The 72,089-nt window shown below is 46.2% G+C and overlaps 1 protein-coding gene, 1 long non-coding RNA gene and 1 pseudogene across 5 annotated transcripts; all 3 read left to right on the top strand.

Annotated features, from left to right (window-relative positions):
• Positions 1–16,861: 16,861 nt before the first annotated feature.
• On the top strand, positions 16,862–17,624 carry LOC120701075 (polyubiquitin-like). The gene has a single exon (XM_039985245.1). The coding sequence runs from the start codon at positions 16,894–16,896 to the stop codon at positions 17,548–17,550; it is 657 nt and encodes a 218-aa protein (XP_039841179.1). The 5' UTR covers positions 16,862–16,893; the 3' UTR covers positions 17,551–17,624.
• A 32,172-nt stretch (positions 17,625–49,796) lies between these two features.
• LOC120654163 lies at positions 49,797–56,721 on the top strand (annotated as a pseudogene).
• An 8,987-nt stretch (positions 56,722–65,708) lies between these two features.
• LOC120701099 lies at positions 65,709–69,106 on the top strand. Of its 4 annotated transcripts, none has more exons than XR_005685976.1 (2): positions 65,709–66,043; positions 68,696–69,106. It is a non-coding gene; the product is annotated as an uncharacterized LOC120701099 (long non-coding RNA). The 4 variants fall into 4 exon arrangements; XR_005685979.1 differs by having other exon boundaries at positions 68,685–69,106; XR_005685980.1 differs by lacking the exon at positions 68,696–69,106 and adding an exon at positions 66,167–68,139.
• Positions 69,107–72,089: the final 2,983 nt, after the last annotated feature.

Raw genomic sequence — 72,089 nt, 5'->3', positions numbered from 1 at the left:
GGTTCATGCCCGGTGCATCCCACCGCTCGCCACAGCGCCACTGACTGCCGCGAGATCCAGAAGCTCGCGAAACGGGTCAGTGGGCAACGTGAGCAGTCCTCCAAGGATGGCTCACCTCCTCCTCACCAGCGGCCTAGTAAGGAGAATGCCTCCGACAGCTGGGCCGCGGCCGGGGAGAAGGAGCTGGGGTACCAATCCCCCGCTCGGGAGCTGAAGGGCGTGTACCACGACGACAACTCCGACTCCGACAACGACGACCGCCGCAAGAAGCTGTACGTGATGTACGGCGGAAGCTGGGAGCTCGTTTCCCGGCGGGACGTGAAGGCCCTTTGCCGAGAGGTCCTTTCGGTGAAGCCGGGGGTCCCAAAGGCGGCGCCGCACCAGAGGTGGATGAACACCACCATCTCTTTTGGGCCATCCGACTGCCCAGAGAATATGGCTGGGGCCGGTGTACTACCTCTAGTCACCGCCCCTGTCATATCTAACGTGAGGCTCTATCACGTGCTGATCGACGGTGGGGCTGGCCTCAACGTCATCAGCTATGCAGCGTTCAAGTAGTTGCAGATCCCGGAGTCCAAGCTGACTCCCTCTCGCCCATTCTCCAGAGTGGGCCCACATCCGGTGTTCCCTCTGGGGAGCATCACACTACCGGTTACGTTTGGGACCGTGGAGAACTTCCGCACAGAGAGCGTTCAGTTTGATGTCGCGGAGGTGAACCTCCCGTTCAACGCCATCATTGGCCGGCCGGCACTCTACCGCTTCATGGCCATTGCTCATTACGGGTATTTGGTCTTGAAGATGCCTTCCCCTACCGGTGTCCTCACCATGCAGGGCGACCGCACCACTGCCGTCGCTACAGTTGAGAGACTGCATGCTCTGGCGGCAGAGGCTGCACGTTCCGAGGAGGACCCATCCCCCTCGCAACCCAGGGCGCCTGCAAAGGCACCTAGGGTTCAGCCGTCTGATCCGAATGATGTTCCCGTGAAGACGGTGCAGATTGGAGCGGACTCCACCAGGACCACCCGCATCGCAGGGAACCTGGAGGAGAAATAGAAAGACGCGCTCATCACTTTCCTCCGGGCAAATGTCGACGTGTTCGCCTGGGAACCGTCACAGATGCCCGGGATCCCCAGCGAAGTGATCGAGCACAATCTAAGGATCTACCCTGACGCCACGCCGGTGCGCCAGAAGCCTCGGAAGCAGTCCGTGGAGCGGCAGAACTTCATCCATGATGAGGTCCGCAAGCTCCTACATGCTGGCTTCATCGAGGAGGTCCACCACCCTGAGTGGTTGGCCAACCCGGTCGTTGTCCCAAAGGCCAACGGGAAGCTTCGGATGTGCATCGACTACACCAGCCTCAACAAGGCATGTCCTAGAGACCCCTATCCTCTTCCACGTATCGATCAGATCGTGAACTCCACCTCCGGGTGTGACCTTTTGTCTTTCCTAGATGCATACTCTGGTTTCCACCAGATTCAGATGTCTAGAGAGGATAGGAAGCATACCGCTTTTGTAACAGTAGATGGGCTTTATTGCTATATTGTCATGCCATATGGTCTAAGGAATGCCTTACCCACGTTTGTATGAGCTATGAACAAAACCTTCTGCAATCTAATTAGAGATATTGTTGAGGTGTATGTCGATGACATTGTGGTCAAGACTAAGGTAGGGTCAACGCTAGTTGAGGACCTGTCCCTCGTCTTCGACCGGCTGCGCGCCACGCGCTCGAAGCTGAATTCCGAGAAGTGTATCTTCGACGTCTCGGCGGGGAAGCTGCTGGGTTTCCTGGTCTCACATCGAGGCATCGAGGCAAACCCAGCTAAGATCAAGGCGATCAAAGCAATGAGGCCTCCTGGCCGCATCAAGGATGTCCAGAAGCATACTGGGTCCCTCGCCGCTCTTAGCCGCTTCATATCGAGGCTGGCTGAGAGGGCCCTCCCCTTCTTCAAACTATTGAGGAGGTCCGGTCCATTTTCTTGGACCGAAGAGGCTGAACAAGCCTTCCAGGAACTGAAGTGGCATCTCACCTCACTGCCAGTATTGGTGGCTCCAGAGCCTGGTGAGACGTTGTTTCTGTATCTTGCAGCGTTTGCGGAGGTGGTTAGCATGGTGCTGGTCGCCGAAAGGACGGAGCAAGCTCACCAGGGAGACACCAGGGTCTCCCCGGCCAAGGATGGTGAGCCGGACCCCGGACACGGGGGCCCGTCAGCCTCACCTCTGCCTGAAGCTCCGGAACCCGGACAAGGGGGTCCGGAGGAGCCTCGTCCCAGTGGGAACCCAGATCCGCTGGGGGCCCAAGGACCTGGCAAAGCAGACAAGGGCGAGCCGGACCCGGTCACCAGGGTCCGGACCATCCAAAAGCCAGTCTACTACGTCAGCGAAGTCCTTCCCGAGGCAAAGGCCAGGTATCTGGAGACACATAAGCTTATCTATGCGATACTTATTGCGTCCAGGAAGCTGCGCCACTACTTTCAGGCACACCGAATTGTCGTAGTGACCTCTTACCCGTTAAGAGCGATCCTGCACAACTCCAACGCCACAGGCAACATCGCCAAGTGGGCAGCAGAGCTGGCTGAGTTCCAGCTAGACTTCCAGCCTCGCCATGCAATCAAGAACCAGATCCTAGCTGATTTTATAGCGGAGTGGACTCCTTCCCCAAGCAATTCTGGGGGCCCGGACTTCAACGCCGGATCCCCAGAGCCGGAAATCAGGACACCAGTCTTCACCGAGCCCCATTGGACACTCTTCTTCAATGGGTCCGCCTGCGAGAAGTGGGCCGGAGCTGGTGTGGTCCTTATCGACCCAAACGGAGATCAGCTGAAGTGCATGGTGCACCTTGAATTCAAGGCCACCAACAACATGGCGGAATACGAAGCCCTGATCTTTGGCCTGACACAAGCCCTCTCTCTGGGGGTCCGGCAGCTTCTAGTGAAAGGGGACTCTCAGCTAATCATCAAGCAGGTCCGGGGGGATTGCAGCTACAACAATCCCCAGATCGCGGCATACCTCATCCACGTGAGGAAGCTCGAGAAGGACTTCGACGCCTTGGAACTGCAACATGTTCCCTGCGAACTCAACTCAGCAGCAGATGATCTCTCCGCGAGAGCATCTACCTAGGTATCCGTGCCCGAGGGCGTCTTCAAAAGACGGCTGCTGAGACCTACCGCCTAGCCTGCCGAACTGGGTGAAGGGGATCAAGCTAGCACCTCGAAGCTAGCGGTCCCGGCGGCATTCCACCCATGGTGCCCGACTTGGGCTGTGTGCTCTGTTGAGGATCCTGGAGACCTCATAGAGCCACCCCCCACCTGCTCAGGGAGCTCCTGATGCATGGATCTCCGAGATCCAGGGCTACCTGAAAGATAACATCCTCCCCGATGACGATGTGTCCGCTGAGCGCATAGTCCGATTGGCTAAATGCTATGCGGTGGTAGAAGGGGATCTCTACCGCCGTGGCGCCAATGGTGTCCTCATGCGGTGCATTTCCCAGGAAGAGGGCCGCGAGTTGCTCGCGGAGATCCATGGAGGCGAGTGTGGAAGTCATTCCTCATCTCGCACGCTTGTTGGCAAGGCCTTTCGGCATGGTTTCTACTGGCCAACAACACTCCAGGATGCGGCTGAGCTGGTAAAGTCCTGCAAAGCATGCCAGTTCCGTGCAAAGCAAATACACACATCGGCTCAAGCTCTGCAAATGATTATGCCCTCATGGTCATTTGCCGTGTGGGGTGTGGATATCCTGGGGCCTTTCCCCCGGGCCGTCGGTGGGTACCGGTTCCTCTACGTCGCCATCGACAAGTTCACGAAGTGGCCGGAGGTTACCCCTGTGGTGAATATCACTAAAAAGTCAGCAGTCGCATTCCTCAAGTCCATTGTGTGCAGATTTGGCGTCCCAAACCGCATCATCGCGGACAACGGGACCCAATTCAAAAGCAGACTCTTCCAAGAGTACTGCGAGGACATCGGCATCCAGCTATGCTTTGCGTCCGTAGCACATCCCCGCAGCAATGGGCAGGTTGAGAGAGCGAATGCAGAGATCCTCAGGGGACTCAAGACCCGCACCTACAACTGCTTGAAGATGCATGGTGCCAAATGGGTCGATGAGCTTCCGTGCGTGCTATGGGGCAATTGGACCACACCCAGCCGTGCCACCGGGGAGACTCCATTATTCCTGGTCTACGGGGCGGAAATGTGCCTTCCCCCAGAAATTCACCTGGGCTCACCAAGGGTCCAGGCTTTTGACGAATCCATGCAGGAGCAGCTGCGGCGTGACGACGTGGACTTCGTTGATGAGCGAAGGTGGCAAGCAGCAATCCGAAATGCACGCTACAACCAGGCGCTCCGGCGCTATCATCAACGGTTCGTGCACAGTAGGGAGCTCCAGGCTGGCGACCTCGTCCTCAAACGGATCCTGAACCGAGCGCGGCTCCACAAACTCTCCCCTAGCTGGGAGGGGCCCTTCAAGGTCACAGATGCATGCCGGCCCGGATGCATTCGCCTCGCCACAGAAGATGGAGTGCCACTGCCCAACCCATGGAACATAGAGCATCTGCGTAAGTTTTACACCTAGGCAGAGCAGGGAAATAAACTTTTCCTTTGTAATAAGATAGAGTTAGCGTGCGGCCCAGAGCGGTTGGGGTCCACCCTCGTAAACCCGACCTCTGGCATCCATCGCACCGTCGGCTAACGCGCGGCTCAGAGCGGTAGAGGTCCGACCTCGTAAACCCGGCCTTTGGCATCCATCGCGCAAGCCATGTACATCAAGTTCCAAAGGAAAGATTTTTCCCAGTTCTGTCTTTGAGTCAAAATTTAATTTCGCATTCTGATTCTTGAGACCTTTTCTAACCCCCGCGCGGACTTCCACTCTGTCGCTACAACTAAGATCTGTATTGAGTTGCTGGACTGCTGTACTGATCCGGACCCTCTTGCTGCTAGAGAGGGGTCCGGGCCCCTAGGGACCTGCTCTGGAGAGGGGGTGGTTGTTTCCTGGGGTGGTCTGGAGTACTGTGTAGCCGCTCAGCCGGTTCCGTACCCAAAGCCTACACACTCCACCGCCCTGTAACAAGTGCTCTAGTACCTGGACCCGGGTAATTAGGGGCTCGGACCTTATTCTAGCTCAAGAATTGGCTTCCTAAGTCCTATACGGCAGGTCCAGCTCCATATCTCAAAGGATCGGCTGCGGCAGAGTGACCTCACCCACTGCTACGAAGGGTCGGGAGCGTTGGAGCCAGGTCCGGAAAGATTGTGTTGTTTCCTGGAGTGGACCGGAGCCCTGTGTAGTGCCTTAGCCTAGTTCCACACCCTAAGCCTACACACTCCACCACTCTATAACAAGCACTGAACTGCCTGGACCTGTGCATCTAGAGCTCCGGACCTTGTACTAGCCTGGGGGCCGGTCCAGAATAGGTCCCGCGGGCCTGCTACTAAGCTGTAACTTTGAAGTGGTACACAGGTTAAGCCTTGACTGGTGGTAGCCAGCCTCAAACCATTAAGCCTACCTACCAGGGGGTCCCGGCATCCGCTTTAAGGTTTCATGCAGATCGAGGTCCAGTCTCGATGGAAGACAGACTCAAAGCAACTGAGTCTATCTCCCAGGGGGCCCGGGGCGTTTGCTTTGAGCCACAAACCAAATCGATCCTGCATGCATCAAACAGCTAAGTTGCAGTATCATTGCTTTCATACAAGCGAGTTTGATTCTTCTGTCTGTAGTTCTTTCTGCTACACAGGGAAGAGAATAACACGATCGCTCGGCTTGCAAACTATGCTACACCTATGCCCAAGAACGCTTGCCCAACCTCATACGGGGGTCCGGAGTGTCTTCTATGGCTCGAGTGGCAGATAGGTCCAAACACCTGAACCTATCCACCAGGGGGCCAGGGCGCCGGGGTGCTATATACCGCAAACCAGCAATTGACAAAAAGCTAAGTTGGAGTTTTCTTCTATTCCAAAATTTCAACTAGTACAATGTTAGTTACATAACGCAAAAGATACAAAGGTACAATGCCCAGCTCAAGGCTCTGCAGGCTCCCGCTTGAAGTAGGCGGCGATGAAGTCGACGACCTCCCGCACACTGTCCCGAGCGGCGACCTCCGTCTCCGCTACAGGACCGTCGACCACGAGCGTCAGTGAGATGGCTGGGTCGTGGCTCCGGAGGCAGGTCAGGATGTGCTCCGCCACCATCCGGATCAGCTCGCGGCCCTCGGCTTCAAGCTGGCCAGCAAGGACCGGCTCCAAACACCGGAGCCTATCCGAGGCGGAGTTCAGCACTTGGAGGGCGTCAGCTATCGAAGCTGGCGGCTCCGCCACTTGGATTGGGCTCAGTCAAAGCGGCACCAGTGCTAAGCTCGCTTCGGACGCCCAGTCAGCGATTCGCTGGGCCCCCGCGCGTTGGTCCTCCTGGAGCTTCCGGACCGCCTCCTGCACCCGGGTGTACAGAGCCGCCTTGGCCACCTCCATCTCGCGGGACCTCTCCGCGAGCTTGGCCTTCTTCTTCTCCGACCACTCCTTCTGCTTCTTGAGGGAGTCCCGCTGGCGCCCAAGTTGTTTCTCCGTGTTGGCGGCGTGGGACTCCCGCTTATCGAGGGACTTCCGGTCCTCCTCCAGTTCCGCCTCGGCAACAGCCAGCTTGCTGGCTTTCTCCTGCAGTTGCTCGCGCCATCCCTGCAGAGTCGCAGAGAGATTGTCGAGCTCCTGCCTCCGGACCTCAAGACCCTGGCTGCGACTCTCCAGCTCGGACAGCTGGGCCGCGAGGCGAGTCTCGAGGTCGGACCACTGAGCCGCGAAGCTAACAACCTCCAGGGCGAAGGTCTCCTCCCGCTGCGCCACGTTTTTCTCCCGGCTCGATACTGCGAACTCCCGGTCAAACACCTTTCGAAGGTTGACCCGGTAGGCCTCTTGGTCGGCCTTGAGTTTGGACCGGACTCCCGCAGCATGGGAGGCTTCAGCTTTCGTGTGCGCTTCCAGGCGGGTGTGCCAGTCGGAGAGGCGCTGGCGCTCGCTCTCCAGAGCAGCCCAGTCCCGTCGGAAGGCCGCCTCGGCGGAGGTGGTTGCCTCCTCTATCGACCGCCGGACCTGGACCAGCACCTGGGGGAGGGGAGTCGCTTCCTCCTCCGGGGGTTGAAGCTGCAGGAGCTGGAGGTGGGAGCTTCCGGTGCAGGCATCGGAGCCTCAGTAGCCGTTGTGCTTGCTGCTGCTGCGCTTGTCTCCAGCGCCTCCGCCGCCGCCGCGTCGGGTGCGGCTGTGCCCAGCAACGGCACCTCCGCCGCTGCATCAGGTGTGGCTGTGCCCGGCACTGGCATCTCAGCTGTCACCGCGTCGGGCGCAGCAGCGCTTGACGTCGGCGCACCAGCCTCCATCGTGTTGGGCACAACCGGGCTTGCGGAAGCTGCTGCACCTACGCACTCCGCACCCGTCATCGCACCCACCGTCGTCGCCGAGGCCACTGACACCTGGACCCCCGCTGACGGACCAGCGGTGGCGGGAGAACTGCTTGGGCGTGGAGCCCTGGCAACAAAGAGGAGAAGCCTTCAGTAAAGAATAGAGCACCCAGAACAAGCGGAGTGAGCAGAATGGCACTAACCCAGGAGCGCCATGTATCCAGCGACCACGGAGGCCCGACGACTGCTTCTGTTGCTGCCGCTGTTCCCGTGATGGCGACGGAGGCGCAACCCGAGACTGGTCCTGCTGCTGCTGCTCCTGTTGTTGTTGTTGCTGCTGCTCCCGTGGCTGCCGCCGCTGCTGCTGCCGGCGGGAGCTGTCTCTCGGCGGTGACGGTGGCGGCGCGGTCGCCCCGGAGGACCCGCGAGGGCCGGTGGGCCGGGAGCTGCCCTGGCCCGCGCCCTCAGCGGTCCTATGGCGCTTTGCTTTTGGCTCCCCAACTAGGGTCCCGTCGCCCCGCTGCAACCTGCGCCGGCTCGCGTCCCCCGACGACACACCGGAGCTGCTCCGTACCTGGCTGGGACCGACTGTGGCGGCGCTACTGGCCACGGCCTGCTTGCCCTTCGTAGTGGGCCCGGCCCCCACGGTGCTCGACGTAGCTAGATCCCCGGACGCGCCAGGGATCCGGAGCCCACGGTTCGGGTCGCCTCCGGTCTGGCGTGGGGCCAGCCCCCTGTAGTCAAGAGTTGGCAGGGTAGCCAGCACCGCCATCCTCGCAGAGTCCTCGCAGAGGGGGACAACACCCTGGGGAAGGATCAGGTTCTCCGGGATGAAGGCGTCCCCCGTCACCGCCCGCACCAGGACCTCCAATTCTTCCTGGGTCAGGTCACTCCCCTCTCCGCGGTGGGTCCTACTGCAGTCATTGAGGCTGGTGAAGCTCCAAACAGGGCGCGGCCGCTACTTCAGGGGGGCGATCCCGCGCTTCAGGAAATCGCCGAGCACGTGCCACGAGGTGAAGCCGTTCTCCGCCAGCGACCTGATCTTGCCCAGCACGGAGTCAAATTCCGCCTTCAGGGACGGCTTGGCCCTCCAGGATTCTCGGTCGGTGGCGGGTCCCTCGGTTGGCAAGGTGAGGCGCTCGTTGGCTTCGGTGGTGGCGATCACCCAATCCTTGCGCCACTCCTCCCACTTCCCGCCAGTAAGGCCGGGAATGTAAGGCGTCGGTGGGTCGCTCCTTGTCTAGAAATAATACGCCCCCACCTCGTCCTTCGCCCACCCGGACTTCATCAGTATGAAGAAGTAGCGGAAGAGGATGACGCAAGGCCGCACTCCCACGAACATCTCGCACAAATGCACGAAGATGGACGTCAGGAGGAGGGAGTGGGGCGTCAGGTGCTGAAGTTGGAGGCCGAAGTCTTCCAGCAGCAACAGCAGGAACGAAGAGATCGGCAGCCCCACACCGGTGGAAATGTGCGAGGTGAATAACACAAACTCCTCGGCAAGGAGGTTGCCAAGGGGAACCGAGCCTGCTCGAATCCCCCAAGCAGTCTCCTGGGCACTCCATCCAAGCAGGCGGCGCACCGTGCTCAGCTCCTCCTCGGACTGGAAACGGCGGGGATGAGCAACGGATGCCATTTCTCTGTGGAGGTGGGGAGAAGTCTGTGCAGGGGAGCAAGGGGCAAGGAACCTCGAAGGCAAAGGGGCACAAATGCGGGAAAGTAATAGCGGTATGCGGTTCACCCCGTTATAAAGCCTGACTCAGCCAGCGCGCCCCGGAACCGTCGCTGGAAACCAAGCGATGCCTGCACCTGGTGTTGACCGCCCAGCCCATGACAAGGGGGCCCAGGCCCACCTGTCGGGGGGGGGGGGGGTAACAGACAAAGGTGTGAAAAGGCAGGATCCGAACCGTCACCCGCGCACGGAGCGAGGCGGAAGCTGAGCTGACGTGCGCATATTAAGCGCTGGCGTGGCCAACCTTTTTGGGAACTGCGCCGGTAGTAAATATCCCGTTTACTCCGGACGCAACAATGCCGAACGTCGCGCGCGTGACTAGGTGAACCACTATATGTGGGGACCATGAGTCAGTAAGCCATTGCGATGCGATGAGGCAGCAAACAACCCGATAGATGGTCAAAGCCGGTCAAGACCCCTGCAGTAAGAAGCTTCAAGCTATGCAGAGCCAAATCGTAGTAGTGGCCCCACCTGCGGGTTCGTGCCTCCCCCGAGGTGGGCCCGGGGGCCACTGTCGGTACCCTGTAGCAGGGATACCCACTCCTACTGCAGCAAGGCAGGGCCTGCGTAGTTATCCGTAACTACTCCCAAGGGACGGAGCGGCCAGGCCCCACGAGTCAGGCTCTTGCCTCACCAGGCTAACGGCCCTGGACCCGTTCCCTGCTTGGGATAGGTCCGGAGACGCCACGTGTCCCTGAGGAAGGGAAGCTCCGAAGCTGACAGCCGAGGCCCCAGACCCCGGATAGGGGTCCAGGACCTCCCGCGTCCATCCGAACCTTCCACGCGGTAGAACCAACATACCGCCGGGGGGGTCCGGATCCACCACGTGTCCCGGGGGCACGTGGTGCGGGATCGTGCACGCACTTTCCGCTGGAAGACTCGCCCACCCACCACATTGAATGCGGTGGGATGAGGCGTGCTCTGCCACCACGGCACGCGGGGCAGCCTTTGCCAGACCTCACTGTGCACCGCGTATTACCAAGGTACACAGTGCAGCCACCTGCGCCGCCCCGCGCAGAGCCCGTCTGCTGCATTAATTGGATACGACGGCACGACACTTTTCCATCATGCCGCCTACGCCGCAAGCTACACGGCCCGTTCAGATACGTGGCAGGCGACGCCGCTAGCTACATCTAGCGCCGTTCCGACAAGACAGCGCCTGGACATGCTGAACGGGGGACTCCAGGAGCAGGCAAGGGAATCCAGGAGAGAGATCTCCTTTGCCTGCGGTGCCATAATGTACGAACAGTACGTTATTTTATACTACATCGTTGGGCCCACCTGTCGGGGACCCATCAGCCATGTACGCGCCTCCCTTGAGATATAAAAGGGAGGCGCTCGCTGTACAGGACAAGCTCTCTAGAACACACACTCAGGCTCGCCCAAGCTCTCGCGGACTCTCGCGAGGTAAGGCAATACAACACACAGTGGACGTAGGGTATTACGCTCCGGCGGCCCGAACCACTCTAAACCCTTGGTGTTCATCGTGTTCTTGAGCGAGATCGAACTGGTCGCTAGCTAACCCCCGAGTACTCACCCTCTGGGCTTAGGAGGGTGCATTCCGCCACCCGGCTGTGGTTTGCCACACCACGACAACATGAGTTGTTGAATTTGATATGGACTGAATGGAAAATTGAGACCAGACGGGAATGATGTGAATATGTAGGTATGGCAGCAGGACAGGGTTCCTGGGTGTCTTAGTCCCGTCTGAGTCGGTTAAGGACCGTACCGTTGTTGGCCCTGCTGATCATGGTTGAATTATACTAGCCACATGCCAGGAGTAGGAGGTAGTCGAAACCGGTAAGCCGAGTACTGCCTTGCTTCGAAAGTACAGAAACCCGCACACAACTCCTGGGGTAGTCGAGTAGTCGCGGAGAAACGGGGATGCATATGTTTACTTTTGGTGGTCTCACGTTGAGCTCGGCTGACCATATGTCGTTGGGCTGGTTCCTGTAGTTCGAGGTGGGGAGGGGAATGGTTGGTGCGTGTGGTCCGACGGGGCATACGCGTGCCGTGTTGGTTAGGTTCACCTTGCAAGGTTAAATCGGATTGATTCGCCGTCAGTCGCTCTCGGATATGATCACCTTGGTCACTGCGTCACATCGTAGTGTTATGTTGGACTGATAATGATATTTATAATTATGAGTACATTGAATTATTATTTGTTGCTCTACAATGATTGTCATAGATAGTTTATGCAAATGTTAGATTTTGGTTAATTTATATAGAATCTGGGGCTAAAATATTGAAATCAAGGACTTACTTTAGTTGCTTTTCTGCAAACAAATCACCAGCCAAATGTCTTGCATGTCTAGATATGTGGGCTAAGTTATACCCACAAGTCGGGTAAGTCTTGCTGAGTATTAGTTGCTCAGGGTTTGTTGCCACCAATTTTTGTTACAGGACACCCGGACGTTGACTTCTGCCCCTGCTGCGTCAAATTTATCCGCAGAGATGCAGAGGGGTGGTGAGAAGTGGTGGAGAGAGACCCTTAGATTAGGGATTTGGTGGGTTGCACACTTGAGGGCAGAGTGTGCAGCCCTCAGTTTTGTTTCGACCGGTCTGACCGGTGGTTGGGTTTGGTCAGGTAGCACCGGTCTGACCGGTGAGGCGTACCGGTCTGACCGGTGGTGGTAAAAACTGAACCAGAGAAGTAATGTAGTTGTATGTTCTCTTCCGTTGAACTTGGCTACGCTATATAAAGTTTGTAAATTATGTAATTTATGTAAATTATGGGAGTTTGTGTATTGAACTCAATTTGTAAAACTCTTGATATCGGTTTGTCATCCTTGTATATTTTCAAGTATTTTGTCATGCTTGTACCATCTGCGCCCACCTTCGCGTGGGATTACCGGTGTTGTTTCGATTGGGCCGTGGATTGAGAAAGGACCATCAAATTAAACCATTAAGTTAATGCGCCCGATGTGTTCAAATGACGGCCATTATACTTAATTTAGAGTTTTAATTTGGCGGTTCCGTCACATGCGCGCTAGCTTCCGTAATGTTAGAGTCTTTGAAAGTGATCGGGTGCTCTAGCCTAAAAGGGGGAGGGGGTGAATTAGGCACTAATAAAAACTTAGACCTATGGCTCCAACTAGTTTGCACAAAACTTAAACTAAAACATGCTATCTAAATGTGCAACTAGGTTGTTCTAGTGTGAAAACCTATCCCAAAAGAGTTTAGCAACCTATAGCCTTTCCTATCAAGAAAATATTCTATGAAAGTAAAGGCACACAAATTGCTAGTATGAAATGCGGAAGCTTAAAGAACGGGATAGGAGATAGCAAACTCTTGACGCGGGTGTTTATCCCGTGGTTCGGTTAGCCACAAAGACACACCTACATCCACGCTGTTGTAGCACTCACTAAGAGTATTGCTACTCGGCCACCAAGTCTCTTCCGTGAACACAATCACGGTCACCTTGGCCCCGAGTTCCACTAAGGAGCTTCTCCACAAAGGATGGGGGTCTCCACGTCCCCCGCACAAAGATGTCGTCGCCGTTCCACACCAAGTCGGAGGGTCGATGACGTTGCCGGCGAGCTTCACGCTCCAAGGTGTCGGCGCACCAAGCTCTTGTTTTGGTTCACTAGAGAACCACAGCACAAAGGCTCAAGGCCTTGCAATCTCACTCACTAAGAGCTAATCCTTTACACAACACTCTCAAAGTGTGCTAAGGGCTAAGGATATGATCTTGATGCTTTTGTATGGCTTGGAGATGTTCTTGGGTGTGTGTGGGATGTCCTTGGACTCCAGCAATCTTCAAATGGCCGGGGTGAGGCATATATATAGGCCACCAAGTCTTGTAGCCATTGCTCCAACGGTTAGCAGAAAACTGTGTATCACCGGATGAACCGATGCCTCTGGCGGGGTAGCGTCGGTTCATCCGGTCACTCATAACCCGAAGTAGCCGTTGAACTCTTGACAGCTGACACAGTGGCCACCGGTTGAACCGATGCTTTGTACCGATGCATCACCGGTTCATCCGGTGCTTAAGAATCTTCTCCTGGGCGCTGACGTCATTACACCGATGGTATGCACCGATGCTTCACCGGTTCAACCAGTGCTGAAGACTTGGCTCTTGCGTGACTTGCATCGTCTCTGGAACACAGTACGCCCAATGCACCGATGTCCCTTTTTGAACCATCGGTTCATCCGGTGCCTATAAACTGACTTGGCTTCGATTCTCTTCTGCACCAAAATACCATGGCGTCGGTTCTTCCGACAACCATCGGATGCACCGATACTCATGCGTCGGTTCTTCGGGCCTTGCTACGCCTATCTTCTCTTTCTCTTTGTCATCACTTGAACCTAAAAGCCTGGAAATGGTCATCTTAATAATCATATTAGTCCAAGGGTTGTGCTGTCATTTAATCACCAAAATCACTCGAAATGTCATAAATAGTGCCATGTTCGTTTCAGTGTTCTTGGCAGATTTGTTGGCATTCCCCTGTCGTCGGTTCTATATATTTCTGCAGAAACTGTTTCAGAGAGAAATTAGCATATTCGCTCTATCTCATCACAACGTACAGAGAACTGACAGAACATAACCATGTAATTTCTAATGATTTCTCAAGACTTGACTTTGCATGCCCGTGTTTGGTTTTTTACAGGCACATTTCTCGAGAAGAGAATCTCGCATGCATGGAGTACTAAATGAAGTCTATTTGTAAAATCTTTTTAGGAATGGGTGTAATTTTTCGAGACGAATCTAATGACGGTAATTAATCGATGATTTGCTACAGTGATGCTACAGTAACCATCCTCTAATCACGCGGGCAAAAGCCTCATTAGATTCGTCTCGCGATTTACACGGGAGGTGGTTTTGTAATTAGACTTCGTTTACTACTCTAAATTTTTGGTCAAAGGTGCTACAGTAAATCCATGGTTTCTAACCAAACACAGCACTAGGATTATTTCGACTCCTTGCACTGTACATTCCGTTCCTTCTTGTATTGTTTTTAGACACCTGGCTCTTGCTTCTACATTCTGTTGGAATTATTAGCATTTTTTATATTTTATTGTACCAACTCCGAGTTGACGACTTTGCCCAATCGGGAGGCACCTGTTGCTTTCACGGGGCAAACTCGTTCACATGCACATCGATCACCCCGCCGTTGCATCATGGTAAAACATCGTCATCGGTCGTCAGTCCTTGTTACCTACGGATCGCTGGCCGTTGACTTGACGGCGGCGGCTGGTGGAGTCAACGGCCTCCGTGTGTAGTGACGTGGCATAGGCATCATGCATTGTCTTTCTGCACTTCATCAGTCATCACTCTCTGACGACGACTCATGGGCTGCGGGGCCGGCGTCCTTAGAGCATCTTCAAGAGATCCCTATCTCTCTTCCCTATCCTTGTGTTTTTAGAAAAAAACAAAAATAACACTCTCCAATAGTTTCCTATCCTAATTCTCCATCTACTAACAATTGGCATATTGCCTATCTTTGTGCGTAAATATACGCACGATTCCGTGACTCCCGATCGGTCTCCTTGCTGCCGATTTTTCTTCGCGCTTCTTCTCCCTGCCCTCCGTCGCACCATCGTCGTAGAGGAGAACATCCCTGATGGCAAGTACGAGCCACCGGCAGCCGATGCCACTGCTCCAAGCGCAGGTAACTTGGAATCCATCCTTGATGCTGGCGCTTGCTGCCGAATCAATCAATTGTAAGCGACGAATCGAACCGGAACCATTTGAAACGAACGATCCGCGTGCCGGCGATCAGCCCGAAGGTGTCGGACATCCCAACCCAGAGCCGAATGAATGAATCAGTCTGCTGATGAATCGTTGTTGGATTTGAATGTACAGGGGTACTACAAGTGCAGCATGGTGCGCAGGTGCCCTCTCTTGATCAGAATTTCAGGATCACCATTAGACTCCGCTCCGGTTTAGCAGCTTCAATTTTATATACCAGTTGTGTTTGTTTAGCAGCGGACGATAGGAGGGTGGTGATGGCAGAAGGGCGGCGCGGCAGGCTGCAAGCGATGGCGGGCAGAAGGAACCGAAATTATTCTTGTGGGTTAACTTTTCATTTTTTTATGAGTAAAAATAGGGAACTCTTGGAGATGGAGTTTTTTTTATCTCTCCATATCTATTTGGGGAGTTGGCAAATAACAAGTTTTGGGGAGAAAAAATTAGGAACTCTTGGAGATGCTCTTTGGGGGTGATGTATACGTAGCCTAGGCCACTTTCGGTTTCCATGGTCTGGGCTGCTGCTACACTTCGACAAAGAGAGGTGCGTGGCAACAAATGGAGATTTTTTTTTATCTTCACATCTTTTATTTTCGGAGTTTGCAGAAATAAATGTCTACCTAAAAAATGCAAATCTGTATATAGCCATTACAAATGTCTATAACCAAATGAATTGGCAGTAGGTCAAGGGTTAGACCCTTGCCATCATTTTATTAAGCTATAGCCAGATGAAACAGCTATATATGCTAGAACCTAATTTCTGGCATAAAAATGTTTTTAATAATTAAATTCAATTATGTATAACTAAATGGTTTAGGGTTAGAATACATTTGATTGCATCGGAAAAAGTTGGTTGCTTTAAACGTATAAAAATTGCGCTGTAGGAGTCACACGGCAACAATATATGATGCAAATTATATAATAATAATAATAACAGTGTGACAATGTTTATGTAGTTTCATATCTGTGTGACGTGCACTACTCTTTCTATGTATTTAAGAAGTTGATTACCGGAAAATACTAGTCTTTTTTTTAGTTGTAGTTTAACCACTTTACTTATGAGTAAAATTTGCATGAATTTCTAAGCACATCAAATTTATGACCAAGCGGGGATTTTCCAAACATGTACACTTTTGTTAATAAATATACAAAATAGTTTTTAGGTTATAATCAACTAACTTTTTTGACATGATCAAATGTGCCAATACAAGTTATACCATTTTTATTACCCATAATGCAATAAATAAATCACCTTTTTTATTTGATGGGAATTAGCTCCTAGCACCTTATAGTCATTTCAAATAGCTATAGCCAAATGAAACGGTGGTAAGGGTTCGTTTGAAACAGATATATGCGTATAGATTAGCGAATTACATGGGTAGGCATTTATTTATGCAAAATTGGAAAAATAAAAAAAATCAACAAACGGACCCTCTACGTACTACAGTGTCATAGGATTTGTTGGATCTTTGGATTGGTTAGATTGAGAATACTGTAATTGTTTATCATTTATCTTGCGGGAAATTCTACTCATCTAGAGAAAGATGGGGTAGAGTATTAGATTGGACCTCTTGTTACGTGCCCTTGCCACAGTTACTAATTACATGCATGCTTTATATTTTCTGCTAAATCATATTCTGCCTATACATTTGGAATCACATGATATTATGCTATATGCATAGCTCCAACCGTAGATTTTCCCTGTTCCTCTACTTGAGCTATTGCCATTTTTTTGCTATTGTATTATAGCCTAAAAAAAAGCATCTGCTGTTAATTTCAGGTGCTGGTGGAAATTAAGGGGTACTTATTCTGTTTTTCAATTAGATCAGTGCATAAAAGCAACTATAAAGTGTGTGCTAGCTTTTGCAGTGTTAAGAGTCCTCTTGGTTGATTTGGCATTAACTCGTCGTTAGTTCTATTCAATTTAGAAAGTATTCGACAAGATGAGAACTAGATATCCATTCTATCTCTTCATTGTATACACGCAATTCTTTTAATGATTTCACTACCGCTTCTACTACCCCTTGGAACCGTTGACCTTTTGGATCGTTGCCTAGCTATATATAACATTCTTGTCTAAATAATTGTGATGCTCACTCAGAATGAAAATCTTTGTGAGGAGCCCCATTGGCAGGACAATGTGTCTCAGAGTCCGACCATCAGATACCTTGCATAGTGTTAAGGCAAAAATTCTAGAAGAACAGTGCCTTGTCTTTGATGGAAAGCAACTAGACGACAACCTTACATTGGCAGATTATGACATCCACCATCAATCCACTCTTGACCTCCAAGAAAAGATGCAGATCTATGTAACGGATACACTAGCAGGAAAGAACATCACTCTTAAGGTTCATAGCTTAGATAATATTGACAATGTGAAGGCCAAGCTTGAATATAGTGAAGGATTTCCCAAGGGTCAGCAATGCCTCATTTTTGGTAACAAACAACTAGAGGACAATTCCACCTTAGTAGACCACAACATTTGCAAGGAGTCCACCCTTCTTGTTCTCCACCCAATTCCTGGCCTGATGCGGATCTCTGTGAAGACGCAACTTGGGACGACCATCGTTCTTGCGGTTAACAGCTCAGATACTATTGACAATGTCAAGGTGAAGATCCATGAAAAGGACGGTATTCCTCCCGACCAGCAACGCCTCATCTATCATGGCAAGCAGCTGGAGGACGGCCGCACCCTAGCAGACTATGACATACAGAATGGGTCTACTGTTCATATGGTGCTCCGGCTTCGAGGTTCTTGAGATGGATGCCATACATGTTCACTCAACAATAAGTCTCTTTTGCTGCCGTCTTATTCTTTTCCATGGCAGCAGAAAGTAGCTGCGTGTGTACTCAATAAAACCATCATTGCACTATGGTCTTGTTCATTCAAGTTGTGGTGTGTTTGTCAGTAAAACTTTCTTCGTCGTACCTTAATGTGTGAAATCATCAAGAGTAGCCCCGTACTCCGGGTCTGTCTTGACATCAGTTGATTGAGAAATATAGATGATCTTGCTAGATAAGTCTCTGGTTTTTTTATTTACCATGGTTGGAGATGTATGACTGATTTTTGTGCATTGTATGTGAACAATGGGTAACGCAATATAGTATGAAGCTAGCATGCAAAATCCAACGTACCAACACATGCAAGTTAGCTGCCGCGGTGCAGTTTGTGCACGGCCAAGCTGTGCATATTTATCTTTATACAACCAGACATACGAGTGCCTGAATTTGTGTCCTCCGGCCGGAGGGTGGTTAGTAAAGATGCAGTACGACACAGCTCTTGAATGGATTTATACGCGGGCATGTGGTTAACGAGTACACCGCTGTTGCACAACAGAAACCAGATAATCCATGAAGGAAAGAAGATGTTTTGTTCTGCAGATTTCTCCTCAATGCCGACCTGTTGGACCTTAAAGTAAAGGGTGTTTGTGCAAAGGCAATCTAAGCTATGCGCAGTAACTGCTCACTGTGATGACCCAGGGATAAACGAATCACGAGTCGAAGCAGAGCTGAATCACTCCAACTCTCCAAGTTCAGGGCAAATGAAAATTAACGTGGATGTTCCATGGGAGGACAGGAAAGAGCAGCTGTTGTCGTGCGGGGTTCGTTTGGGAAAGATCATCTTTCTTGGCAGATCCGTTGCAACTCATCAGAAGCTGAAGCGCTGTCTTGGTCGAGAAGGCCTCTGCACCTGGCAATCCAAGTGGCTGTCTCTTTTTCAAAAAAAATAAAAAAAATCCAAGTGGCTGTCAGTTCATATCCTACTGGAAACTGAGTGCATGCATCAATGTGGTGACTGGCGAAGGCTTTGAACTCCAAGGAAGAAAATCTGTGGACGTTTGGCGTTGCTGCTAAAGGAAGTCAAGGCTCACGCTCAAAGGGACTGGGAAGTTTTTTTTTTTAGGAAAAAGAGACTGGGGAGGTTGAGATTGTTCACTGCTCAAGACACAAAAACAGGGCAGCTCACTATTCGACTAAATATGCTTATGACGAGGTTTCAACTGTTGTTTGTATCAGATAAGCCCCTTCTTTTATATCATCGATGCTGAGCGTAACCTGCTTCGAGTTAATAAATTCGAACCTTATCCTTGAAAAAAAAAAGAAATACAACTAAAGATCATGGCAATCATTCACAGTAGTATATAATCGGATAAAAGAAAACTCTTGGAACTGTCTGACAGCATCATTGCACATCGCTTTGTTTCAAAATTTTCATAGATGTGGGAAAAATTGATTGATTCCAATCATTGGAAAGGAAAACAAAAACCTTCAAACTAAATATATTTTGGGACGATTAAGATTATGGCGTGTACAAAACAATGAAACATGACACCCGATATATGTCTATGGCTATATTTATGTGAACTATTTTCAAAACTGATAAAGGATACGGCAGTAATAAAAAATAAAATGTCATGGATATTCTCACAGCATTTCAGTAAGCCATACAACTCAAAAAAAATGACAAGCAGCAGTATTTTTGTATCAATTCATGGCACACATTGATAGCAGTAGCACCAAGATAAACGTGAATTCGGTGAGGGCACGATGTTAGTGTCAAAACTTGCATTGCACTATATTGCTCGATATCTATTAGAACTCCATACATCATTCCGTAATATCTTTGAGACTAGCACTTCACGCAGACTGAGTATTCAGTCTTTAACCAAGGCATCTTCTGACAGTAGTGTAGTGCAACCAAATCTGAATGGACTTTGGAACTGACAATAAACCTGCGAAAACAACGATACTCATTGCTTTAGTGCACCGTAAATGACAATGGTTAACTAGATGGTAACATATGTAATTTTTAAATAACTTATCATTCTACATATACTCAGGAAAAAATTGAATTGAAATGCACTTGATCATGCTACATTTCAACATCAATCATATCGGTTTGCTGCGAACTGAGCGTAGCTCTGCTGGTAAGGTTCCGTGTGGTGGAACCTGCCCACCAGGGTTCGAGTTCTCGACTCGGCGCTAGTGCTCGCATTTTCCTGGATTTATCCAGGATTTAACCGGCTCAGTCTTTCGGAGGTGATCATAGGGGTAGGGTTGCGTGCGTGTGTTCGTAGGGGCGAGTGTGCATGCGTGTATGTGAGCGTCTGCGTCTGTACTGTGTGATTCGCAATCATACCGGTTTGCTTCATTAATACACACCGTTCAGGTTCACACTTCACTCATGTGGGCTGGGCCTGCTTCCGTTCGTTTTACCAGTGTGGGCTAGGCCTGCTTCGGCTTTCATGGCCCATAAACAAGCAAGTCAACAACAACTCCAGCTCTTCAGATGTTTCCTCTACGAAGGCCCTGGGTCCAGATGGTTATCCTGTGCATTTCTTTCAAAGACACTGGGATCTTTGTGGTGGTGAAGTGACATCTGTAGTGATGAGGGTTTTGCAGGGTGAGGATGATCCGGCGGGCATTAATAGCACCTTCATCGTGCTAATACCGAAGGTAGCCAGCCCGGAAGAACTGGGTCAGTTCCGACAGATCAGCCTTTGCAATGTTATTTATGAGATCACATCGAAGGTCTTGGCAAACAGACTAAAGAAGCACCTTCCAGAGATAATTTCAGAGGAACAATCTGCGTTTGTCCCGGGACGTCTTATTACTGACAATGTTATTGCAACTTATGAGTGCCTCCATTTTATGAAAAAGAAGCAGCCAGCGGATGAGCGTTGCTGTGCACTAAAGCTCGATATGAAGAAGGCATATGACAGAGTGGAGTGGAATTATCTACGTGAGATCATGCTCAAGCTGGGTTTTCATCCTTCCTGGGTGGACATGGTCATGCGGCTGGTGACATTAGTGTCTTTTTCGGTTCTCTTTAATGGTGAGAGCCTGGAGAAGTTTTTCCCATCGAGAGGTATACGCCAAGGTGACCCTATTTCTCCTTATGTCTTTGTTCTAGCAGCAGAGGGCCTTTCGTGCCTGTTGAAATCCAAAGTTCAGTCATCAGCTCTTAAAGGAATTAAGGTGGCAACGTTGGCTCCGACGGTTAGTCACTTGCTCTTCGCCGATGATAGCATGTTTCTGTTTAAAGCTGATTTAGAGAATGCAAGGGAAATCAAGGACGTCCTCCAGACCTATTGCCGGGCATCAGGGCAGCAGATAAATCTAGATAAGTCTTCAATTCATTTTGCAAAGGGCTACCGTGATAATACTAGGGAAGCGATCAAGTCAATACTTGATGTACATAATGTTTCACTCAGTGAGAAGTACCTGGGGATGCCTACAGACACGGGTAACGTGTTGAACGGTGCCTTCAAGTACTTAAAGGACCGTGTCTGGAAGAGGATCCAAAGGTGGATATAACAAAGCCTGTTAGCAGGAGGAAAAGAGATCCTCATAAAATCGGTTGCTCAAGCTATCCCGACGTACTCAATGGCCTACTTCAGATTGCCACATGGTTTATGTTAGCACATCACAAGCTTAATTCGAAACTTTTGGTGGGGAAGCAAGGATGGCAAATGGAAAACCTGTTGGGTGGCGTGGGATGATATGACGAATCCGAAGTCCTCCGGGGGTTTAGGCTTCGGAGACATTGAACTCTTCAACCTGGCGCTTTTGGCAAAGCTGTGACACCCTAGGTGTCTGCACAAGAAAACTACATTTATTTCCTATGCTTCATGTGTGAATTGTTTGAGCAAGGGACTATTTGAAAATTTTAAGGACCTTTGTGTAATTATGAATTGTTCCAGGGTCATCTCTATAGTTATATTTGAATAGGATGTGTGATTATAGCTTTTGTGGAGGGTGTTTTTATAAAATATAGTGTAATCATTACTTGGCAGGAAATCTTTTATTTCAACCTAGATTTGATGTGAAATTTCCATGGAAAAGACAAAAGTCCTTTGAATTCAAATCCTCTTTATGTTTTCAAAAATAACTCTTTAACCTTTGATCAAATAAATTTTTGCACAACATCAAAGTTGTAGATCTTGAAAAGTTGAACAACTTTCATGTTGGGCACTTTTTCATTTGAGCTCTAGATTGAAAGTTATTGCTGGTTTACAGTTGGGTCCCTGGAATTTTCGGAAATTGCAAACTAGTCCTTTCTTCTCCTTCCTCCTGCCTGCCTCTCTGCTTCTCCTCTCGCCGGCGCACTGCCGCGCCGCCCACCGCTCTGGGCCGCCCCCAAGCCACCTCCTGCTTCGCGCTGGCGTCCACGCGTCGCTCCCGACCTCCTCCACCACTTCTTGCCCACGCGCTGGAGCTCTCCAACCCGTGCCACGCAGCAGTAGCGCACCGCGCGGCCGCCACCTCGCCGCCGTCGTGGAGAGCCCAACTCAGAGGCCCAGCTCTCGATCTTTCGCGTGCACAAGCACCGCAAAAACCTCAGCAAGCTTTTCCCCTCACTCTTTCGCCTTTTCCTCGCTCTGACGCCTCAGAACGCCGCCGCCGCTCCACCCCGAACGCCGGCGAGCTCAAGCCGCCGTCGACCCGCCATTCCAGAGTAGCTCCGCCCACGCCAACCCCACCAACAGCTCCGTCTCACCCTCGTGCACCTTCCCGACCACTTCTCGTCGACCAATTCCCACTGGAATAGCCCCGCCGATGAGCCTCCTCCGCCACCGACCGCCCTCCTCCGTCGATCCGCCTCCTCCGGCCCTCTCCTGTTGCGCCAAGGGTACCTAGGGGTCCGCCTCGACCTCCTCTTCGTTTTCCCCAAGATCCCTATCGCCGCCGGCGAGCCTAGCCGCCGGGAATCCGACCGATTCCTTCCTCTGTTTCTTTACTACGGCCAAGGACTTGGTTGTTAGAATTCGAGAAACGCCAGGGGGCTATCTGCTTAGTCAGTGACTCAAGTGAATAGTGTTACTAGGGACTTTTTTGTTATTTCTAGCTGTAAACTTTGAAATTCAATAGAAATTCGTAGAAAATTCGTAAAATAGCAAATCTAGTTGTTCTGGAATTCTTGTGTAAAGCTCTATGCAGTAGAATCAAAATATAATGGATGTTTGTTGAAAGTTTTTGCTGTAAAAATTGATTTGTGTCACTAGGTATATAAAGACTAGTTGTTTTATCTTTTTCTTAACTATTGCTTGAAGCCATGTCTTGCAGTGAAATTTTTATGGTGAATTAATCATGTGAATATAGTATTGCTATAAAAATTCCGTGGTCAGTTCTCATGTGTAGATATTTCTTTTATTTAATGCTTCTTTTGTAGACTTTAATTATGATAAATAGTTTATGCTGATGATAAATCATGAGAATATTTATGACTGTTCCTCTTTAATATTTTAGCATGTCCATGAAGATTGAGCCCTAGGTCATGACTATAACAGAAGTTAAAAATGAATCTTTTTAGATTGATGTCTGTTTTGTTTATTTTCTCAGAATTAATTGTTTGTAGATAAAATCATGAAAAAATCAAATTAGCTAAATCATACCTGTGTAGACCTTCTGTTAAATTTTTAGATTCTGTTTTGCTCTTGTTTAACCTGTATAATTCAATCTTTTTCTAGGTGTTGTCTGAATGAATGAATTGTTCTGAATAAATGGCTATATGTTTTTGCATGAAATTTACAGGATAGCTTACTCTATTCATATTTTGTTTAATGTAATTTTTTCTAAATTTATTACTATTTGTTCTCTGAGTTTTTGATTTATTAACAAACCATGATTTAATTGCTATAGGAAACTACTCCCACTTGTTTAGGAAGTTAGTATAGCTTTCTTATGCTGTTGATCATGATGCCTTGTGTAGTTAGATATGTTAATTAACTACTCTATAAATGATTGCCCATGTGATAAGTATGTTTGTTAATTGTTAGACTACAACTTTATCGTGAAGTGAAGTTTGTTTATAATTTCTTCTCTTGCATCACATATAGATACGACTGCTTTATCGGATGGGACGTACGAGCTGATCCCTGATTCCGAAGGAGGTGATCTCGAAGCTCAAGTGAACACTGTTGTACTAACTGAAGCCCCGGACCAAAGTTCGGAAGAGCCCAAGGCTGAAATAGTTAGTGACTACCGAGAAGGCAAGCCCCGGACATAACCTATATTTCAAATTATTACCATTTACTGTTACTACTTACTTGTGCATTTACAGTTCTTAGGATTTGAATTGAAACTCTAGATGCATGATCCTAGGAACCTATGTATTGAACACTAGACCTGAGTTCGATTAATTGCTAAGCTTATAGGACTGGTAAAAGTCGAGTGATTGCTTGTCACTCGCGAGCTTTATTTGAACTGCTTGTTTACTTTCTGTTATCAATATAAGGACGACGGTTGGGGTTGTGTTCGATATCATGACCTTGTGTGAGACCCCATCTGTGTTGATGAACTTGCTAAGGTCGCGATGTGTGGTAGCGGTGGTTAAGTTTTTGAAAGTACTAGCCACATGCCGTAAATATGGTACGCGGTAAGCCTAGTAGCCGATTGGACCGGGGAGTGGATATACCTCTCACTCTCTCTTAGGATAGGTTTTATTTTTATGTTGCGCAACACTACGGCTAGGAGGGACAAGGTTGGACCTTGGAGCCCTGTAGCCGGGGAGAGTGACTCTATCCACAAGCCGGAAAGAAAGGTAAATGCTTGTTTGGGAACGACCCGACGGTGTTCCAAACGTGTGTGTTAGGTCTGTCTGGCCAGGTTAACAAATTCGATTCGAATCGTCTGCTTCTCACAGTTTGGGACTACTTGATCCCTTTGCCACACAGAGTAATAAGAGCAACAATATTATGATCAATCTTGATGTTTGCTTAGAGTTCTACCATGGTTGAATAGTAGTTGCTTACATAGAATGGTCAATCAACTGGAATCTTGGAAGCTAAAAATTGAAAGTAAGGACCTACTCTTTATTGCTTTTCAGCAAAAAGGAAAACCAGAGCCTCACAAAACCCTGCATAGTCTAGTTAGGTGGGCTACGTATACCCGTTGACGGTTAAGTCTTGCTGAGTATTAGAATACTCAGCCTTGCTATTGAAACCTTTTCAGGTATGAGCTTTGAGGACCAGATCGCTAGCTTGACTTATCCCTGCTCTTTGCCTCCTAGCTGGTCCATAGAGTGGGATTCGTCTTCGGCCGGTAATGACCCTGACGAGTGATACCTTGCTTGGGCTAGCTTGGTATACCTTTGCGACGTGTTGTAGGCGTCATTTTCTCTTTCCGCTGCTTTTCAAACTCTGAACTTATAGTTATAGTTTGTATAACTGTTTTACTAATTTTGGTTTTGTAATAATGGTTTGAACTGGTTTGTAATCACTACTTTGCCTGTGTTGTAAAATTGTGGTTGTAATATCTCTGGACTCGCCTTCGTGCGGGGTATGCTTGTTCGATCCGAGAACCGGTGGTTGTATCAGGACGTTACCCGACAGACCAAGAATTATTCCGTTTGAAGTGCGTTTGAGCCGGTGTTGCCTTTATGGTGATGGCCTGCGCACTTGAGCCGGGATAATTCAGGTGGTTCTGCCACAACTGGTATTAGAGCTGCAAGCGTACACCAGAGGTGTTGGAACCTTAAAAATCGCTTTCCATATAAAATTGGAACAACAAAGAATTTCGAAAAACTACGTTGGATTCGTTAAGGGTTGTGCATAGAATGTAAAGTCCTAGGGAATTTACGAGAATTACTAGGTGGCTATTTATGTATGGTTTATGTTATCTGACTTCCAGCACTTTACATATTGTCAAACCATACTCACAAGCAACCCTTAATTTCTGTAACGACGCACCTACGTTAAGGTAAGAAGGTAAGGATCCTCAGTCAGCTGAGGGAGTCTGACCTTCCCGTCGGTGATGCGAGCCGAACGCTGCCCTCAAGCAGTGGCTTACTTGAGGTGCTCCCAATATACCAACTATTAGTTGACTATATTGGAAGTAAAGTGTACTCAGTCAGCTGAGGGAGTCTGACCTTCCCATCGGCGATGCGAACCGAACGCTGCGCTCAAGCAGTGGCCTACTTGAGCTGCTGCCAATATACCGACCTCGGTCGACTATATTGGGAGTAAAGGAAATTGAGAATACGCCACTGAGTAGCGTATGTTAACGTTGGCCATACGGCGGAAATTGTATGGTTGCCGCTTCTATAGTGAGCGGTAATGTATGGGGACGCTTTCATGTGTGCTGGCATGAAAGGTTCAATGGATATATATATGTTCTGTCAATCTTCTGCAGGTACACTAACCGCGATTCGATAAGTTAAGAACGGTTAGAATTTATCGACTAGCTATATAGGGAGAGCCATATCTATGTTATGCCACCGTGCTAACCACGTAAGCCCAACCATAGTTGGAAATTGTTTATCTTGTGTGGAACGAACAGGACGTGCATGCATATTGGTTGATGTTTGCTTTGATTCCTAGAATTGGGAAATGTTACATGAGTTTTCTTAAGGAATCTCTAGAGTTTGTTTTCAAGAATATGTTTAGTGTGGTTAAACAAAGGGTTGAATGAAAACTTGGTTTGAGAGAGGGAGTTTGAGTTATGTCTTTATCCATAGTTCCATCTTGATGTCTTGATGATCTTTTCGTTCCATAGAATCTCAAATGATGAACCAGTACCAATTGTGGTTTGTTTACCACTTGAGCCTTGTAAACTTTTGAGTTAGAATCACATTTTTCCGCAGTCTTCTTAAAATTATATTTGAGAAGTCTTGAGATAATCATATTACTCACATTTGAATCCTTTTTGATTCAGATGGCGGGCTGTCACCATATCTTTTGGGATGAGGAGGGATGTGCTCATACTGATTGCTTATACTGGGAGGGCTTTCCGAGGATTCTGTGGGATACACTCCGTATTTTTCACTACCCAGACCCGCCCCGGTACAAGGGACGCCAGTTTTCTGAGGATGGAGTTCAGAAGAACAGAGTTACCATGACCATTCCTCAGCACCCCACCTTGGAGTGGCCACCTCTTGAGATTGAGGTGATTGGGTACCGTCTTGTGGACGCTTTTGAGACAGCAGCTCTCAAAGCTATTACTACTTTTTGTGAGCACCATCCCGAGGAGGTAGCTGCGTATCCTATTGGATTGTTTCCAGTAGTCAATGCTGGCAATGCAGAGTGGCTATTCAGGATCACACACTTCGGGCACTTAGTTGGAGATGTAGCGGATGAGACTATTCAGGCTGTGACCAGATATATGAATGCTCAGTCCCACTATCAGATTCTTCAGCAGCGACACATGGAGCAGGTGATAGACTTGGCCCAGACTTTCCAGCGAGGTCTTCGTTTGAGGGATACTCAGATTCAGGGGCTTTAGGATGCTGTTGCAGGAAGAGATCATGCCATTGCACAGTTTGAGCATCAGGCTATGGAGCATGGTGCTGAGATAGTGCAGCGTAATACAGTGATTGGTTTTCTTCAAGGGCAGGTGCATGAGCTTCAAGCAGATCTGGATGATGCTATGGCCCATATTGGTATACTCCAGGAGTGACTAGTTGTTCCAGCCGAGCCTGCAGCAGCAGAAGAGGACCCAGAGGAGGTTGAGAGAGTTTCTGATTTAGATTCAGAGCACGCACTTACTGAGCCTAACCCTCAGCCGGACTTCTCTTCTTCCGGCAGTGCTTCCTCTGTGGGCAACCTCGACGACTTCTAGGCACCTTAGGCTTGTCCTAGATAGCTTGTGTTTTTCTTGTTGTAATATATGTACATAGGGAAGACAATGTTGTAAAATAGCCCTAGGGAGGAGTACCACTTGTTGTATTATATGTGGTAAGGGTGTGTGATGCTAGATTGTAAGAAAAAAGCTACTTTGGATGTAATATAAGTAGCGACTACCAGTTTGGAAATCATAATCTTCCTACATGCCAAATCTTTTCAATTGTGCATTTCTAGACCGTTTGATGAATACTAAAGATGTTGCAAATTTTGTGGCATGTGCGCTCAACAAATTTTAGCCTATTGAGTCTGTGAGACTATATTTTTAGTCCAATCACTTCTATGATCTCTGTTGATTAGCAGCATAGCACAGAACGATGAAGAGTGAATCGCTAGATTATCTTCTTTACCCTTTTGCTCTCAGCGTTGATTATCAATACGATGGAGTATGAAGCCATCTAACAGCTGACCAATTCTGAGTTTTGTGGGTTGAACAAATATGTGTTGTGCATATTGTGTTACACCACATCTAGTTAAAATTCTGCTGATTTTGTTTTGATATCCAATGTATGATCATTGTACGTACCATTGATTTTGGGAGCAAGAAAAATGCATCTAATGGATGTCTTCCATAATTACAGATGGTTGGTCATACTCGTGGATCGCCTGAAGGCTTTGGCCGTGAGGCTGGCAGTGGATCTCAGCAGCCACCGCCACCACCGCCGAATCTAGCCGAATTAATGGCCATGCAAACTGAATTGCTTCGCCAGCTGGTCCAAGGGCAACAAAATCAGCCACGCCAACAGCATGGAGGACGGGAGGCACAACCCGCGGGTTACCAGGAATTCTTTGGTACCCAACCTCCACTTTTCAGGCGAACGGAGGAACCTTTGGATGCCGATGCTTGGCTCCGTACGATTGATTCCAAGTTTGCTCTGCTAGCGGTACCTTGTGCTGATGGAAACAAGGCCCACTTTGCCGCCCAGCAACTTCGTGGTCCTGCACGTATATGGTGGGATCATTATTGTGCGATGCAGCCTGCTGGACATGTCATCTCTTGGGAGGAATTCCGAAATGTCTTCAGATCACATCATATTCCTGAGGGACTGATTGAAAGAAAGTTGAATGAGTTCTTGGCTCTGAATCAAGGAACCCGCACTGTTCTACAATATGCACAGGTCTTCAATCACTTGTTCCAGTATGCGGGCCATCATGCTGATACTGATGCCAAGAAGCGTGATCGTTTTCGACATGGCCTCAATACCAAGCTCAAGGAACGCCTGAACCTTATTCAGCCAAATACCTACAATGAGTTGGTCAACCTGGTCATTACTCAAGAGGACTGTATTGCTGCCCATCGTGCTGAGAAGAAGCGGAAGGCACCAACAGTACCCTCGAGTGCTCAGCCACCGAGGATCGTCTGGTGAAGAATACTCCACCAAGACCTCCACCGAGAAATGCCCCAACAGGCAGGCTTGTTTTTAGGCTGCCTCAGCAGCAAGGAGGATTCAGACCTCCAGTGCCTTAGCAGCAGCAGCAGTTTGGCCCAAGGCCAAATGCCCCACAGTTCAATTGTGGGAATGGTGATAATCGATGCTTCAACTGCGGCAGTACTTCCCACTTTGCCAAGAATTGTCCGCAGCCCAGAAAAAATTATCCAGGGCAGAACTCCAACCAGAACAACAACAAGAGCAAGGGCAAAAGGCAAATGGTGCAAGTCCGACAAGGGCGAGTTAACTTCACTACTCTTGCAGATCTTCCCGAAGGAGCACCAGTCATGTCGGGTACTTCCTCTATTCACAATAAACCCGCAGCCATACTATTTGATTTGGGTGCAACTCATAGTTTTATAAGTGCTAAATTTGGGGCAAGGTTAGGATTGGATTTTTGTCATGTCAAGAAATCTTACATGATAGCAACTCCTGGTGGGAAGATTGCTTCCAATCAAATCATTAGACAAGTACCAATTAAGTTGGGTAGTAAATTGATAAAGACAGATTTGATTTTGTTGAACTTAGAAGGCATGGATGTTATTCTGGGTATGAATTGGATGACTACACATAAAGTATTGTTAGATATTTCTTCCCGAGCTATTGAGATAGATTCACCATATCAAGGAGCCACCATACTCTATCTACCACAACAAGAGTGCTTCAACTCTTGTGCCTATGCTACAAAAGAAGCTAAGATTGAAGATATTCCTGTTGTGTGTGAGTATGTGGACGTATTTCCAAATGATTTACCTGGAATGCCCCCTCATAGAGATATCGAGTTTGTTATTAAGCTTCAACCCGGTACCGCCCCTATTTCTAAGAGGTCGTACCGAATGCCTCCAAATGAGTTAGCATAATTGAAAATCCAACTTCAAGACCTTCTTGAGAAGGGCTTTATACGTCCAAGTTCTTCACCCTGGGGATGTCCAGCCCTGTTTGTGAAGAAGAAGGACAATAGTTTGAGGCTATGTGTTGATTATCGACCACTCAATGCGGTCACTATTAAAAACAAGTATCCTCTTCCCCGCATTGATATCATGTTTGATCAGTTAGCTGGAGCCAAGGTTTTCTCTAAGATTGATCTTCGTTCCGGATACCATCAAATAAAGATCAAGCCTTGTGATATTCCAAAGACTGCTTTCTCGACCAGATATGTACTCTATGAGTATCTGGTTATGTCTTTTGGTCTTACCAATGCCCCAGCATATTTTATGTACTTGATGAATTCAGTCTTCATGCCGGAGCTGGATAAATTCGTCGTGGTATTCATCGATGACATTTTGATCTACTCCAAGAATGAAGAAGATCATGTTGAGCATTTACGCATAGTTCTTCAGCGATTACGGGATCATCATCTTTATGCCAAATTCTCCAAGTGTGAATTTTGGCTGGATAGTGTGAAATTTTTAGGCCATACTATATCCAGTGATGGTATATCAGTTGATCCAACTAAAGTACAAGAAATGATGGATTGGGAATCTCCTACTTCAGTTCATCGAATTCGCAGTTTTCTGGGTTTAGCTGGATATTATCGTCGATTCATTCCTGATTTCTCCAGAATAGCCAAGCCTATGACGGAGTTATTAAAGAAGGGAGTGAAGTTTGTTTGGAATGATAAATGTGAAGAAGCCTTTCAAACTCTCAAAGCACGGCTCACTACTGCTCCAGTGTTGGCTACACCGGACAGTACCAAACCTTTTGATGTCTATTGTGATGCTTCTGGTACGGGACTTGGTTGTGTGCTTATGCAAGACAACCGAGTTATTGCTTATGTATCAAGAGCTCTCCGGAATCATGAGAAGAATTATCCAACACATGATCTGGAGTTAGCATCTGTTATACACGCTCTCAAGCTTTGGAGACATCATCTTATGGGAACTCATTGTAATATTTACACTGACCATAAGAGCCTAAAATATATCTTCACCCAAGCTGATCTCAACATGAGACAGAGACGCTGGCTAGAGTTGATAAAGGATTATGATCTAGAAGTGCACTATCATCCAGGAAAGGCTAATGTGGTTGTGGATGCACTCAGCCGCAAGTCACAATGCCATTGCCTATCTGTGGAGCCATTCAATGAAACTCTATGCCAGGAAATGATGAAACTAAATCTGGAAATGGTACCTCAAGGGAGTCTGAACCATATAGCCGTCGAGCCTACACTTCATGATAGCATCATCATGGCACAATTACATGATGAGGGTATCAAGATCATCAAGGAAAAGCTATCCCAGGGAGAAGCAAAATACAAGTGTTTCCGTGTTGATCATAGAGGAGTTCTATGGTTTGAATCTCGACTTGCTGTACCCAAAAATCATCAGCTTAGAAAGCAAATCCTTGATGAAGCACATCTATCAAAGTTTTCTATTCATCCAGGTAGTACAAAGATGTACTAAGATCTTAAACAAAATTTCTGGTGGACTCGACTGAAAAGAGAGATCGCTAGATATGTTTCTGAGTGTGATGTCTGTCAAAGAGTTAAAGCTAGTCACTTGAAAGTAGCTGGTACTCTTCAACCTTTACCCATTCCATCCTGGAAATGGGAGGACATCAGTATGGATTTTATTGTCGGTTTACCCAACACTTCTCAGAAGCATGATTCTGTTTGGGTAATCGTTGATAGACTCACCAAGACCGCTCATTTTATTCCAGTTCATACGACTTATTATGCCAAGAAGTATGCAGAGATCTATTTTGATCAAATAGTCCGTTTACATGGAGTTCCAAAGACGATCATTTCTGATCGTGGGGCTCAGTTTGTTGCATGTTTTTCGGAGCAATTGCAAGAATCCCTTGGAACTAAATTGATTCGTAGTTCAGCTTATCATCCACAAACAGATGGGCAAACTGAACGAATAAATCAAATCCTTGAAGACATGTTGAGGGCATGTGCTATTCAATATGGCAAGAACTGGGATAAATGCCTAGCACTGGCAGAGTTTTTATATAATAACAGTTATCAATCCAGCTTGCAAATAGCACCATTTGAAGCGTTATACGGTCGAAGATGTCGAACTCCTTTGAGTTGGTCACAAGCCGAAGAACGCAAAATCTTTGAGCCAGATTTAGTCTCTGAGGTAGAGGAGAAAGTCAAAGTTGTCCAGACTAATCTTAAAGCAGCCCAATCAAGACAGAAAAGTTATGCAGACAAAAGAAGAGATCCTTTACAGTTCAAGGTAGGGGATTTCATATATTTGCGAGTATCTCCTACTAAAGGTGTTCAACGCTTCGGTATCAAAGGGAAATTAGCACCCCGATACATCGGACCATTTGAAATCATCGAAACTTGTGGACCCGTTGCCTACCGACTTCGTCTTCCTTCTCAGTTGGCTGCCATTCATGATGTCTTCCATGAATCACAACTTAGGAAGTGCATCAAAGTGCCCACTGAGATCCTTGAACCACAGGATATCGAGATTGAAACCGATCTATCTTATACGGAGTATCCAATCAAAGTTCTTGACACCAAGGAAAGAAGTACTAGAAGGGAGAAATTAAAAATGTACAAAATCTAATGGAATCATCATACTGAGGAAGAAGCCACTTGGGAGACTGAAACTTTTCTCCAAAGAAACTTTCCTGACTTTCTTAGAACAAATTCAGGTATCAAATCTTTCCATTCCTTTTCTTCCTGTAATCTCGGGGCGAGATTCCTTTTAGGGGGGAAGGCTGTGACACCCTAGGTGTCTGCACAAGAAAACTACATTTATTTCCTATGCTTCATGTGTGAATTGCTTGAGCAAGGGCCTATTTGAAAATTTTAAGGACCTTTGTGTAATTATGAATTGTTCCAGGGTCATCTCTATAGTTATATTTGAATAGGATGTGTGATTATAGCTTTTGTGGAGGGTGTTTTTATAAAATGTAGTGTAATCATTACTTGGCAGGAAATCTTTTATTTCAACCTAGATTTGATGTGAAATTTCCATGGAAAAGACAAAAGTCCTTTGAATTCAAATCCTCTTTATGTTTTCAAAAATAACTCTTTAACCTTTAATCAAATAAATTTTTGCACAACATCAAAGTTGTAGATCTTGAAAAGTTGAACAACTTTCATGTTGGGCACTTTTTCATTTGAGCTATAGATTGAAAGTTATTGCTGGTTTACAGTTGGGTCCCTGGAATTTTCGGAAATTGCAAACTAGTCCTTTCTTCTCCTTCCTCCTGCCTGCCTCTCTGCTTCTCCTCTCACCGACGCACTGCCGCACCGCCCGCCGCTCAGGGCCGCCCCCGAGCCACCTCCTGCTTCGCGTTGGCGCCCACGCGTCGCTCCCAACCTCCTCCACCGCTTCTTGCCCACGCGCTGGAGCTCTCCAACCCGTGCTACACAGCAGTAGCGCACCGCGCGGCCGCCACCTCGCCGCCGCCATGGAGAGCCCAACTCAGAGGCCCAGCTCTCGATCTTTCGCGTGCACGAGCACCACAAAAACCTCAGCAAGCTTTTCTCCTCACTCTTTCGCCTTTTCCACGCTCTTACGCCTCAGAACGCCGCCGCCACTCCACCCCGAACGCTGGCGAGCTCAAGCCGCCGTCGACCCGCCATTCCAGAGTAGCTCCGCCCATGCCGACCCCACCAACAGCTCCGCCTCACCCTCGCGCGCCTTCCCGACCACTTCTCGTCGACCAATTCCCACCGGAATAGCCCCGCCGACGAGCCTCCTCCGCCACCGACCGCCCTCCTCCATCAATCCGCCTCCTCCGGCCCTCTCCTGTTGCGCCAAGGGTACCCAGGGGTCCGCCTCGACCTCCTCTTCGTTTTCCCCAAGATCCCTATCGCCGCCGGCGAGCCTAGCCGCCGGGAATCCGACCGATTCCTTCCTCTGTTCCTTTACTACGGCTAGGGACTTGGTTGTTAGAATTCGAGAAATGCCAGCGGGCTATCTGCTTAGTCAGTGACTCAAGTGAATAGTGTTACTAGGGACTTATTTGTTATTTCTAGCTGTAAACTTTGAAATTCAATAGAAATTCATAGAAAATTTGTAAAATAGCTAATCCAGTTGTTCTAGAATCCTTGTGTAAAGCTCTATGCAGTAGAATCAAAATATGATGGATGTTTGTTGAAAGTTTTTGCTGTACAAATTGATTTGTGTCACTAGGTATATAAAGACTAGTTGTTTTATCTTTTTCTTAACTATTGCTTGAAGCCATGTATTGTAGTGAAATTTTTATGGTGAATTAATCATGTGAATATAGTATTTCTATAAAAATTCCGTGGTCAGTTCTCATGTGTAGCTATTTCTTTGATTTAATGCTTGTTTAGTAGACTTTAATTATGATAAATAGTTTATGTTGATGATAAATCATTAGAATATTTATGGCAGTTCTCTTTGAATAGTTTAGCTTTTCCGTGATGTTTGAGCACCAGTTCATGAACAGAACAGAAGTTAAAAATGAATCATTTTAGATTGATGTCTGTTTTGTTTATTTTCTCAGAATTAATTATTTGTAGATAAAATCATGAAATATACACATCAGCTAAATAATATCTGTGTCTACCTACTGTTAAATTTTGAGCTTCTGTTTTGCTCTGGTTTAACCTGTATAATTCAATCTTTTTCTAGGTGTTGTCTGAATGAATGAATTGTTCTGAATAAATGGCTACATGTTTTGGTATGAAAATTACAGGATAGCTTCTGTTTTGTGGTTCTGCCACAAAAGCAAGGCTGGAGGATATTACATGATCAAGGCTCTCTCAGTGCAAGAATCTTGAAGGCAGTTTATTACTCTAATGAGTGTTTCCTAGAAGCACAGCTGGGTCCGCGACCATCCCGTATCTGGCGTGCAATACTTGACGGCAGGGATGTATTGCGACAGGGATTGATTCGAAGGATCGGGACTGGAGAAACAACAAACATATGGACAGACAGCTGGCTACCGAGGGAGGGTTCCCGCAGGCCCATAAGACCTGTTAGAGATTATCAAGGGGCAGTTCCTCAATAGGTGAGTGAACTGATTGATGCAACTACGGCAACATGGGATCGACTGAAGCTGGCAGAGTTCTTCACTCCGATTGATATTGAGTCGATTCTTAAGATCCCACTGTGTACCAGGCAACAAGAAGATTTTCGGGCGTGGCACTTCGACAGCAAGGGAGTTTTTTCTGTCAGATCAGCTTACAGGATGCTTGTTACTTACAAGGAGCACGCAACTGCCTTTTTTTAGCATTATGCATCAGGGTCTGATACAAGATCAGAGCAGAAAGAATGGCTGGGGATTTGGAAGCTGGAGATCCCTTCAAAGATCCGAGTTTTCTTGTGGAGGCTATTCCGACACTCTTTGCCTACGGATGATGTCCGATACAGGAGAAACATGGCAGCACAAAGTTCCTGCACTATCTGTGGCGCCCAAGACTCCTGGAAGCATGCATTATTTGAGTGCAAATTGGCCCACTGCGTGTGGGCTCTGGAGGACACAGAAGTAACTGAACATCATCTTGCTTCCGTAATGGAGGAGGAAGGAAGAAGATGGTGGGCAGCGGCAGGGGAGGCGCTACCACGACCTGTTATGGTTAGAGTTGTAGTCACCATGTGGGCTATCTGGTATGCTCGGCGCAAGGCCATCTTCGAGGAGTCCTATAAGAGCCCGTTGTCCACACATTGCTTCATTAATAGATTTGTTGCTGATTTGGAGCTGCCCAAGCCAGAGCAACGCCCGGGACGGCCAAACCTGCAAAGAAGCCCCAGATGGATCCCTCCACCGGAGGGAGTGATGAAGATAAATATAGATGCGCCAGTATCGAAGAATTCGGGAAGAGCAGCGGCTGCAGCTATAGCGTGGGACGGCTCTGGATTATTCATTGGTGCATCAGTGCTAATTTTGGACAGAGGTCTTGATCCGGGGACGGTGGAAGCCCTAGCCTGCAGAGAGGGAGTTGCTCTCGCCACCGACCTTAATCTAAGCAAGGTTCAGTTGGCTTGTGATAGCGCCAATGTGGTGCGGAGCATTAAATCCATCGCGCTGGGAAGTTATGGTCACGCTGTCCGTGAGATCCAGGCTAGCTCTAGTTGTTTTGAGTCTTCTGTTTTTGTACACGAGGGGCGAGAATCCAATGGGGATGCCCACTCTTTAGCTAGGAGCTCTGTTTTGTTTGAGTTACATAGGCAAGTTTGGTTTTTTGAGCCTCCTGAAGGCATCAGTACTAGGGTGACTATGAATCAATAAAAGGTGGCACGATCCTAAAAAAACAACTCTGGCTCTTCCAAAGGTTCCACGTCCGCACGAATCAGCAGCATCAAGCGCATCCCCAACTGAGCTATTTCTCTCCTGGTCTCCGGCGGAAGCACGAACACCCACCGATCCGAATCCAATCGCTGGGTGTTGACGCAGAAATCAGTCACAACACTGACACGCATGATCGCGCAGCAGTAGAAACTCTCCGCGCGAGCTCCTCTGTTTGGACCGGTTGTAAGGATCACCGGGGTGTCCGACCCTAGAGGGGGAGGGGGTGAATAGGGTCGCTGATTCGCTTTCTAATCCTAGGGCTCAAACTACTTGCATAAGATAAACCTAACACATCCTACACATGCTAGTTATGACTAAGGTTTATCTATGCTACTCTCTACTTACCCCAAAAGACTTGCAACCTATAGCCAATCCTAATCAAACTAACTAGGAAAGTAAAGGTACGCAAGATAGAGTAAATGCGGAAACGTAATATGGTAAGTAAAGAGGTAATGGAGAGAATATGCAAACTCCCGTGAAGACACCAAGACACATGATTTAACGTGGTTCGGTTAGGACACCAAGTCCCTCCCTACGTCCACGGCCACTTGTCCAACAAGAACAAGTGTGATGCCGAGTCTCTTCGCTTGATCACCGTCTTGCGTTCGCCACCAAGGCTTCCGGCAAGCAAAGGCTAAGTGACCCCAAGTCACCAAGACAAAGGCCACCACCACCGTCTCTCTCGAAGCGTCACCAACGGCACCGTCTTCACTATCAGAGCTTCTCACCAAAGGGTCTCCTTCCCCGCACAAAGTGTCGTTGCCTCTCCACACCAAGTCGGAGGGTCACACGACGAGTACACAAGATGCTTTCCGCAGCAAGGCTTTTACTCATGCTAGTTCTCTCAAGAACTAAGCCTAATCAAGCACTAAGCACTATCACAAGTGTGCTTAAACCTATATGATATACAATAAAGCTCTAAGGTGGTTGGAGAGGATCTTCAACTATTTTATGCTTTCTTAGTCTCCTGCCCTTACAAATGAGGCGTGGGGTGGCATATATATAGCTCAACCCCTCAAACTAGCCGTCAGGAAAAGGCTGACGAAATTCCTTAACACGGGTTGATCCGACGCTCTGTTTTTGTCATCACCGGTTCAACTGGTGAATGCTTTTTCCCAGTAACTAGCCGTTACTGCTCCAATGTCTACTTGATCAATTGCACCGACACTCTTGAAAAGCACCGTCGGTTTAACCGGTGTATGTAAGCTCAGAAACCCCCAAAAACGGAGTCTCTGGACAACTGCACCGACGCTTGTCTTCAGGCATCCTCGGTTCAACCGACGCCAAACCCTAGCCTCAGCTTCTAGGTCCATTGCACCGACGCCATCATTTTTCCCATCGTCGGTTCATCCGGTGCACTCTGCTGACTGAGTCTTCTCTGAGCTCATTGCACCGGTGTATGTAATTTGCCTCACGTCGGTTTAACCGGTGAGTGCAAATTACCTCTGTCTTGGTTCTTTTGACCTGATTTCTTCGGGGTTTTGGATATTTTCATCTCTTGGACCTATAAGCCTAATAATGATCATCTTAACACATATTGTGATGCCAATTGTGACTTGTAGGGGTAGTGTTCAAAAGAAATTTGAACCCATGGAGATAGCTCTAGGTGACTACAACAAATAGCAGTTGTAAAGCATATTAGTCACACAAAAATAAGCTATAGAGTTAGCTCCCCCTAAATATGTGCATTAGTATTTGAATCACTCACAAATGTATGCACTTGTATTACACATAGTGGGGATTTAACTTGATAACTTGCTAATCATGGCATCATAAGCAAGCAATTGATATCAAAAGCATTTTTACCACGAATATGAGAGATATCAAATTGCAAGATATGAAATGAAAGTCATATGCCATGTGAGAGAAACAAGTAAGCTTATGTAGGTTGCAACAAGATATGATAAAGCATAGACAACCTACCATATGAAATTTCTAGGAAAGCATATCAAATGAAAGATACCAATAGTAAAGATAAGATCATGCATTCCTAGAGAGGCATTGAGCTACAATGATGCATGAAGGATATCAAATGAAATTGAGATCATCCTTTTACCTTGCTCATTACCTCATATGTAGGGGAGGGGAATTTGGGTCACTAATCTTTAATCCATAACTTGGCTTTAATTCAACTTTGCATGATGCATCCCTACTCATGCATCCCAAACCTTGCCAAGCCTCCAAATTCCCCGTTACCGCTCTCATCTTCTAAGTCTTTGGAACCCAAAACCTTTGGAAGTCATCCATGGTATTGATTATTTCCTTAGGCACCCAAATAGGCCGGTTCCATCCTTGATGTCTCCACCCCATGGCATGAGCAACCACTTTGCCATTTTCCTTCTTCTTGAGAATGTAGCGGTCGCTCTTTTGCTTGAATTTGTGGGTGGGCTTGGTGTACACCAATGAGGCCTTCAAGTATGGAGATGTGTTTTTCTTGATCTCCTTAGCCTTCTTGTGTCCCTTCTTGCTCTTTTTCAAGTTCTTGGTCTTGCCATTTTCTTTGCCCTTTGCTTCGCCCTCTTTCTCCTTGCATTAGTAGGACTTATGGCCTTATTTGCAACACTTGAAGCAAGTCACGGTTTCTCCCTTCTCAAGCTTCTTCACGCCCGTGAGGGGGTTATCTTGAGAAGGTTGGGACTTGCTCTTGAGTGTACTTTCCTTTGAGCCGCCTCAAGTCCGCCATTAGCCTTTCTACCTTTTGTTTGAGCTCATCATTTTCCTTAGCAATGAGATCATCACATGTTTCTACAATCACATCCTCATTGCAAGGGGTTAGATCACAAGAGGTAGACGCATCTACCTTGACAATGGGAATAGCACAAGGAATATTGCAAGGAAATGATTTATCCGATGATGATTCACTTTTAGATTCAAAACTCTCATATTTTATTTTAAGTTCTTTATGCTCATTGTCTAACAAATTGAATTTGTTTAGCAAGTTCTCATATCTTGAGACAAATGAAGCATGAAGTTTTTCTTTAGCCTTGAGAGCCTTGATTTCTTTATTTTGTTTAGTGAGATGTTCTTGTTGATTATGAAGAAGTGTCATCATCTCACTAATTTCATCAGTTTCAACATCGGATTCATCATTGGAGGAGTCATCACTTACATCGTTATTACCTTGTACCATGAGACACATGGGAGGTGGTGATGATCTCCGAGGGCGATGGGTGGTGGAGCTCTTGGAATTTTTCATGTGACTTGAGCTTTCACCACTTTTCTTGGGCTTGTAGATGGCGAAGAGAGCTTGAGATCTTGATTTGTTCTTTTTCTTCACCATCTTCTCCATTCCAACCGCACTCCCTCTAATGAGAGTTTTGTACCCAAGCTCATAGAGCTCATGTACATGCTCGGCAATCTTACGGTGATGGTATAGCACGGCCCTTGGATATTCTTCATCGCTTGAACTTGATTCATCATCACTCTCATCCTCTTCTTCTTCTTCACTTGAGCTTGATGAGTCTTGTCGCCTTGGTTGATATTTGCATGAATGCTTGGCGGCAAGACTTTTGCGGCTTGAAGAAGAGGTGGACTCTTGCTGCTTCTTGGTCATTCCCATACTATACTCATGGGCAATGATTTGATTGATGACTTGGTTGGGTGTAAGCTTGACCAAGTCTTCTTTTTGCAAGAGTGAGTTGATGATGTCGTAGTCGGGCTTGCGAAGGCTTCGGAGGATCTTCCGGTTAATTTCCCAATCCTCAAATTGATTGAGACCTAAGGCATTAATTTCATTGACAAGAATATTTAATCGTGAGTACATGTCATGAGCATTTTCATTTGGAAGTTGTTTAAAGCTACTAAGCTCCTCGCCGAGAATATGATATTTTTGATTGGCAACATCCTTTGTGCCTTCATGATTCTCGACGATTTGCGTCCATAGCTTATGAGCATCTTCACAAGCATAAACACAATTAAACACACTATCACATAAAGCGGATAATAGAATTGATTTAGCAATGGCATCATATTGTCGCTCAGCCTTAGTCTCATTTTTCTTGCCAACCTCGGTGATACGCCAAACATCAAGCCCCCGGGCTTAAAGGTGTGCTTGCATAAGCACTTTCCATCGTGGAAAACCCGTGCCATCGAAAAATGGAGCCCTATCGGTACTCATCCCTTCCCCGGACATGATACTCACTCGACGGTGAAGTCGAAAGGTCTCCTACGAGCTTTTTCACAAATTTACCAATGGAATTGGCTAATCCTCGTAAGAGGTGTGAGACCAAGATCTGATACCAATTGTAAGGATCACCGGGGTGTCCGACCCTAAAGGGGGAGGGGGTGAATAGGGTTCGCTAATTCGCTTTCTAATCCTAGGGCTCAAACTACTTGCATAAGATAAACCTAACACGTCCTACACATGCTAGTTATGACTAAGGTTTATCTATGCTACTCTCTACTTACCCCAAAAGACTTGCAACCTATAGCCAATCCTAATCAAACTAACTAGGAAAGTAAAGGTACGCAAGATAGAGTAAATGCGGAAACGTAATATGGTAAGTAAAGAGGTAAGGGAGAGAATATGCAAACTCCCGTGAAGACACCAAGACACACGATTTAACGTGGTTCGGTTAGGACACCAAGTCCCTCCCTACGTCCATGGCCACTTGTCCAACAAGAACAAGTGTGATGCCGAGTCTCTTCGCTTGATCACCGTCTTGCGTTCGCCACCAAGGCTTCTGGCAAGCAAAGGCTAAGTGACCCCAAGTCACCAAGACAAGGCCACCGCCACCGTCTCTCTCGAAGCGTCACAACGGCACCGTCTTCACTATCGGAGCTCCTCACCAAGAGGGGTCTTCTTCCCCGCACAAAGTGTCGTTGCCTCTCCACACCAAGTCGGAGGGTCACACGATGAGTACACAAGATGCTTGCCGCAGCTAGGCTTTTACTCAAGCTAGTTCTCTAAAGAACTAAGCCTAATCAAGCACTAAGCACTCTCACAAGTGTGCTTAAGACTATATGATATACAATAAAGCTCTAAGGTGGTTGGAGAGGATCTTCAACTATTTTATGCTTTCTTAGTCTCCAGCCCTTACAAATGAGGCGTGGGGTGGCATATATATATAGCCCAACCCCTCAAACTAGCCGTTAGGAAAATGCTGACAAAATTCGTTAACGCCGGTTGATCCGACGCTATGTTTTTGTCATCACCGGTTCAACCGGTGAATGCTTTTTCCTAATAACTAGCCGTTACTGCTCCAATGGCTACTTGATCAATTGCACCGACGCTCTTGAAAAGCACCATCGGTTTAACCGGTGTATGTAAACTCAGAAACCCCCAAAAACGGAGTCTCTGGACAACTGCACCGACACTTGTCTTCAGGCATCCTCGGTTCAACCGATACCAAACCCTAGCCTCAGCTTCTGGGTCCATTGCACCGACGCCATCATTTTTTCCATCGTCGGTTCATCCGGTACACTCTGCTGACTGAGTCTTCTCTGAGCTCATTGCACCGGTGTATGTAATTTGCCTCACGTCGGTTTAACCGGTGAGTGCAAATTACCTCTGTCTTGGTCTTTTTGACTTAATTTCCTCGGGGTTTTGTATCTTTTCATCCCTTGGACCTATAAGCCTGATAATGATCATCTTAACACATATATTAGTCCAAGTGTTGTGTGTGTCATCAATCGCCAAAACATTATATTGAAATATGGCATGAGAGGCCATTTTCGCTACACCGGTCTGACCGCCCCAATGGACCGGTCTGACCGCTCGGTCACAGAGAACGTCGTGAAGCCGCGAAACCTAGGAACGAGGCCCGGGTTAGGATCCCGTCAGGACCAGTCGCACCTAGGATTGTTCTTGGATCGGCAGGCCACCAAGAATGCCTCCAAATGCCGTAGAGACAGTGAAGAACAGGAAGTAGGGGTTGGAAAAGGGTAGGATTTGGAAGGGTAAAGTAAATTGTAATGGGTTTCGATTGTGTTGTTTCAATCGGCCGTGGCCGTGGCCCCCTTTATTTATATAGGGGGGTGGTCTTATCCCTCCAGAACTCCATACGGGACTAAATCCCGCGCAAACCAGGAGTTCCAGCTAGACTCGAAGCGGACCGGTGATCCCGACCGATCAGACCGGCCAATGCGGGCTTACAGGCCCAAAGTAGCACTTTTGGCCCGTGTCATTTTTGGTTGTCAACACATGCCCCCTGTTTTCTGGTGAAGCTTGCATAACCAGAAAACATACTAGCACTTTGCTTCGGTCATTCCATGCTAAGGGCGATATTCTACCATATCGGCCATCTTTTCATTCTAAGGGCGATACTCTGCATACCGGCCATCTTCTAAGGGCGATACTCCTTAAGCATCGGCCATATCCCCATCAAGCATCTTGCCACACACTTGGATAGTATTTCTTCGAGTACCTTCCATTCAATGCTTTGGGTAATTTTTCTCCTTGTAGCGTCTCCACCATGTAAGCATTCCCTTTGATAATCTTTACAATCTTGTAAGGTCCTTCCCAACTTGGAGACCACTTTCCGAATTTATTATCCTTCGTTCCAATAGGTAATATTGTCTTACATACTAATTCTCCTACTTGGAACGTTTTGATTTTAACTTTCTTGTTATAAGCTTTAGCAACACGAGCTTTATCCTTTTCAATCTCCTTTAAAGCTTTCAAACGCTTAACCGTCACCTCATCAATATTATCTATCATCAAATCTTTATAATCTATGGCACTTAGATGATTTTGCTTAGCCAATCTATATGCAGCCAGATTTACCTCTACTGGTAAAACAGCTTCTTGGCCATATACAAGCTCGAAAGGGGTAACTTTAGTAGCTTCATGGCGGAATATACAATGAGCCCACAAGGCTTCAGATAATACTTCATGCCACCTTCGTGGGTTTTCCTCTATTTTCTTTTTAATCAAGTTAATCAAAGTCTTATTACTAGACTCGGCTTGACCATTAGCCTGAGCATAATATGGGGATGAATTAAGCAACTTAATCTTATACATATCGGCAAATTCACGTACCTCTTTAGACATAAATGAAGTTCCTTGATCCGTAGTCAAAGTCTGTGGTATGCCGAATCAATGAATAAGATGTTCAGTAATAAATTCAATTACCTCCTTATGTGTCATGTTCTTCAATGGCACCGCTTCAGTCCACTTGGTAAAATAATCCGTAGCAACCAACACAAAGCGATATCCCTTTGATGAAGGAGGATGAATCTGACCGATGAAGTCTAAACCCCAACCTCGAAATGGTCATGGCTTGATAATAGGATGCATAAGAGTAGTAGGCACTAACTAAACATTACCAAACCTTTGACACTCTTCACAACCTTTGTAATAACAGAAACAATCGGCTATCATACTTGGCCAATAGAAAAGAGCCCTTCTCAGCAACCATCTCATCTTTGGAGCCGATTGATGCGTACCACAAATACCTTCATGAACTTCACCCATAGCAACTCTAGCTTCATCAGGTCCCAGACATTTTAATAACAAATCATCGGTGGTACGACGATACAACTCATCATCTACCAAAGTGAACTTAAATGCCATACGCCGAATCTTTCTATCAGTTTTGAAGCTAGGATTTCTCATATATTCAGCAATGGGCGTCCTCCAATCAGAAACATCGGCTTTCACAACCGAAACAGCAGCAACAGTTTTCTCCCACGTTCTGACAAATCTCATGACCAGTCTGACCGGTCCGACCGGTCTGACCGGTGTCAACGACCAGTCTGACCGGTGCGTTCAGAGCATAGACCTGATCAGCAACAAACACTGGTTTCTTTTTGTGAAAATTTCTTTTCTGTATTTCATAACCAGATGCTTTCTGTGCTAAAGTATTAGCTATAGGATTATCAAATCGAGGCACATGATAAATAGTAAACTCATCAAAACAAGAGATAATGTCTAGACATCTATCGAGATATGAATTTAAAATACCATCTAGACATTGATACACCTTGCCGACTTGATTAACTACTAATTCAGAATAACCAAAAGCCTCGACATGCTTTACACCCATAGTTTGCAAAATCTCCAACCCGAACAATAAAGCTTCATATTCGGTTTGGTTATTAGTATACTCTTCATCTAATCGGCTAAGAGCTTCAAAAGTGGCACCACTAGGTGCATGAATAACAACCCCAATGCCACTCCCGCTTTTGCAAACCGATCCATCAAAATGCAACTTCCATGGTGTGCAAGTAATAAAGACGACTTCTAAATCATTATCAACCCGATGCTCAACTATAAAATCAGCTACAACTTGACCCTTCATTGATTTTAATGGTTCGAAAGCCAAATCATATTCTATAAGTGCATAAGCTCACTTACCGATTCTCCCACTTGAAATCGGTCTATGTAACATATACTTAATGACATCAGTTTGACACATGATAGTACAAGTACTTGACAATAAATAATGTCTCAACTTAGTACAAGCATAATATAAAGACAAGCATAGCTTCTCAATAAATGTGTACCTTATTTCAGCATCAACCAATCGTCGGCTTATATATGTGACAACATGCTCCTTGCCTTTAGAATCTTGAGTTAATACCGCACCAATAACATTATCATCCGCCGCAACATATAGCCTAAATGGCTCCCCACTCTTAGGCGCCTTCAACACAGGTGGCGAAGACAAATATTCGTTGACTCTATTAAAAGCTTCTTGTTGTTCTGCCCCCCAAGTAAATTCGGCCTCATTCTTTAGCCAAGAATAGGAGTAAAAGCTTGAATCTTCCCAGAAAAGTTAGCTATGAAGCGCCTTAAGTAATTAATCTTGCGTAGAAATTTCTGTAAGTCTTTCTTACATATAGGGGCTTGTATGTTTTTAATGGACTCTATCTTCTTAGGATCAATTTCAATTCCGTTTTCATGAATAATAAATCCTAAGAACTTCCCAGCCGATACTCCAAAAGCACATTTAAGTGGATTTATTTTAAAACCATACCGACGCATTCTTTCAAAAGCAAGACGTAAGTCAGCTAAATGTGATTTTTCTCTAGTTGATTTTACTACTACATCATCAATGTAAACTTCTACAATGACTCCTAGCAAGTCATGAAAGATGAGATTCATAGCTCTTTGATAAGTTGCGCCGGCATTCTTTAAACCAAAAGTCATAACAACCCACTCAAATAATCCTAGTAAACCCGGACATCTAAAGGCCGTTTTATACATATCCTCTTCTGCCATGAAAATCTGATTATAACTAGCAGTTCCATCAATAAAACTAACAATGGGATGTCCAGAAGCACAATTAATGAGTACATCGGCTATAGGCATAGGATATTCATCTTTAAGAGTAGCTCTATTAAGATTTCTAAAGTCAATGCAAACTCTAATTTTACCGGTCCTCTTCTTCTCAACCGGCACAATGTTAGAAATCCATTCAGCATATCTAAACGGCCTAATGAAACCCGCTTTAAGCAACCGATTAATTTCTTCTTTTATTCGGTCATACATAGCAGGATTAAAACACCGAGTAGTTTGTTTATAAGGTCTAAAACCAGATTTAATAGGGAGCCGATGCTCAACTAACTCTCGGCTTAAACCAGGCATTTCATGATAATCCTAAGCAAAACAATCAACATACTCTTTTAACAGCTCGATTAATTCAGCCTTATAATCGGCTTTTAAATTTTTGTTTACAAATGTCGGCCTAGGTACAGTACCATCACCTATGTCTATTTCTTCTAAAGGATCAGCCGACGTAAAACCAGGACCTAACTTATCTAAATCTCCAAAATCTTTAATAGCCTCATATGAATCGGTCTTTCGCGCCCGATCATGCTCAATGCGTTGTTCTAACCATTTAGCCTTAGAATCCATCTAATTATCATTTTGTGACATAGCCGATTTCCAAACCGGCTTTAAAGTAGCAGTTACAAAACCATCTTTAGTGCAACTAATGTACTCAAAATCAGAAAGGTCTACACCAGTTAAGCACCTAATATTATCATAAGCACTAATGGAGGAAGAATCAACCGTAGCAACGCAAGCCGAAGAATCTCCATAAACTATTTCTACCTCATCACCAATCCACTGGATCAACATTTGATGCAAAGTAGAAGGAACACACTGATTTGCATGAATCCAATCACGGCCAAGGATTAAACTAAAGTTACCTTGAGCCTCAGTGACGAAGAAAGCGGTAGGCAGTGTCTTGCTCCCAATAGTAAGCTCCATAGAAGCAACACCTTTAGCAGCCATTGGTTCGCCTCCACCAACTCCCGTCACAGTCATACGAGTCTTGATGAGCTCGCTGTCCGATCCCCCCAATTTCTTGTAAATAGAGTACGGCATCAAGTTGACAATAGCCCCACCATCAACAAGCATTCTCGAAACCGGTCTTCCATTAATATGACCCTTCATATAAAGAGCCTTCAAATGATTACCCGACTCCGTAGGCTTCTGAAATACAGCATTCTTGGGAGCGAAATCCAATTGAGCCACTCGCTCATCATCACCAATAAAAGTATAATCATCGGAAAGAAAGATCACATTAATGTCCATATCAACTCGCTCCGATGAAACCTCATCATCACACACCTGATAATCATCTGTATAACCCCTCAGCTCTGATGATGTAGGAAAATACAACGCACCAGCACCCGAAGAAACAAAACCGTCGATATGCGAACTCTCGGGCACGACCGGTCTGACCGGTGGTGACAGACAGGTCTGACCGGTCGCTGCCTGTTCAGCCGATGCAGTAGAAATCGGCTGAGCTGGTGACAATGCAGCAACATGATCTTCTGTAACAGGTGCAACAGGAGTAGAAATAACAGGTGAAACTGATATAGACTCACCAACTGGCGTTGTTGAAGAAACAGGATCGACCGGTCGGACTGGTGGTAGCGACCGGTCTGACCGGTCCTGCACAGGAGCAGAATGCTTCGCCCTCCATTCTTGCTTCTGTGGCACTGCAACCTTGGTCTTGCCAGCCAGCTCTTCTCTCTCCTGTTCTTATGCAACTCATCAAAAATCTTATCACATTTAGCAACATCAAAAGTAAATTTCATATGTTCTCTCCGATTCTTATGAACCGGCTTCAAAGAGGAACAAGAATACGGTTTAGCTTTCGATGGCCAAATAAATTCAGCAGCAAGTACTTCATTAGAATCATCATCAGAATTCTCAGAATCACAATCAAGCATATGAACATTAGAATGATGATATCTAGAAGTTTCTTTAACATCTTTACTTTGGCTTTCAGCAACCGAAGCTCTCTGTTGGACTTGATTCACAGTAAAAAACTCGCTATTCTCTAGTTTTTCTTTAATATGAGAACGCAAACCATTAAATGCAAGATCAGCTAAATCCTTTTCAGCAATTGTTACACTAAAGCATTGGTTTTTAGTATCATGGAAACGTTTAATATAATCATTAACAGATTCATCACGTGATTGCCTTACCGAAGTTAAATGTGACAATTTTAGTTCATTATTACCAGTAAAGAAATGTTCATGAAATTTCTGCTCTAATTGTTCCCAAGAAGTAATAGAACAGGGTGCTAATGAACTATACCAAGAAAAAGCAGTTCCAGTCAATGATAATGAAAATAAACGGACTTTCAAAGCAACATTGGAACTAGCTTCTCCCATCTGAGCTAAATATTGACTTATGTGTTCAAACGTGCTCTTATTATCATCCCCACTAAATTTAACAAATTCAGGTAATCTCCAACCAGTGGGGTAGAAAACATAATCAAAAGAAGGATCATAGGGCCTAGTGTAATTAGAAGTTTAGCCTTTCATCTCTATACCCGCATTATCCTTAAAAAAATTTAGCTAATTCGTCTCTAAATGATGAAATATGCACTTCTGCAGAATCAGCTCTCGGAACCGGACCAGAACCTGGACCGGTCTGACCGGTGACGTAGACCGGTCTGACCGGTTGCACGTTATCACCATAACCAGATTCAAAAATCGGTCTCGGGTGTCCGGTAAAATACTCCTGCGGGTTTGGTATACTCATTCTGTTATCGATCATAGTATATTGGGTTGTTAATGCATTAGTAGCTACAGTTCTATTACCCATTACGTTCGCCGGCGTCACAGTTTGACCACTATAATACCCTGTCGGCATACCATACAGCGGTTGCCCACTATGTGTTGCAGCCGATGGTGGTGGTTTAGCGGTCGCGCCAGATGAAGTAACAGGCTCACGGACCGAATGCTTAAGCTTATCTCGCTCATCTAACATTTTAACAAGATGCATGGAATATTTATTGAGTGAATCATCTATAGCTTTTTGAAGTTCTACAGGAGAAATACCTTGTTCCGTAGAAGTAGCAGGGGGAGGATTTTGCATGTTTACCTTTGTTGCATCCTCAGAAGACTGAGAAGAAGAAGAAAACTCCACCTCCTTCAGCTTGGAGAGGTGCCTCTCCTGTCAATAGTGAAGCTGCTCAGCACCGCTTGTAGGTCTTCTTCGTCCCTCTTCTTCTTCCTCTCCTCCAGTAGCTTGCGCGCTTCCTCTGGAAGTTGCTCCTACGTAGGCGTCACCACGTTCTTGGCATCCAAATCAGCAGTGGATCCCATCCTTGATAGAACTTTGTCGGTTGTCGGTCTTTGGAGAAAGAATGATCTCGATCCCCAGCGGAGTCGCCAAAAAGTGTGTTGACGTAGAAATCGGTCACCACACTAACACGCGCGATCACGCAGCAGTAGAAACTCTCCTCGCGAGCTCCTCTGTTTGGACCGGTCTGACCGCCCCAATGGACCGGTCTGACCGCTCGGTCATAGAGAACGTCGTGAAGCCGCAAAACCTAGGAACGAGGCCCGAGTTTGGATCCCGTCAGGACCATTCGCACCTAGGATTGTTCTTGGATCGGCAGGCTACCAAGAATGCCTCCAAACATCGTAGAGACGGTGAAGAACAGCAAGTAGGGGTTGGAAAAGGGTAGGATTTGGAAAGGTAAAGTAAATTGTAATGGGTTTCGATTGTGTTGTTTCAATCGGCCGTGGCCCCTTTATTTATATAAGGGGAGGGGTGGTCTTATCCCTCCAGAACTCCATACTGGACTAAATCCTGTGCAAAACAGGAGTTCCAGCCGGACTCGAAGCGGACCGGTCTGACCGGTGATCCCGACCGGTCAGACCGGTCAATGCGGGCTTACAGGCCCAAAGTAGCACTTTTGGCCCGTGTCATTTTTGGTTGTCAACACTTGGGCCCTCCGTCCGAAGCAGGAACGCCCACAGATCCGATCGATCAGAGCAAGAGCCAGCTTCAATTCGTTGACTTCAGGCACGTGATCTTTTTTTCGCATCTCAACTCTCTAATTCTAGCAGTCGCAGTCCTTTTAGTGGTAGGATTTACGGGGAGTTTCGCTGGAATTTGTCGCTCATATGATTTATTCTGGTGGGTGTTTGGATTGGTTGGATTGGTTGGGTTGGGTTGGATTGGATTGACAATACTGTATGCTTGAGGGAAAATTTCTTCATCTGGAGAAGGATGGAGTATGGTGTCAGATAGGAATTATTGTTATGTATCCTTCAGAGTGGCAATGGGGCCACTGTTTTCAGGTCCCCGCGGGGATCCGCCCCGTTCGGGGCGGGTTCGGGAATAGATTTCGCCACGCGGGGCTAACGGGGTGGGGCTCGAATTCTAAACGGGGTGGGGAATGAATTGGACCCGTGGGGACCGAAAAAACAGCCCATTAAGTAATAAGGCCCAGCCCAACCCAACAAAACCAATATACTATATATAATAGACAGAATATTGCAAAAAAAATATATAATAGACAGAAACCCGAACCCTACATTTCCTCCCCAACTCCCGTGACCCAGCCTCCGCCTCCCTTTCCTCTTGTCCCGCAGCCGCCAGCCGCCGCTCCTCGCGGTCCCGCTCACCACCGCGCCTCCTCGCGTCGCGTCCCTCCGTCGCGCCGCCGAGCCGCCTCGCGTTGCGCCGCTGCGCGTCGCGTGGCCGTGCCACGTCGCGTCACCGAGCCGCCTCGCATCTCGACGCCGCCCGTCCCGACGCCGCCACCGAGCGTCCTGGTTCCTGATCCGCCTCGGCTTTGACGGTTCAACCTTCAACAGGTAAATCCTTGACTCCTGACTTCCTGAGGCCTGATCTGCCGCCTTTGCGCCTGATCCGCTGGAAACTGGATGTTTTTATTGTTATTGGAGCATTGCACTGTTGATTATTTGATTATATGTTAAAATTGTACTTCTGTACAGTGAGTTGATCCTATAGAAGGGTTATTTGTCATAGTTTTTCCATCCCCGCGGGGCCCCATCGGGGATCCGCGGGGAACGGGGCCGGGGAACAATTTGGCCCCGTTAAGCTGTTCGGGGACGGGGCGGGGAATGGTATTCGGGGATCGGGGCGGGGACGGGGATCAGTCCCCCGGCCCCGCCCCGCCCCGTTGCCACCCTGATGTATCCTTGCTACGGCAACTAATTATATTTTGCATACACATAGAGGAATAACATGTCAATATTTTGATTGTAGATTTATCGTTTTATTTATCCTGCTACTATATACCTGCTTGAATCGTTGACATTTTTGGCTTATTGTTCTATAGCCTAAACAAAATCAAGACGAAAGCATCTGCTGCTAACTTTAGTTGCTGCTGGAATTAAGGGCTCTTTGATCTATTTCTTCAGTAATTAGATCGATGCATTATTGTAGCAACTCTGAAGTGCGCGCTAGCTTCCGTAACGATAGTCTTCTTGGCAGATTTATTGGCATTCGCCTGTCGTCGGTTCTATATATTCCTGTAGAAAGTGTTTCAGACTTCAGAGAGAAATTAGCATATTCGCTTTATCTCATCACAATGTACAGAACTGACTGAACCATGTAATTTCTAATGATTTCTCGAGACTTGACTTTGCATGCTAGGCTTGTTTCGACTCCTTGTGCTGTGTAAATAATGTAGTTATGCCGTACATTCCGTTCCTGCTAGTATTGTTTTTAGATAACTGGTTCTTGCTCCTACATTCTGTTAGAAAGTGTTTCAGACTTCAGAGAGAAATTAGCATATTCGCTTTATCTCATCACAATGTACAGAACTGACTGAACCATGTAATTTCTAATGATTTCTCGAGACTTGACTTTGCATGCTAGGCTTGTTTCGACTCCTTGTGCTGTGTAAATAATGTAGTTATGCCGTACATTCCGTTCCTGCTAGTATTGTTTTTAGATAACTGGTTCTTGCTCCTACATTCTGTTAGAATTATTAGCTTTTTTATATATTTTATTGTACCAACTACGAGTTTAGGGTTAGTATACATTTGATTGCATTGTAAAAAAGTTGGTTGCTTTAAATGTATAAAAATTTTGCTGTAGGAGTTGCACGGCAACAATATACTATGATGCAAATTATATCATAATAATAACTGTATGACAATGTTTACATTGTTTCGGATCTGTGTAACGTGCACTACACTTTCTATGTATTTAAGCAGTTGATTACCGGAAAATGCTAGTCTATTTTTTAGTTTTAGTTTAATTGTTTTACTTATGAGTAAAATTTGCATAAATTTTGAAGCACATCAAATTTATGACCATAGTTGAATCGCACAAGAGCTAGCAGCTTTGTTGACTCAAGCAAGGTACACACACGAGAGCTGATTTTGCCCATCTCTACGTACTACTAGCATCATATATAGGATTTGTTGGATCTTTGGATTGGTTAGATTGAGAATACTGTAACTGTTCATCGTTTTTTCTTGCGGGAAATTTTGCTCATCTAGAGAAGATAGGTATTGTATTAGATTGGAATTCCAATCCTGTTACATGCCCTTGCCACGGTAACTAATTACATGCTTTATATTTTCTAAAATATATTCTGCCTATACATTATGGAATTACATGATATTATGATAAGCATAGCTCAAACTGTAGATTTATCCTTTTCTTCTACAGTACTTCATGCTGCTTGAGCTGTTGCCATTTTCTTTTTTGCCAGTGTATTATAGCCTAAACAAAAGCATCTGCATTTAATTTCAGTTGCTGGTGGGAATTAAGGGCTGCATGTTCTCTATTTCAATTTAGATTGGTGTATAACAGCAACTATAAAGTGTGTGCTAGCTTTTGTAATGTTAAGAGTCCTCTTGGTTGATTTGGCATTCACTCGTCGTCAGTTCTATTCAATTTAGAAAGTGTTCAACAAGATGAGAACTGGATATCCATTTTATCTCTTCATTGTACACGCAATTTTTTTAATGATTACTCAAGACTTACTTTGCATCTAGGCTTAGCGTGGCAACTTGTTCTATATAAACAATGCACATTGATATCTGTTCTTGCATCTACTACTGCTTGGAACCATTGACTTTTGTATCGTTGCATAGCTAAATATAACATTCTTATCTAAATAATTGTGATTCTTACACAGAATGAAGATCTTTGTGAGGACCCCCACCGGCAGGACAATGTCTCTCAAGGTCCGGCCGTCAGATACCTTGCATAGTGTTAAGGCAAAGATTCTGGAACAACACTGCCTTGTCTTTGATGGAAGGCAGCTAGACGACAACCTTACATTGGCAGATTATGATATCCACCATCAATCCACGATTGACCTCCAAGAAAAGATGCAGATCCATGTAACGGATACGCTAGCAGGCACGAACATCACTCTTGAGGTTCATAGCTTAGATACTATTGACAACGTGAAAGCCAAGATTGAATATAGTGTGGGATTTCCCAAGGGCCAGCAGTGCCTCATTTTTTGCAACAAACAGCTAGAGGATAACTCCACCTTAGTGGACCACAACATTTGCAAGGAGTCCACCCTTCTCCTTGTTGTCCACCCAATTCCAAGAGGCTTGATGCGGATCTTTGTGAAGACACAATTTGGAACGACCTTAGCTCTTGCGGTTAACAACTCAGATACTATCGACAATGTAAAGGTGAAGATCCATGAGAAGGATGGAACTCCTCCCGACCAGCAACGCCTCATCTATGGTGGCAAGCAGCTGGAGGACAGCCGCACCTTGGCAGATTATAACATAGAGAATGAGGATACCGTCCATCTGGTGCTCCGCCTTCGTGGTTCTTGAGATAGATGCCATGCATGGTCACTCAACATGTCTCTTTTGCTGCAGTCTTATTTTTTGTTCCATGCCAGTAGACAGTAGTTGCATGTCAGTACTCAGTAAACTATCATTGTACTGTGATTTTGTTCATTCAAGTTGCGTTGTGTTTATCAGTAAAACTTTCTTCGTCGTACGTTAATGTGTGAAATCATCAAGAGTAGTCCCCGTACTCCGGGTCTGTCTTGACATCAGTTGATTGAGAAATATAGATTATCTTGCTAGATAAGACTCATATTTTTTTCTTGAGATAAAAATAACCTCCAACTTTATCTGCCAAAAACCTTGAAAACCTTGATAGTTACTCTACTCCAGATTATCAAGGTACACAAGTGGTAGAAAGGCTTAGGAGTTCATACTTTGCTTTAATACTTATTTCAAAATGGGAATAATGGGATGTGTGTGGGGGATGCATGAAATTTTGCCAAAAGGATATAATAAAAGAAGTTTAGCAACTGATAAGGGATGCAGGGTGGGGTAAGGTGAATAGCCTTGTGTGAAGCTCCTGTTCAGAGGCATACCCTGACCGCAAGTATCGAGTCAGGGACCAACTCTTTTCGGGGAATATGTGCAACCATACGAAGCCAAAAAATATATAACCTTCATGTATATCTATTTTATGTGAGGCCTTGATTCACAACCCACAAGTTGAATTTAGTTACCATCCTAAGGAGGCTATGGTGAGCAATGAATAATCTGGAACAAATCAATGCTAGCCACGGGTCCAGGCTGTGACAACACCCAAAATGGTTAAAATCCACCCTACACGTTGAGTGAACCACACTTACAAGTTAACCCTTTTGTGTTTTCGTCCTCGCTTTGCGAAAAAAATTGCAACCGGAGTTAACTGGCCTCCTAGAGCCAGCTATTTAAGTTGGTCTAGCTCCTTGTTGCTAAATAATATGGGACTAAAATGGCTTCTAGCACCCTGCACACCAACATGCATGCAGGCCTTATTTGGCCCAACCGACCTTTCGGGCTGGGTTGTGACAAAGGGCCAAGTCTAATCGTGCATTTAATAAGGAAGATCCTAGCTCAACTGGTTAGGATGGGAGGTGTTGTGGCGTGCACCCTAGCCACCCAGGTTCGAGTTCTCTCCGGCTCGAATTTGGGTGCCTATTTGCTTCGTAATGAAAACCTAGTTCCTCCTAGGTTGGATCTCTTTCTAATCGTGCATTTAACTTGAAATTTATATATCGTGTTCACCATGTTCCACTTTTGGGCGCTATTATTCGCGCTTCCTTGCTTTGCATGCTTAGATACTTGTGCTGTTTTAGTCCTATAAATAGTGCAATTTATTAAGTAAAAAAAATGTAGAAAAGATTATAATCTTAGATTCCTTAATTTACTGCATGCATTGACCCTATTGGATATGGCTCCTTATACGCAGGAGTAATAATGGGCCTTGAAAGTGGAGGGCCCATAACCGGCTTCTTCCTTCTCGTCCGTCAGCATCGAGGGGGCCTAACCGATTCCCTTCCGACTTCCGATTTCGAGTAATAATAAAACGAATAAGCATCTATCCAAACCCTATCTCCCAAACTCTCCGCTCCCGATAGATCTCCCCGGGCTCTCCGACAGAAGCAACCAGGAACGCACGAGGAGCTAGCATTTTCGTCGACTTCAGGTACACACGCGAGAGCTGTTTTAATGTTTGCCTATATCTCTACGTACTACTAGCATCATAGGATTCGTATGATCTTTGGGTTGGTTAGATTGAGAATGCTGTGATTGCTCATCGTTTTTCTTGCGGGAAATTTTGCTCATCTAGAGAACGATGGGTAAAGCAGTATTAGATTGGAATCCCCTTTTGCCATGGTAACTAGATACATGCTTTATCCTTTCTAAAATTATATTCTGCCTATACATTATGGAATTACATGATATTATGATTATAGCTCAAACTGTAGATTTATCCTGTCCGTCTACTTCCTGCTGCTTGAGCTGTTACCATTTTTTTGCTATAGCCTAAACAAAAGCATATGCATGCTGTTCATTTCAGTTGCTGGTGGGAATTAAGGGCTGCATATTCTGTATTTCTATTAGATCGGCGCATGACAGAAACTATAATGTGTGTGCTAGCTATTGTAATGTTAAGAGTCCTCTTGATTGATTTGGCATTCACTCAGTTCTATTCAATTTGGAAGGAGTGTTGAGCAAAATTAGAACTGGATATCCATTTTATCTCTTCATTGTACACACAATTTTTAACAATTGCTTAAGACTTGAACTTTGTATGCTAGGCTTTGTGAAAAAACTTGTTCTCTAGAAATAATGTATTTACTTGCATCTACTGTTTACTAGATATTGGTTCTTGTTTGTACTACCGCTTGGAACCGTTGGATTTTTGTATCGTTGCATAACATTCTTTTGTCTAAGAAATTGTGATGCTCATTCAGAATGCAGATCTTTGTGAGGAGCCGCACTGGCCGCAAGACAATTTGTCTCAGGGTTCAACCATCAGATACGGTGCGTAGTGTTAAGACAAAGATTATGGAACAACACCGCCTTGTCTTTGATGGAAAGCAGCTAGACGATAACCTTACATTGGCTGATTATGATATCAGTCATCAATCCACTCTTGACCTCCAAGAAAAGATGCAGATCTATGTAATGGAAACACTAGCAGGCAGGGTAATCACTCTTGAGGTTGACAGCTTAGATACTATTGCGTATTGCCAACTTAAAGGCCAAGATTGAATCTAGGGAGGGATTTCCCAAGGGTCGGCAGTGCCTCATCTTTGACAACAAACAACTCGAGGATAAGGGCACCTTGGCGGACATACAACATTTGCAAGGAGTCCACCCTTCTCCTTGTTCTCTACCTTGTTCTCTATGTGATGACGCTATACGAAGTCAAAATCATTCTTGAGGTTGACAGCTCGGATACTATCAACAATGTCAAGATGAAGATCTATGAGAAGGAAGGTAAACTTCCCATCGACCAACGCCTCATCTATGCCCGCAAGCAGCTGGAGGACAACCGTACCTGTAGGGAAACGGGTAGGCTACGCTAGCATCACTACCGCATAAACCCAAGATACTTGCGAGTAGAAGATCATAGATCGTTACCACTAGACGCGCAGCGCAGCGGAAGAAGTCGCGCGTCGATGTAGAGGAAGTAGTCGATCACGTCCCACGAACCGAGCTCCTCGTACTTGATCCCAGCAGACGATCAACGCAGCAGTCGCAGCAGCGCCTCCACGGAGTCCACACGTACGGGGATGAAACGCCGGGCGTCGGTGTGCTAGCACCGCACGCACGGCAAGGGCGGCGGCCGAGAGAGAGGGAGGGGCGGCGGCTAGGGAGGTGGCGCGGCTCAGGTCCTCGCCCCCCTAGCCCCTCCCTCATATATATAGGGCGTACTAATGGGCTTCTATCTCATAGGCCCATTAGTAACCCTAATCCCTCTTGGATCAATATCCACTTGGGCCTTTAAACCGTATTGTGATGATGGGCTCTTGGGCATATCACCAACAGTACCCTGGCAGACTATAACATACAAAATGAGTCTACAGTTCACATGGTGCTCCGCCTTTGTGGTTCTTGAGATGGATGCCATTCATGGTCACTCAACAACAAGTTTCTTTTGCTACAGTCTTTTTTTTTCCATGCCAGTAGATGGTAGCTGTGTGTCAGTAAAACTATATGTGGTCTTGTTCATTCAAGCAAGTTGCGGTGTGTTTATCAACAAAACTTTCGTTGTTCATGTGTAGGTGGTCGTGATCGGAAATCATTTCCGAATCACAAGTCAATAGCGGCACCTAGCAGGGCATAGTGACTCACAAATACACATAAAGATCATATCGGCCGAACCATAGATATACTCATACACCGATCCCTTTGCCACACGATACCAGTCAAGCTCAAAGCGAGATGCGTGCCACCTTTGTGATAGCTCGACCATTCTCTCGATCTAATAGTGGATTCTATTCATAACTAACCTTTAGTCATCATGATTAACTCTTTAATCACTTTGGCATGGCCATGCACTTTCAAATCCAACTATCTCGAGGGGCCCAGAGATATCTCTCCCGTTATCTAGGAGGGGCAAATTCCATCTTGATCCGCTCACATCCCATTCCATGTTTCATGACATACCTGTAAGCTGCTTTTGTAACTACCCAGTCACGGAGTAGCGTTTAGCAGCCCCAAGATGCACCACTACACACAGTGAGAAACAATGGCGATCTCAGGTCTAAGGATTCAGTAGGTATAACACTCAAGAACAACTGATGGCACATACAAAATAACAATCCCAACATTGTCTTGGAGTGGGTCAATCCAACACCATGTTCACCAACATGTGTCCACATCATTAATCCGATATCTCCATATCCATGATCCGTGAAACATGATCATCAATTAATGCATGTGCTAGTCTCAACGTCGTTGTTGTCCCACACAACGACATAAATTAGGGATAATTTAGAATCATATTATTTTCAACAAAGAGTTTCACGAACAAGTCACATACTTGATAATCAATGTAAAATAATCATCCATGAAACAAATAACAATTATTTATCATTACATAAACATACTCGTGACACAAAATCTCCCACGCACACTAGAATCACTGATGTAAGTATCTAATACCCATAGATCTCATGTGCGCCTCATGCTTTGGTTGTGGGAGAGGCTTCGTCAACGGATCAGCAACGTTTGAATCCGTGTGCACCTTGCAAACCTTCACATCACCTCTCTCAACAAAGTTACGGATGAGGTGATACTTTCGCAGTATATGTCTGGACTTCTTAGTTGTTCTAGGCTCCTTTGCTAGTGCAACGGCACCACTATTATCACAATAGAGGTCCACTGGACTGGACGCACTAGGAACAACATCCAAGTCAGAAACAAACTTTCTGATCCAAACAGCTTCTTTTGCAGCTTCGGAAGCTGCAATATACTCGGCCTCTGTCGTCGAATCAGCCACCGTATCTTGCTTGGAACTCTTCCAGCTCACTACCCCACCATTGAGGCAGAAAACAAAACCGGATTGCGATTTGGAGTCATCTTTGTCTGTTTGAAAACTAGCATCGGTGTAACCCTTTACAAGGAGCTCATCTTCGCCTCCAAATATTAGGAACATATCCTTAGTTCTTCTCAAGTACTTAAGGATACTCTTTACAATTGTCCAGTGAGGTTCACCGAAATCTGACTGATACCTGCTCGTAACACTTAGAGCAAAGGAAACATCTGGGCGCGTGCAAAGCATAGCATACATGATCGACCCTATGGCTGAAGCATAAGGAATCGTACTCATCCTCTTTTGCTCATCAGGTGTCGTAGCACACTGACTCTTGCTTAGAGTAATGCCATGTGACATTGGCAAGAAACCTTTCTTGGAATCTTGCATATTGAACCGATTCAATATCTTGTCAATGTACGTGTCTTGGCTCAATCCAATTAGCCTTTTTGATCTATCTCTATAGATCCTAATACCCAGAATATAAGCCGCCTCTCCTAAATCCTTCATCGAAAAACTCTTTTTCAATGAGGTTTTAACGGCTTCAAGCATTGGAATATCATTTCCGATCAGTAATATGTCATCCACATATAGGACTAGAAACACAAGTGCGCTCCCACTAGCCTTTTTGTAAACACAAGGCTCATCTTCATTCTTGATGAAGCCAAACCCTTTGACTACTTCATCAAAACGAATATTCCAACTCCGAGATGCTTGCTTCAATCCATAGATGGACCTCTGAAGCTTACATATTTTCCCAGCATTTTTAGGATCGACAAAACCTTCAGGCTGTGTCATATACACATCCTCACTTAGATGTCCATTAAGAAAAGCGGTTTTGACATCCATTTGCCATATCTCATAGTCATAATATGCGGCAATTGCTAGGAGAATCCGAACAGACTTTAGCATTGCGACGGGCGAAAAGGTTTCCTCATAGTCAACACCTTGAATTTGTCGGAAACCTTTCGCCACCAATCGTGCCTTATAGATGTGAACATTTCCATCCATGTCTAATTTTTTCTTAAAAATCCACTTACAGTCGACAGGTCTTACACTGTCAATCTGATCGACCAAGTTCCAAACTTGATTTTCATGCATGGATTTTAACTCGGATTCCATGGCTTCAAGCCATTTGTCGGAGTCGGGTCCCATCATTGCTTCTTTGTAGGTCAAGGGCTCATCATTTTCCATCAATAATACATGGCGCTCCTCCGTAATAAGGAGGTTGAGCTTGTCAGTAGCGCGACGTGCCCTTATAGACCTTCGTGGGGCTGGTGCCTCAACTACGGGTTGTGCAACATCTTGCACATCCCGTGGATCTTCAGTGGGTGCTGAAACAGTTTCGGGTGTTTCCTGAATTTCTTCAAGTTGCACCTTGCTCCCACTAAATCCTTTTGAGAGAAACTCCTTTTCTAAGAAAACACCATTGCGAGCGACAAACACTTTGCCTTCCGCCTTATTGTAAAAATAATATCCTTTGGTTTCCCTAGGATACCCCACAAAGAAACATTTGTCTGACTTTGGAGTGAGCTTATCTGACATCAAACGTTTGACATAAGCCTCACATCCCCAAACTTTGAGAAAAGATAATCCGGGACGCTTCCCAGTCCATATCTCATATGGTGTCTTCTCAACAGACTTACTTGGAACCCTATTCAGTGTGAACGCAGCAGTTTCAAGAGCATAACCCCAAAATGACAATGGAAGATCAGCTTGGCTCATCATGGACCTAACCATGTCCAACAAGGTTCGGTTCCTCCGTTCGGATACCCATTCCATTGAGGCGTTCCGGGCGGAGTTAGCTGCGGAATAATTCCACATTGCTTCAAATGATCACCAAATTCAAGGCTCAAATATTCTCCTCCACGATCAGATCGCAGAAATTTAATTGTCTTGCCTAATTGATTTTGTACTTCATTCTGAAATTCTTTGAACTTTTCAAACGATTCAGACTTGTGCCTCATTAAGTAGATATAGCCATATCTACTAAAGTCATCAGTGAAAGTAATGAAGTACTGAAAACCACCTCCGGCTATTGAGCTCATTGGTCCACATACATCGGTATGTACAAGTCCCAACAAGTCACTCGCCCTCTCACTCTGACCAGTGAAAGGCGCTTTGGTCATCTTTCCAAGCAAACAAGACTCACATGTGTCAAATGATTCAAAATCAAATGAGCTTAACAATCCATCTTTATGGAGTTGTTCAATGCGCTTCTCATTTATATGACCTAAGCGACAATGCCAAATAAAAGTGGGATTCAAATCATTTGGTCTAAGCCTCTTAGTATTAATGTTACAGACAGATTTATCCTCAAGATCAAGAACATATAATCCATTCACCAATGGACAATGAGCATAAAAAATACCATTGCAAAAGATAGAACAACGTTTGCTCTCAATTACAATCTTAAAATCACCAACTTCTTCCAAACATGAAGAAGAAATAATGTTCTTGCTCAAAGCAGGAATGCAATAACAATTATTTAATTCCAAAACTAATCCGGAGGGTAGAGACAAGTGATAGGTGCCGACCGCCAACACCGCAACCTTTGCGCCATTGCCGACCCGAACGTCCAACTCGCCTCTTGCAAATCTTCTAGTCTCACTTAGACCCTGCAATGATTTGCAAGTGTGAATCATCGATCCAGTATCAAATACTCATGATTCACTAGAAGATAATGCAATATTTATTTCTATAACATTTATACCTGAAGTGGAAGTCTCACTTCCCTTCTTCTTCTTCTTTTCTTCCAAGTACTTCTTGCAGTTCCTAGACCAATGTCCCTTTTCATGACAGTGGAAGCATTCATCTTCAGAAGTAGGGCCAGATTTGGCCTTAGGTGCTGGCTTTAGCTTAGAGCCTGAGGACTCACCACCGGAACTCTTTTCCTTGCCTTTACCTTTGGGATTAGGAGGCGTCCAACGCTTCCTCTTTTTGTTCCCCTTCTGAATCATCATCACATGATTGGGATTCTTCTTAATGCTCTCCTCTGCTGTTTTTAGCATCCCATGCAACTCACTCAATGTTTTATCCAAGCCATTCATCTGAAAGTTCATGATAAAAGGCTCATAGCTCGCCGGGAGCGACTGGAGAATAACATCAGTAGCCAAGTCTTGGTGAAGTTCAGAACCAAGTCTATCCAAAGTCTCAATGTAACCAATCATTTTAATCACATGAGGACTGATTGGGCTACCTTCTGCCAGCTTGCACGCAAACAAGGACTTTGAGATATTGAACCTCTCAGTCCTGGCTTGGTTCTGAAACATCCCACGCAGCCCCTCGATCATGGTATGAGCATCCGCATGCTCATACTGCTTCTGCAGATTAGGGGACATGGTGGCAAGCATCAGACAGCTGACATCAAGTGAGTCATTGCAGTGCTTCTCATAAGCTCTGCGATCAGCAGCAGTTGCATTGTCAGGGAGATCATCAGGATATGGCTGCTCAAGAACATACTCCTTTTTCTCTTGCCTGAGAACAATTCTCAGGTTGCGGTACCAATCAATAAAGTTTGTTCCATTCAACTTTTCTTTCTCAAGAACAGAACGCAAATTGAAAGCGGAATTGTTACTGGCAGACATGATCTACAACATTAAAGTAAAGCAAGATTTCAGCACTAAGTTTATGTAAAGACTTTCATTAACTGATTTAACAAAAGACAACCTACTATATCAAAGTCATCTTCCCTCTAATGACATATAGTGGTTCAAGATCCATAATCACTAAAATTCTAGTGAGCTTTAGCATCACGGCTAGAAAAGTAGTGATACAGGTAAGTAACAAATTACTAATCACATCTCTATGCGACTCTTGTTTGTTGGGTGGCATCCAATGCCCCGGCCCCAACCCTATGCCTTAAAGCCCAAAACTGTTTTGATAACTTTGCTGAGTAAACCAATACTATGCTTGTGAATGTCCGACATCCACCCTATACAAAAGTGATAGCTGAGGGTACTCTACTTTGGTAAACCTACCACACAACGATCAAAATTTATAGGTGCAGCTATTGGTAAAAGGCATCAAAAACTCAAACTTTTCTGAGGGAAGCTATTCTATCATGATTAAAGCATCCACCATATGTAAAAGCATGAAAGAATAGTATGACAGGAAAATAAACATCACAGGCATATAATCATATTATATTGTGAATAGTATGGCCTCTTGCATCACAATGGGCTCCATCGCCATGGCTCCAAGGTGACCTCCATTGCCATCCGTCCTGTCTTGTGGTGATCATCATCGCCATCATGATTGAAACCTCCATGAAAAGATACTAAGCTACTACATCTAATAGCTAGTGAAATAATTACATGAGGATTCAAACATCACAAGTCGACACGCAGGTCGTTATACAATAATGGTGCAACCTCAACCCGGTTGTGTTAACTTGCGACACGCAGGCCGCACAAATCATCACATAGATCATCACATGACATTGAGGCCATACCATTCACATCACACGCTGCAAAAACAAGTTAGGCGTACGACGTGTTCTACCAAAGTAGCGCTTGGGAAGCCGCTACAGCGAGAAAGCAACGGCGGTCCCGCTGGCCGGTTAGCGCCCTGAAAACCTCACGGAATTACACAGATCGCATCTATGGAATCCCTATGAAAATCTCATCAAAGTGATCGCATCACCTCAAATCCGAGCCATTCATAATGCCTCAATTTTCACTAGGTCAATCACCTTGACCGTGCAAACTTTGCACTTGAGAAGACTGCATCTACACATGACCTTGATTTGTTGGTTCAATCTACTGACTGGTTCAATCTACTGACTATGCACACAGTTAGTCCCGATGGTGATTCCAGCCGGTAGGGACATGTCGTATGCATAACAGAGAAAGAACACAAACTAATCTTTTGTCACATGCCACGCAATCAACTCGCTCCAGTTTTAACCCCTTATGACCAATTGATCTAATCAAACCGTGCAAAAGTAATAGATCCAATCTACTACAACAACATATCACCTATATGCAAAAGATCCAGACCAAAAACTACGCAAGATGGCTCTGGTACCACTGTAGGGAAACGGGTAGGCTACGCTAGCATCACTACCGCATAAACCCAAGATACTTGCGAGTAGAAGATCATAGATCGTTACCACTAGACGCGCAGCGCAGCGGAAGAAGTCGCGCGTCGATGTAGAGGAAGTAGTCGATCACGTCCCACGAACCGAGCTCCTCGTACTTGATCCCAGCAGACGATCAACGCAGCAGTCGCAGCAGCGCCTCCACGAAGTCCACACGTACGGGGATGAAACGCCGGGCGTCGGTGTGCTAGCACCGCACGCACGGCAAGGGCGGCGGCCGAGAGAGAGGGAGGGGCGGCGGCTAGGGAGGTGGCGCGGCTCAGGTCCTCGCCCCCCTAGCCCCTCCCTCATATATATAGGGCGTACTAATGGGCTTCTATCTCATAGGCCCATTAGTAACCCTAATCCCTCTTGGATCAATATCCACTTGGGCCTTTAAACCGTATTGTGATGATGGGCTCTTGGGCATATCACCAACAGTACCCTGGCAGACTATAACATACAAAATGAGTCTACAGTTCACATGGTGCTCCGCCTTTGTGGTTCTTGAGATGGATGCCATTCATGGTCACTCAACAACAAGTTTCTTTTGCTACAGTCTTTTTTTTCCATGCCAGTAGATGGTAGCTGTGTGTCAGTAAAACTATATGTGGTCTTGTTCATTCAAGCAAGTTGCGGTGTGTTTATCAACAAAACTTTCGTTGTTGTACGTTTTTGCGAGTAAAGAAAGATCTTTGTTGGCATTAAACAAATTACAATCTTCAAGGAGATCCAGCACACACACACACAGAGGCGACTCCCCTAACCAGACCGCCGTGTGACCCGAATGCCTAGCCAACAAAGTTAATTGATTAGCTACTTTATTCCCCTCTCTTTACTTGGTTCATCTTCCAGTCAACCAGCAGCGTTGACAGCTCCTTGCCTTCCTCAACCACAAATCTCAGCGATGACCTGTTCGGCTTCGTTCCTCGCATGGCTGCGACCGCCGTGGTGCAGTCTGATTCTATGGTCACGGGTGAACGGCACCATTGCGACGCGAGGCGGACTCCTTTCGACACAGGCTAGCTGAAACCCCTGCTTCAGGCGCTCCTAAACATCTGAAGAGCGCTCGCCAGGCTGTGAAGAGCACAACGCCTTTGCTGTCTCGCGCGCACGACACCCACTCTTGCAGATCCTGTAGTTTCCACAAATGAACCACCGAACGTTTACCGAGCGGAGAAGCTAATCGGAGGGGGCAGACGGAAAGGGTGTAGACGATGCCCATCGGGCCTTTTTGGGGGTAGAGAAACTAAGAGGGCCTTTACGAAAGTTAGCGGAAGTACATAAGGGTGGCCACTTTGAACCCTAGAACAAAAACCGACCCGACCCGAACCTAAATAACCCGAATTGTCGGTCTATTTGGGTTTCGGTCCATAAAATTATTTAATTCGGGGTTCGGGTTCGGTTTCTGTTCTTGTCCTCAAAATCCGAATAGAACAAACGGAAATTCAATAAAGTTGCATATATTTTTATTTAGACTATGAGGCTATAGCTTGTTTTTTAAATTTGTCTTTTATGAACTAGTTAGTCATTTGATTTGTCCAGAAGTCCTTAAACTTATGAATGAACATATTACAAGATGTATTATTTACTTCCACTTTGCTCATTCCAAGAATTTAAAGGAGTGACAAGGGTACCAATGAAAGTTCGGTTAATTCGGTGGACCGAATAGACCGAATTAATAATCGGTCTATTAGGGTTCGGTTCCTATTTTTCTTTTTAGAATTTTGGTTCTCATTTTTTAAAACCCAAACTTCCCGAACACGGGATAGACCGGACCGAATAAACCGGAAGTGCACAGCTCGTAACCCTAATTTTGAAATAGTTGCATGACAATAGAAAAAAAATACAGTTAGGAAAGTATTTACAATAGATGTTGCAAAGTACAGCAATATCAGGGTTTGAAATGGAATTATAAAGGTTGAATACAAAGGGAAAAAGAAACAACGGCAACAGATGGTTCGCTTTGCAAATTCCGAAACCGTGCGAATATCAATATTAAACAAAATTTAAAAGTGGATTATTAATAAAAAAAATTTGACCGTTGGGTGACCTTGCTCAATAGGCGCGCATTGATAGACTGGACTAATACGGAATGACGGCGGTCCCATCCTTCGAAAGTTCTGTCAAGTGTTCGGTGGGGAAAAGTAGCGACGTGGACGTTCTCTGGCCATGTCTTGCGTGTTTGGTAGCCTGTTGCAATAACATCTGTAACTTTGGATTTCCTGGTCAAGCAGGTTCTAGAGCGGAGGTGAAGCTATTTTGGGAATTATTTGGCAAAACAGATTATTCTCTTATTAATGAATGCACGAGGAAAGTAAAATGCACCATGTACTTATCAAAAAAAAATGCACCATGTATATGTGGCCCCTGTGATTTAATAAATTGCACGTGTAACATCAGTTTATATAATTAGTTCATATGCAAAATTTTAAAAAAAATGGATATGAATTATTGCCTTAGCAATAATTAATGCGTGGAGAGAGTTGAGATGCAATTGAATAAGCGAACGGCTTGTCCTTACCCTTTTTTTTATTTCTAAGTTTTCTCCCTTCTTTTTTTTTCTTATTACGTATCCCCCTCCCTTGTCCGTTCAACCAAAGCCATTCCTACCCAGACGCTCACCTTTCCCATCTCGCCCAGTCGCTCGTCACCACGCCGCGCAGCAGCTGCTATACTCCGCCCTTGCAGCTGCTTCGCCTCTCAATTCGAGCAACAGCCAGCTTCAATTCTTTGACTTCAGGTACGGGACTTTTTTTTCGCCTCTCAGCTCTCTAATTCTAGTAGTCGCAATCGCAATGCTTTACGTGGCAGGATTTACGAGGGTATTCGCTGGAATTTGTCGCTCATCTCATATGATTGATTCTGGTGGGTCTTTGGATTGGATGACAATACTGTATGTTTCTTGAGGTATATCCTGCTACTATATACCTGCCTGCTACTGTATATCCTGCTACTCATCTCAATTGGGTGACATTGGCTACTCATCTCAATTGGGTGACATTGGCTACTCATCTCAATTTCGGACAACAGACCCATCAGCCTCATCCACAGCGTCGCAAAGCTGTTTGCAAAGATCCTTGCGTCGCGCCTTGCCCCTCACATGCACAAAATAATCTCCAAGAGCCAAAGCACGTTCATTAAAGGACGAAGTATTCATGACAACTATACGTACGTGAGGAATATGGCGAGACGTTTTCACCGTAGCAAAAGGCCGATGCTCCTCGTTAAGCTTGATATTTCGAAGGCTTTGACTCCGTCAGATGGGACTACCTCTTCTCCCTCCTGAATACTCTAGGCTTCCCACGAAGATGGGTCGATTGGATCGCTGCACTTCTGTCAACAGCCTCCTCCCAAGTGCTACTAAATGGGATTCCTGGGGAACCTTTCGTCCATGGAACAACCTCATTGGGTGGGCTGGGCAAACTGGCCAACAGTATTCCGGCCGAAGACGTTGGGTGGCATGGGCTGGGCGTTCTTGACTTGCAGAAGTTCGCTAGAGCACTGCGTTTGAGGTGGTTATGGATGGAGCAGGCCGACCCTGACAAACCGTGGAGAGGCCTCGGGACCCCTTGTAATAACTCAGACCACCTACTTTTTGCGGCGTGGACGGACATACACTTTTTTTTAGCCTAGACCCTAAGTATACAAGTTGTAGTATCTGAACTCAACACACACCACACACACGCCCACCTCTAGAGCCTACAACCTATACACACAACCAACGTCCTTCTGGAGATCACCAAAGCCGCACAGAGCCTTGTAGACGACGGGCACGTCGTAGTCCCATTGTGGCGCCACACGAGATGTCCAGGACCTGCAGGAAATAAATACAGGGAATAAACCCCAGTGTGACACCCGGTGCTCCCTGGGGGAGTCGAACCGGGGTGGGTGCGCGCCACAACCGGAGCCGCCACCATCGCGCCACTCGCAGGTTCGCGACATACACTTAGGGGACGGCGCTACGACCTCCTTTTGGCACGCAGCCTGGGCGCGGGGCAGGCGGCCCAGAGACATCGCGCGGAACATCTTCAGGATCTCCAAGAGCAAAAATATTAAAATAGGACACTGCAAGACGCCGTGCACCGACACAACTGGGTGCGCGACATCGACCTTCGGCATGGAATCAACATGGCATCCCTTAATGAATACGTCGATCTGTGGTCTGAGGTTGCGCTGATCTCCCTTGACAATGAGGGCATTGATGACATAACTTGGAAGTTTTGCCAGAACGGGGTTTATTCGGCGGCGTCAGCTTACAAGGCACAATTTTTAGGTTCGACGCTTGCTACTTGGCCCGACTTAATTTGGAAGACATGGGCGCCGGAGAAATCCAAGCTTTTCGCGTGGCTCGTAATCAAGAACAGGCAGTGGACGGCGGATCGGCTGGCGGCCCGGGGGTGGGACCACAACCCCGTCTGCCTGCTTTGTCGCACCCAGCCGGAGACGGCACATCATTTGCTCGTGGAGTGTCGTCGCTACTCTCGCAGGATCTGGGCGGCAGTGGCTAGTTGGACATGCTATGATTCGGCCAAGCCTTCGGGTTGGGCACAAACTTCTCGGTCAACGACTGGTGGGTACAGTTGGGAAACCTGCAGGGCGTGCCTCGTAAAGGCTTCCGCTCTTTGATCCTCCTTGTTTCATGGGAGATTTGGCTGGAAAGGAACGCTAGAACTAAGGGAGCGGTCTGTGCTTACCTTGCTACAGCATATTAGCTCAGAGATAAGGCTGTGGAGTTTGGCAGGGGCAAGGGACCCTAGTGAGCTGTGCGCCCCCCGTTGTTTTGCCGGCCCGTCTGTTGTATAGTTTCTTTTCCTTTCGCCTGTTTCGGCTCCGCTCGAGCTGTTGCTTGTAAAACTCTTCTTTATTAATAGAAATAGCACCAATCTGGTGTCTGTTCGTTCAATTTTTTTTTGGCTATTGTTCTATAGCCTGAACAAAATCAAGACGAAAGCATCTGCTTGTATTGTTTTCTTCAGTAATTAGATCGATGCATTATTGTAGCACTCTGAAGTGTGCGCTAGCATCTGTAACTTTGGAGTCTTCTTGTTAGCATATTCGCTTTATCTCATCACAACGTACAGAACAGAGGCGTCATAGGATTAGTTGGATCTTTGGATTGGTTAGATTGAGAATACTGTAATTGTTCATCGTTTTTCTTGCGGGAAATTTTGCTCATCTAGAGAAACATGGGGTATACTATTAGATTGGAACGCTTGTTACGTGCCCCTGCCACAGTAACTAATTACATGCATGCTTTATATTTTCTACTAAATTATATTCTGCCTATACATTATTATGGAATCACATGATATTATGATATAAGCAATGCTCAAACAGTAGATTTATACTGTTCCTCTATTGTATTATAGCCTAAACAAAAGCATCTGCTGTTAATTTCAGTTGATAGTGGAAATTAAGGGCTGCATATTCTGTTTTTCAATTAGATCAGTGCATAACAGAAACTATAAAGCGTGTGCTACCTTTTGTAATGTTAAGCTCTTGGTTGATTTGGCATTCACTCGTCGTCAGTTCTATTCAATTTATGAAGTGTTCAACAAGATGATGCAGATCTTCGTGAAGACTCAACAAGGGATGACCATGGATCTTGCAGTTAACAGCTCGGATACCATCGACAATGTCAAGGTGAAGATCCATGAGTGGGACGGTACTCCTCCCGACCAACAACGCCTCATCTATCTTGGCAAGCAGCTGGAGGATGGCCGCACCCTGGCAGACCATAACATACAGAATGGATCTAGCGTCCATCTGGTGCTCCGCCTTCGTGGTTCTTGAGATGGATGCCATGCATGGTCATTCAAAAAGAAGTCTTTTTTGCTGCAGTTTTATTTTTTTCCATGCCAGTAGAAAGTAGTTGCGTGTCGGTACTTAGTAAAACCATCATTGTACTATGGTCTTGTTCAATCATGTTGCGGCGTGTTTGTCAATAAAACTTTCTTCGTCGTACGTTAATGTGTGAAATCATCAAGAGTAATCCATAGAAGCAGATTAGAAAGGCAGGCGGATAAACAAAAAGGGACCGTATAAACAAAGGGCCGGTGGCCAGATTTTTATATTAGGGCTCGCGCACAAGCGCGTAATTTTTTTCATCTTGCGATTAGGGCCTTTGTATAGTAGTCGCAGCGGCGATTAGGGATTTTTGTATAGTATTCGAGGCGGGTATTCTATTCGGGATCCTTCCGGGCTTGCGAGGCCTGACGGGGTGCGCTGCTACGGATGTGCTTGTCCTACTCGGTACTTACGCTTCGCCGGATCGCGCCAATAGGGCAACCCCTCTCTTTCCTCAGACATCTGCGGATGCGGCTGCACGCCACGGGTGCTCCGTAGTCTCCCCGGGAAGTTCCACCCGAAGAGAACACTTCTCCGCGGACATGGCTCTCCAAGACGCCATCAGGATTGAACGAGAGCATCAAACGCGGGAGGCTTCTCCTATAGGGTCCCTAGCACGGGAGCTCACGCCGGTTCGGTCGACCAGCGGACGCTAGGTACTCGAGGGAAAGGGCTACTCCATTACTGCGAACGGCTTACATACGGCTTTCCCTTTCGAGAAACCCCATGCACGCTGTACAGGAAACGGGGAGAGGGTGTACCTCGCTTGCGGCGGCTACGTCTCAATGTTGGATTGATCTCCTTCCTAATAGGCCCAACGACCTATTAGGCCCTTAATCCGCACCCTGATCGGGGGCGTCCAACCCTTAATGGTTGGTGGGCCCCCGCTGTACAGCGCCATATAAAAGGGGGTGAGGGGCCAGGCACTCGGTACGAGGTTCACCACGCCGCCAACACCCTCACCCACATTCCCTAAACCCTAGCCGATCTGGAGGGGGCGCTGGAGCAGCGGGAAGACTCGCCGCCGCCGCCGTCGACGCTAATCCATCGACGTCACTACCACCGTCCTCGACTCCGGCGCTACGCCCACGACTCCTCTGCACTGCTCGTCGCCGCCCTTGAGCGGATCTCCATCAATGAACCAGAGATGGCCGCTTCAAGCTCCACCGGTGGTGATGGTCTCTACTTCTCCCTTCCTGTGTACTCTATGTTCTAGATCTAGGACTCCTTTTGTACTCAGATGAAGAAAAGAGAAAGAAATCCTACTCGATCCGTGCACTGTGTGATCCTAGAACTTTGACAATGGTATCAGTCGCCTACACACGTGTAGATCGAGGTCGGGAAAGAAAGATTCGAGTGCGAATCGAAACAAAAGTCAAAGAAAAGCGAATCGATTTCGAATCGAACAGAAAGGATCTAACCCTAACCCTAGAGATGAAAGGGTGCGGGACCTACCTGGTCTGTGCGCCACTGCCGCCGCCGGTGCGCGCGACGTGCTTGCGCCGTTGCTCGCCGGACTTCACGGTACAGAGGAGCCGCCGGCTCGCCGTTCCGGGACGCTGGGGTCGCGCGCGCGGGGCTCGAGAGCATGGCTCCGTCCACGGCCGGCTCGACGGCGGCGCGCTCCCCTCTAGCGAGCGCGCGCGCCGGCGAGCAAGCCGCGGCAGCGCCGTCCCGCCCGCTCCACCCGGCCACCATGGCCAGTGGCCGTCGCCGCTGTGCAGTGGAGAGAGAAAGGGGAGGGGCGAATGACCTAGGGTTTGGGGGACGCCGCATCGTCGTCGGGTTTCGATCCGGCGAAACGCGCGGACGACCGTCCGATCAAGATCGGCGGCCGAGATAGCACCTCGCCTCCTGGGCCGGCAGGCAGCCCATGTGGGCGGGGGAGGGGATGCCGCGGTGGGCCAATTCGGCGGCCCGGCCGTTGGCTGTCGGGCCTCGGGCCCAAGAGGAGGCGGCCGAGCAGGCCGCGGGCTGTTTTTTGCTTCTGGGCCGCCTAATGAGTGTTCCGTTTTATTGTTTTTTCTATTTTCCAGAAGCAATTTCAATAGTTTTTTTTGAATGGTTTTGATTATAGTTTGATCTCTATTCAATTTTACACCAACGTGTTTATTGTTTAGAGATAAAAGTTTATAGTTTTGCTTCTGGAAATAGAAATTCCTACATGTTTCCGCTGCTAAGTTTATATAGTTACTTTTTTTACTTTAATTCGAACCAACGAGACAATTAAAGTTTAAAATCATGGTTAAAAGGTTATTTCAGGATTATGGTATTGTTAATTTTCTGACCAACATTGTTAATTACAATACTGTAATTTCATAGTTCTTGTACATTTATTTCTATTTTTGCCCAACGGTGATATAGATTTAATTGCATAAACAGTTGTATGTTCTATTTTTGACCAACATTGGAATTATTAAATGCAATTGTTGTTATTATGTTCTGACTATTTTTTGAAATTTTCAGTGGGGATGAACTTGATGGGATTCATCAATTACATCCCAACTCTAAAAGGAGACAACTATGGCGAATGGATCAAGAAGGTTAATCTTGCTTTCGTCTGTGGATAGGTGGATGAGATAATCACCACTCCAAAGCCCACTGAGCCACCGGCTCCAGTGAGAGGGGAATCTGACACTGATGCTGAGTGGCAGGAATAGGAAAGGGACTATGCTCCTTTAAAGATGACTTATGATCTCCAAAAGATAAAGTGGAATAATGCCAATAAGAAATGTGTGGCAGTGATAAAGAACACAATTGATCCTAACATTTTGGGTTCAATTGGAGAGTGTGATTCAGCTGCAGAGTACCTTGAAAAGATAAAGAACCAGTTTACTGGTTCTTCAAAGACTTATGCCACACAGATCATAGAGCAGTTGGTCACAAAGAGGTACTATGGCAATGCCGGTGCTATAAGAGATCATATCATGGGGATGTGCGCCTTGAACTCCAAGCTCAAACCAATGAACTTGGATCTCAAGGAAGAGTTTATGGTGCACCTGGTGTTTGCCTCTCTGCCAAAAGAGTTTGCAACGTTCGTTGTAAACTATAACTCACAGCCAGAGAAGTGGAATATGGAAAAGGCAATTGGCATGTGTGTGCAAGA

Source organism: Panicum virgatum, chromosome 1K (assembly GCF_016808335.1).
Source record: "Panicum virgatum strain AP13 chromosome 1K, P.virgatum_v5, whole genome shotgun sequence".
NCBI lineage: Eukaryota > Viridiplantae > Streptophyta > Magnoliopsida > Poales > Poaceae > Panicum > Panicum virgatum.
Note: the sequence above shows the minus strand (reverse complement) of the source record. Positions and strands in the feature narration are given on the sequence as shown.

Coding starts and splice junctions, on each gene's coding strand:
- LOC120701075 (XM_039985245.1), top strand. CDS start 16,894: ATGAAAATCTTTGTGAGGAGCCCCATTGGCAGGACAATGTGTCTCAGA.